This window comes from Nomascus leucogenys, chromosome 3 (assembly GCF_006542625.1).
Source record: "Nomascus leucogenys isolate Asia chromosome 3, Asia_NLE_v1, whole genome shotgun sequence".
NCBI classification, from domain to species: domain Eukaryota; kingdom Metazoa; phylum Chordata; class Mammalia; order Primates; family Hylobatidae; genus Nomascus; species Nomascus leucogenys.
In genome coordinates, this window is record NC_044383.1 from 112,332,467 (window position 1) to 112,404,555 (window position 72,089).

General features: G+C 38.1%; 3 long non-coding RNA genes across 3 annotated transcripts; all 3 read left to right on the forward strand.

Annotated features, from left to right (window-relative positions):
- The first annotated feature begins 11,937 nt into the window (after nt 1–11,937).
- On the forward strand, nt 11,938–27,358 carry LOC115834457. The gene is made up of 5 exons (XR_004029354.1): nt 11,938–12,150; nt 22,697–22,840; nt 24,332–24,420; nt 26,164–26,199; nt 27,201–27,358. It is a non-coding gene; the product is annotated as an uncharacterized LOC115834457 (long non-coding RNA).
- On the forward strand, nt 12,712–14,803 carry LOC115834458. Its single transcript, XR_004029355.1, has 2 exons — nt 12,712–12,977; nt 13,088–14,803. It is a non-coding gene; the product is annotated as an uncharacterized LOC115834458 (long non-coding RNA).
- Nucleotides 27,359–40,072: 12,714 nt separating the features above from the next.
- On the forward strand, nt 40,073–47,645 carry LOC115834456. Its single transcript, XR_004029353.1, has 3 exons — nt 40,073–40,294; nt 41,787–41,987; nt 47,345–47,645. It is a non-coding gene; the product is annotated as an uncharacterized LOC115834456 (long non-coding RNA).
- Nucleotides 47,646–72,089: the final 24,444 nt, after the last annotated feature.

Here is a 72,089-nt window from a genome sequence, read left to right on the forward strand (position 1 = left end):
CAAGACAGAGTCTTGCTCTGTCACCCAGGCTGGAGTGCAGTGGCACAGTCTTGGCTCACTGCAACCTCCATCTCTGGGGTTTGAGCAATTCTCCTGCCTCAGCCTCCTGAGTAGCTGGGATTACAGGCACCTGCCACCGTGCCCAGCAAATTTTTGTATTTTCAATAGAGACAGGTTTTCACCATGTTGGCCAGGCTGGTCTTGAACTCCTGACCTCAGGATCTGCCTGTCTCGGCCTCCCAAAGTGCTGGGATTACAGGAGTGAGCCACCGCACCCAGCCTACATGTAATGTTATTTAATTACCAGACTATTTATTTGAATCATGTGCTAGTATAACACCTGTTATACACACAAGGAAACTGAGACTGGAGAAGTTAAGAAACTTACCCTGGGTCACATGGTTACTGAGAAACAAAGGCAGGATTCAAACCCCGGTCTGTTCAGTTGCAAAGCTCTTGTCCTCTGCACCGTGCTCCCAGTAATAACTTCTTCTTTTTTTCTTTCTTTTTTTTTTTCTTTTGAGACGGAGTCTTGCTCTGTCGCCCGGGCTGGAGTGCAGTGGCGCAATCTCGGCTCACTGCAAGCTCCGCCTCCCGGGGTCACGCCATTCTCCTGCCTCAGCCTCTCCGAGTAGCTGGGACTACAGGCGCCCGCCACCACGCCTGGCTAATTTTTTTTTTTTTTTTTTTTTGTATTTTTAGTAGAGACGGGGTTTCACCGTGGTCTCGATCTCCTGACCTTGTGATCCGCCCGCCTCGGCCTCCCAAAGTGCTGGGATTACAAGCATGAGCCATCGCGCCCGGCGCTCCCAGTAATAACTTCTGCCACCTCGTCCTGCTGAATTAAGAACTGAATGAAATGCTTAACCCGAAATCCAAGGGTGATGGAAAAGAAATAAATTATAGAGGTTTTCTTCTTAATTTAAGTTCAACTGTAAGTCATTAGGAATTTATGTCTACTGTAATTGTGTTTGTAACTTTCCACTAGAATGTGTTTTGGATGATCTTGTAAAATTTCACAGAAAATTCATGGGATTTTTTTCCAATGTTAAAAGATGAGGAAAAGCAGCAATGTGGCATTAACGCACAGTTTATTTATAAGGAAATTATAGACTACACTAATACAACTACCTTCAGCTTAAATCCAACGACAGTTCAACTCCTGGTTCTTGAACATGCTGTACCATTTCATGCCCCTGTGAATGTGCACATGTTGTCTGCTCCACCTGGCCATGTGTCCTTCCTCCCCTTGGCCACGTCTATGTGTCAAATGCCAGCCAGTCCTCCAAGATGCTCAGACATCTTTCCCTTATTGAATTCTTTTCACCCCTGCCCCGGGAGCCTAAACTTTTCTTTGCACCCCTATCTCAGTCTATACCTTATCTCTTGCTCTTTTACAGTTTTCACAGATCTCATGGCAACTCTTTCTCATATGTCTGTCTGATGAGGAGTGAAGCCTCTTTGGTGCAGGACTGTTTTTTGATCCTTGTATCCCCAGTGCTGAGCATAGAGTATATGTTCAATAGACAGTTGGATGAATTTTTCAGTGAAGTATGACTTAGACAAATTGCAATTTACCCAACAGACGATGCTGTGAAAGTTGTTCAAAGCCTTCACCCTGATCTGATTAGATTTCTATTACATTTGAAAACCTGCCACCCTCCTACATTTTTTTAAGGGAAGTATATGTACACACATACAAGTAAACAATTTAATATTGAACATAGACAAAGCCTTCTCTGGAAGCAATTAGTTGATTTACAGTGCCATTTGTAGCAGTTTTATGTATGTGGGAGTGTACGAATGTACATCTTGGCCTCATGGAGTCATTTCTCTCTTGAAAATTTGAGATTTTATGTAATACTAAAATTTAATATACCAAGACATCCTTAGAGCATGTTTGCTCTAATACATAAGACTGGTTCATTCTGACATTCATTTGTGGCATTTCCATGACTGAAATAACCACTTTGAGAGAGAATCTCAATCCATACATGTGCGGTGTGGGTGTTAGTTAATATGGGAAACTGTATCTGAATCCAGCCTCTTTCTTCAAAGCTTTTCTTTGAAACAGATGTCCTCTGTCTTACCAAGAAGAGAGACTTGGGGCATCTTGTTAAATTAAATTTAGCCTAGGCCGGGTGCGATGGCTCACGCCTGTAATCCCAGCACTTTGGGAGGCAAAGGCTTGCGGATAACTTGAGGTCAGGCTTTCGAGACCACCTGGTCAACATGGCAAAACCCAGTCTCTACTAAAAATACAAAAATTAGCTGGGTGCAGTGGCAGGTGCCTGTAAACCCAGCTACGTGGGTAGTTGGCAGGGGGTGCAGCTGAGGGAGATGGAGGTTGCAGTGAGCCAAGATGGCACCACTGCACTCCAGCCTGGGTGACAGAGCAAGACTCCATCTAAAAAAAAAAAAAAAAAAAAAAAAAAAAAATTAGCCTAAAGCTGCCTTCTTACATATTTTAAGTTGAGCTTAAACGTTAATTCATAAGTAGTGAAGTGTAATCTAACTGGAAGTATAAGCAGGCTGTAACCTACGTGTACCAATCACCGACTTTTCGCCACTCACAGGTGGCCAACTGTTTAAATGGTGTTCAAATAAGGCAAATGTCAAGCTGTAGCCAATCCAGCTGTTTCTGTACTTCACTTCTGTTTTCTGTACATCACTCCTTTTTCTGTCCATAAATCTTCCACCAAGCTGCAGTGCCAGAGTCTCTCTAAACCTGTTCTGGTTGTGTTGGGGGAGGTGGCTGCCCCTTTCGAGAATCACTCTTTGCTCTCTTAAACTTGATTACATTAAATTTGTCCAAGGTTTCTCTTTTAACAGTCTCTTGGGTGCACTGGGTCACACCCTGTTTGTCTGGCTTTGTGCTAGGTCCTTTGTACTGAGGCTCAACAGGAAAGGCCTGATGTCTCTCATGGCAACTCGGCTGTTTGCATAGAAGCCTAAGGAGCACTAGTTACATTCTTTGGCGTTGAAATAGTAAAACTCCAGCAGCTATCTCTCAGTCTAAAGAATGCCAGAAGCTTGATGACACATTGATTGCTTTCCTTTAGTCTTTTCTGGCCATAAAATCGCCACATGGAAATTCAATTTCTTGAGATCTTTTCGGTTTTCTCAAATTCCGACTTCCTAAAATGTTAATATATATCCCATGTGTTTAAATGATTTAGAATTGAGGTGTTAAAAATAACTCATCACCTATGTCTACGAGCCCTAAGAAACATTTAAGTTGCATGTAATCATATGATTTTAAAATTTAAGGAGCTGTTCAAGAAATATAAAACGGCCAGTTAAGGTAGTTATTCAGATGATTCAGATTTAAAGTAGTCTTGTAATAACTTTATTTGGTGTGTTTAATTATGATGACTTATAGTGGTTGAATTCTCTATGTAGATTTAGTTTTAATTTTAATTCAGCTACCACACCTGGTGTATTAGTTCATTTTCATGCTGCTGATAAAGACCTACCCAAGAATGGGTAATTTATAAAGAAAAAGATGTTTGATGGACTCACAGTTCCACATGGCAGGGGAGGTCTCACAATCATGGTGAAGGAGAAAGGCCTATCTTACATGGTGACAGGCCAGAGAGAGAATGAGAGCCAAGTGAAAAGGAAAACCCCTCAGAAAACCATCAGATCTCATGAGACATATGCACCACCATGAGAACAGTATGGGGGAAACCGCCCCCATGATTCAATGATCTCCCAACAGGGCCCTCCCACAACACGTGGGAATTATGGGAGCTACAATTCAAGATGAGATTTGGGTTTGAGTTGGGGACACAGCCAAACCGTATCATCTGGTTTTCTAACTTTGTTAGATAGACGAACTAGATAACACAATGAATACAACCTGAGCTTTTTGCTCTTCTCAGTGATTGGTCTGTTTCTTTATTTCTTTACTTTTGTTATGATATTTGGAATCCATGGCAATTGCAACTTCTGCATTTGGCTTGGTGATTTCTAGAAATGTCAGAAATTTTTACCAATCCAGTGTTTCTGTTTCCAAAGATTATTTCCTGGCTGATCAATTGGATATTGGAATTATCACCAATAAGTAAATGTGATATACTTTTAATCTGTGACTCAGAAAGTGAGTTCTGCTTATCTTGATGGAGACAAATGACACAGTTCTAGAAACTGGGCAAGAATTCTCAGCTTATTTCAATCTACTCTGGATCCCTTGTTCAAAGTTCTTAAGTGCTGGAATTTGTGGGAAAAGGAATGTAATATTTTAATCTGCCTCATGAACTGTTTATTATTTATGAAATATTTCCCACATTACTTACATAATGGAAGTGGAAAGAGGGAGTCTTTTTGGAGAAAGTATTAAATTATTTCCTTCCAAGTCCAAGCATAATTTAAGCAGTTTATAAGTTATCCTCACATTTGGTTAGACATAAATCTGAGTTATCTGGGTAAAATAAAAACAAATAACAAATTGGTAATTTAACTTAGCATATTAACTCTATCACATTGCTTAAGATGAACTTCAGACACGTGAGAGACAGAAGTAAACACTACTGGCTCTTCCTGTGGCACTACAAGATTTCTTTCCTCATTTCATAGTCTCTGGTTTCTACGTATTTGAAATTTTAAGGTAAATTGACTATAACAATAATCAATTCCAATGTAAGTATGTGAGATGAGAAGTTTGGAGACCAGCAGAAGGGACATGTAACTGCTTTCTTATTATAATTATAATAGTGTTTGAGAAAAACTGGGGTGATACTGCTTCAATCTTCAAATTGTCTTATTTGGTACTCTAGTGTAGGTAACAGGATATATATATATATGTATTTTTTTTTTCCCAGTCCTGGAGGATCAATTAGGTGCTGGAACTTGCTCAAGAGCTTAGAAATAGAAAATAAGATTAACTCCTTAGAGTGTTATAAAATTAACACAGTAAGTGGGAGAGTGCAGTTAGTCAGGCACTTAAGTAGCTTGAGGCTTATAGTACATGTATACACTCTAAAACTAGTAAGTTAATTTAGCAACTTCATAGGGAATAAGATTAGCCTATAAAAATAAATTCCATTTCTAAATACTAGCAATGAATAATTGCAAATTTCCTGAATGAGTAAAGACTTAACAGAATGCTTTAATCAGCTTCAGAGCTTTTCCACAGTATAATGTGAGTGGCAAGGGAACTGAGTGCTTCATGGAACCATGTCTTTGAGCGACTTTCATAGTAACGCGTTCTTGAGCAGTTGGTCCTTGATTCATGGTTATCTAAGCCAAGCAGTGTAATAGAAAATGTGATACACACACACACACACACACACACACCCCAAACTTAGACCCATCTTATTGCTGTTGGCTCTGACTACTCTTTTTTGATGAAATGACTGGGGTGTATTCTCATACCTATAGCTATTGAATTTTGTGTGCTTTCCACAGTGACAAAATCTCGTGTCATTTAGAACATGGTAGTATCCTTAAATCCTGCGTGGAGCTAAGAACTCTGCCAAAGAACATATATTCAGCAATAGGATGGAAAAGTGTGTTCTTTTAGAAAAAGAATTTTCTCATTTAAAATTGCTACAATGTCACATGGCACCATCATACATATATAATTCGCAAATTTTTGTGTCAGTGTTGACACAGGCTTAAGGAGCTTTAAAAATTGCGGCCCTGGTCACCTGAATTTGCCATTCTTGATCTTGCCATAGAGAAAGAGAAAACCTTTGGCTTGTTTCGTCAGACTTTCTGCCCAACCCTTAGGCCACAATAGGCACACATTTCCACATTTCCTTTAGTCTCAGAGGCAAGACTATTTCCTGGTTGGCGGGCATACAGAATGCCAAGGATTTCATCTAGGCCTGGCCTGAGTTTGAATGTAGAAAGAAGCAAGACAATGGTTCCTTTTTGTAGCTCTTAATTACTGATGTGTGAGCTGAATGTTCAGGAACATTCTTGGGACAAACACTGCAGGTCATATTAACTATGGTCTATTTTCTACCTAATTAATCAAGTATATTATGTGGAGATTTTTCAAAGAACTCTCATATGTGTTAACTCTACCAACACATAATACCTTATTTTACCTTCACAATCATTTTGTAAAGCAGATGGAGATCTGCTTTCTGAAATAATGAAAGAAGCCTGGCTTGAGAATCAGATCTAGATTCTAGTGACTACCTTATAGCTTCACTTTCAACTTTATGATGCTTCTAAAATGTTTATTGTTTTCATTCTACATTAAGATGAACTATGAAACTCAGAGATTATTTCTTCAAGGTCACATTTTTCATTAGGTCTGGCGCTGACCTTGTAATAGCATGCATCTCTAGAATTTAAGGACAACATACTTGAGATGACTGGATACCAGGAACGTTTGGAAATGGATACTAGTAATAATCAACACACAATGGATAAGAATGGTCCTTCTAAGTGATAATTTAAGCAACCAATCTTCCCCAAGGAGACAGGTAACCTGAGGAGTACAGATCTGGAAAATAATCTCCTCAGCTATATTGCCTACTGATGATTGATAAACAGTTGAATTATTTGTAGGAATCTGTCAGGGTTTTAAATGTAGTCTAAGGGAGAGGGAGCCGCCATGGTCCTTGTGGGAGATCCTGCCCTAGGATGGAGTTGATTGCATAGGCTAGAATTGCTGGATGACCTGCTCACAGGGAATATTTAACACCCTTGCTTTGTTTCTTTCTTTGCAGTATAACCTTCTGATACCAACTTGGCTTTCAATGTAGACTCATGTTATTCAGTCAGCAAACATTTCTTGAGTCTGCCAAGTGCTAGGCTTCATACATTCAAATATGAAAATGTGGTCCTTGTCCTTGTGGAGCTTGTGGTCTACTTGGGGTGGAGGAGGGGAGAGAAACCAAACATATAAAAATGAGATACCTATTATAATAAAGGTATGAACAGAATGTAATGGAAGCAACTAACTATGCTGGGCCCAGGTCGAAGTGGGAGACAAAGTAATCAGAAAATTTTTTACCTGGGGGCTGACAATCTGATTCTCACAGTATAAGAGAGAAGGAGAGAGCTTTTTAAGTGGGATCAAAGATTTCTAAGGCAAAGAGGCATGAGAAAGCATAGCTTATTGAGAAAGAATGCCAGGTTTCGTGTGATTGGAGCTTGGATTCTGGGGGCCTAGGAGCAGGGATAGGAGAAAGAAAAGAGGTAACATTGGAGTCACATGGTCTGACACTGGCAGACTTTGATTGCCAGGCCAAGGTTTTTGGGTTTTGTTCTGCAGAAAATGAAGAGCTAATTTCATTTCTTCTCATAAGAGGGAGAAGAGTTTGGTGTGTCCAACCAGCAGGAGAATTCTGTTTCTCTTGGAAGGTAACTCTTTTTTTTTTTTTTTTGAGATGGAGTCTCGCTCTGTTGCCCAGGCTGGAGTGCAGTGGCGCAATCTTGGCTCACTGCAAGCTCCGCCTCCTGGGTTCACGCCATTCTCCTGCCTCAGCCTCGCCGAGTAGCTGGGACTACGGGCGCCTGCCACCACGCCCGGCTAATTTTTTTGTATTTTTAGTAGAGACAGGGTTTCACCGTGGTCTCGATCTCCTAACGTCGTGATCCGCCCGCCTCGGCCTCCCAAAGTGCTGGGATTACAAGCGTGAGCCACCGCGCCCGGCCTGAAGGTAACTCTTGATGGAGGAGTAGAGGTTTGGGTTTTATGTATAGTCTTTTTTTAGGGCCAGTGGATCCATAGAATTCCAGGTGCATTGGCAATTAACCTGATTGGTAAAGTGGTGTTCTAGTTTATCATTCATTCTGTTGTAAATTTTGTTAGCTTCAGTCTTCTCTGGGATCTGATCAGCTATGGGTATCTCCAGGAAACTTGATTTTCTGGATCTGCACAATGGAAGACCATCCTGTAGATGATAGGTCACCCTCTGTGGTGTTTTCTACTTCTGTAACCAGCATGTCTCTAACTCTCAGCAGCAGATTGAAGTTGGACTCCAGGTTCTTTTAATCCTGGCCTATTGCTTACATCATTAGGTCATGCTACCTCTAATTTCAAAAGCTCAAATAAATTAGACTTTAGCTTTTTTTTTTTTCCATGAGAATCAAATGCTTTAGATAGCATGCTCACCATGGCCATTAGGGCACTGGTGCTGATTGCAGCTTTGTCTTTAAGCCTCTGTAAGTCAGGATGGGTCTTCTTAATCTTTGTATCCCCCATAGTCCCTAGAATGATCCTGTACCTGTAGTAGAAACTCAGTAACTGTTCACTGAGTGATGATTTCACAGTCATATTTCTCCTATAAATAGTTTTTGACTTGTACCAAGAATCTGTCTCTTGCTAATATTTTGCATTATCTATTAATATGAAATTGATTTAAGTTCATTCAACTTTCTTGGACAATTTCCATAGGAAAGAAGCTCATTATAACATAAATGAGAAGGACCAAAATTTGGAGAACAGAATTTAAGGCAGAGAGTCACTACTGCAGATATAAGCTTGGGGTTTATAACCACAGTCAATGGCTGGAATCATTTGTAATGGCAGGGAACATTATTTGTCTCATCAGACTATTCTAGATTGCAGACTTTTCTCCTTTCAAACAGCATAACTTTGATGTTAACATATCAAACATTTGTATTTTCCCCGAAATGTATGATTTGAGGATGGTAATATGAAATAGAGGAGTGTTCTGATAGTATTGTTAGGAGAGAAGTTTGTCAACTTAGGAGTTCTAATAGAATACTTCAATTAGAAAATGACTTCCCTTCCTGGGAAGGTAATCTTTCTGCCTCAGCCACTCTGTTTATCAGCATTGTTGGAGACCTACTAACTGCTAAAACACAGCAATAAATAATGCCTACATCACAAGACCTACATTTTACATCAAGAAGACCATACAGTAATAAATGGTAATTATTTTAAATAATACTCTAGGGAAGGCAAACTTCCAAAGAATACATTTTCAATGTGCCAGGCTGGTGAATAAAGGGAGCATTATACATCGTTTTAGCTATTCTTTCCTTAGGGCAATAGTATATAGTGGTGCTTGCCTGAGAAACATGACACAATTTTTATTTTATTGCATGATATCAAGCATGAAATTTTCCTTTATTTTTAATAGTGTCTGAAGCATGGTTCAGGAATTTTTTTTTTAATTCTTGTGTTCTCAAACTGTTTAATCAATTGAAATTTAAAAAAATCTGAACTTCCACCAAGATTTTATCTCATTTTTACTTCTTTTGCCTGTAAAGATTTAGTTGGCTAATGAAGACTAAAATTTGTTTAAGCCCTGTATTCCTGAACTCTTTCTATCTTTATATTTCAATATGTGTGTGTTCTTGGGGCAGGGGCTGGGGTTGCGGGGAGTAGAAAGAGGAAGTGGGGAAAAGTACTTAAAAATACCTCTTATTCTTTTTGTTTATTCTCATGGTAAGCGGTTTTACAAAGTGCTGGGTAGGATAATTTCCCTGAAAATTTCCCTGGATTTTAATGACCTGAAGAATTATTCCAAATTTCTTCCAGAACACTAACTGGAAGAGTATGTGGTCTAGCCTGGAGTTTCCCCACTGTTTTTCTGGATGGGTCACACCTCTAGCCTCAGAAGGCCACCCTGGAGAAAAAATCCTTTCCTCCTCCCTGCCTTCCCTACCCGCTAAGCTAAGTTTGAGGTACTTACTGTGCTTGGCGTCCACTCACTTCCCACCTCTGATCTCCTGATGTGTTTGCTGCTACGTTCATTTCCTTGGGGGCAGGTGCTGCACAGCTCTCCCACAGGTCTTGACACCTCCTCCCAGTCCTGCCCACTCCTAACTCTTCCACTCTCCTTAGAATTTGTCTCCTCTTTGTTTCGGATACTATTTAAATTTTGAAGAATAATTCTATGTGAATCGTGTATGTTCCTTTTAGACATATTTGCCTTTTATAAAAGCATACTTCAGATGCATTTTTATAATGGAAAAGAAGGAATGGTGGTTATTTCTGGTTCCATAGAGGTCTGAGCTTTTAAAAAGTGTACCTCAAATCACTCCCTGTAGACCACAGTGACTGTACAACCCGTTTGCATCCTCTCCCCAGCAGCAATTCTCTGTCTTTCACCTCCGACATTATTGCAATTACCTCCTTTCTTTATTCTCTTGTTAGAAATTTGTGAAATGAGATTGGCGGGGGATGAGGGGCTGTGAAAAGTTGGAGAAGAGTGTAGTTAGTAGAAGCTGACTAAGGAATATTAAGATCTCTGTGACATTCCCTTACTGTAGTGATCACTCAAGGATCAGTTTCCCTATTTGTCACATGGGCCTAGATAAACAGATGGGTACAACATTTTGTTCTTTCATGTTTCAGTAGTTTAGGAAATTTCCACAAAGGGGATTTTTTTTAAAGTAGGTAAGAAATTATGGGTTTAAGCTACTAATTAATTCAGAAAATGTAGGCATTCAACAAGATCTATTAACTCCACAAATATGTATTGAGAACTGGCTATGTGTCATTCACAGTTGGTAGGTACATAATTAGGTGGCTGTCACATAGGATTAAATATACCTAGGAGTTGCTTCTCAGCCTCCCACTTTTGGAAGTTACTTCTCATTGCTAGAAGCTTGGTGGCATTCTTAAATTATTCATTGTTAGCTTCTTATCATTTGGTTGTCCTTCAGGAATATATTGCATTTATATAGAATTGTATAATTCTTCAAACGTGTTGTATTTTGAATTCAGGGGAAAAAATTTTCCCCAGATTTCAGTAAATCTGAGCACTTTGGTGTGGTGTTAATACCGCACATCTTTGCTCTCATTTGCACATTCTCTACTTGCTCAGCAAGACTCTGGATAATGGCTTTGCTCTACATATCCTGTATTAAAATGAAAACAAATTTAGTGCATCAATCAAAATTTGGCCACCTACCTGTGACCTGATGTGAGAACTAATGGGCTTTAGGTAATTGACTTTCCGTGTATTGACAGTTGTGACTTAGTGCTGAGATTTTCCAGATGACTCTGATCTACTTCATGGATGGCAAGTTGGAACCCTTACCTTCCGAGGTCAGGAGTGCAAGCCCAGCCTGGCCAACGTGGTGAAATCCCATCTGTACTAAAAATTCAAAAATTAGCCAGGCGTGGTGGCAGCCACCTGTCATCCCAGCTACTCGGGAGGCTGAGGCAAGAGAATCACTTGTACCTGGGCGGCGGAGGTTGCAGTGAGCTGAGATTGTGCCACTGCACTCCATCCGGAATGACAGAGCGAGACTCTGTCTCAAAAAATGAAAAAAAAAAAAAGAGAAGTAGAATAAACAATTGTTATTTTTATTTTTTAAATCCCAGAGATTGAAAAGGAAAGCAGTCAGACTCCTGAGTTGATTTTTGAGACGGGAATGAGAGAAGAAGTGGATGTGGGTCTGGAAGAGCTGGACACCTGTATCAGACTGGGTGTGGAGCCTGGTAGGTAGTTGGGACTTCAGAGGGGCCTGGCTGAGCGTGAGCCTGGCAGGTCTCAGCAGGCTGGGTGGAGTATGGTGCCAAGGGAGTAGTGCTGCTGGCAGTTTTTCCCTCTTTCCAGAGACCATGCCAACTGGTGACACTCTTTGCATGCTCTGAGTTGAAAGTTAGATGACTCTCCTGTTTAATTTATTTAAGCCTCCTAGAGTTCTCAGGAGATGATGCAGAGGAAGGAGAAGTGGAGGACCAAGCCAGTATGAGATTCTTGAGTTGGTTTCAATTATATTTGGTGATATAAGAGATCATTTTTGCATCCTGAAGGTGGTGAGAATTTCCGTTTTATAGATTAGGATTAAGGCACTATGAGATTATGATTTGCTGTGTCGTGTGTCTAGTCACAATACTGAGATTTCAATAGCTGGAACCAAATAGCTTAGGCAGTCTTATTTCTTATTTCTCATTTCTTATTCCATTATTTTCCATTAAAAGTATTATTTTCCCCATTTTTTACGCTTAGCTTGTTACTGTGTTAGGAATCTTTCTTGTTGCATGTGACAGAAACCCGACCTGAACAAGCTTGAGCAAGAAAATTTGCTACAAGGAATGTGCTGAATGGATTTGCTACAAGGAATGTGCTGTCACATACCCTGAGGACAGGAATATGGCTAAGCCTTAAGTATATCATCCCAATAAGCTGTGGCCAGGCTGAACTTGTGCTATACAACGGCAGGCCCCAACCTTTTCGGCACCAGGGGCCAGTTTTGTGGAAGGTAATTTTTCCACAGACAAGGGTCAGGGGAATGGTTTTGGGATGATTCAAGTGCTTTACGTTTATTGCACACTTTATTTTTATTATTATTACATTGTAATATATAATGTAATAATTATACAACTCACCATAATATAGAATCAGTGGGAGATCTCAGCTTGTTTTTCTGCAACTAGACAGGTCTCATGTGGGGGTGATGTGAGACAGTGACAGATCATCAGGCATTTGATTCTCATAAGGAGCATGCAACCTAGATGACTTCTATGCACGGTTCACAGTGGGGTTCACGCTTCCATGAGAACCTAATGCCACTGCTGATCTCACAGGAGGCAGAGGTTACTCACATTACTCAGGGGTAATGTGAGCAGTGGGGAGCAGTTATAAATACAGATGAAGCACATCGCTCACTTCCTGCTGTGCGGCCTGGTTCCTAACAGGCCAAGGACAGGTACTGGTCTGTGGCCCAGGGGTAGAGAACCCTTGCTATTCAACATGGAGACTCCTACAAAGCTGATGAAGTCTGGACTGGGAGGGAGATAGTCGAGGGGCAGTTCCCAGAAAAGATGTGCTCTTAGGCAGACAAGAAATTGTTTACTACAATTAATAATAACTTTGAAATTAATTATATATATTCCACTTACAAAATGATTCAATGAAGCTAATAATAATACTATTCTATATTTTATAAGACTATATATGTTACTTCATATTAATCAGAATCACAACTACCCAGTGCAGTAAAGCATCAGGTGTATCTGTTGCCATTTTTATAGATGATGAAACCAATGTGCAGAGAGGTTATGCAGTTTGCCCAAGGACACACAGCTGGTAAGTTGTAGAGATGGAATTCAAGCCTTTCCTCCACATCCTCTTCTTATAGGCTTCAGTTCTTAAAATAAATCAACTCAGTTGTTCAGGTCTTTTTCACTTATTTGAAGGAAACAACATTCTGGATTAATTTCAAGTGAAAATACCCTGGAGGCACACTGAATTTTCAGATGTGGACAGCTGATCATCTGAGGAAGCTGCTGCATTTCCAGTTCTCTTTTGGTTGGGAGAAAGGCGATTCTTCATGCTCCTCTGTTCTTTTGATTTCCTATTGGCATCTCCGTTTCCCTCTATACCTTTCAACATTCAAGCCAGATGCCAATTGTCTGTGTGAAAACACACTGCATCTCAAATATACCAAGATGCCATAATATTTGACCATATGTGAATATTCCAGTAAACTCCTGGGACTTATATTCCAGTGTCGGTGCTGAACAACAGGAAGACTGTAAATACCATCAGCTAACCAAAAGACTCACATATGCCTCATGTTTATAAATGCCCGATAGATGTAGTGCGTTCTAAATTTGAATTTTTGGTGCAAGAGAGGGGATGGGTGCTCTCTCCATGGAGGCAGTGCAGCTTGCAAACATACAAATGAATGGGACCTCCTCAGGTTGCTGCTGATCATGGCAATTAATTATTGTGGAGAGACTTGCAAACAAGAAACATCTCGAGATGAACTCTGAAAGAAAAGAAGAAAAGAATGTGTCCATGGTAGCCAACAGCTATATTAAATAAAATAAAGTTTGAACTAACTATATTAACTGGGCCAGAAAAATTCCCCTGAAGCTGGACAGGGTGGGATTAAATTCTGAAACCTTAAGCAAAACACTTCAAAGGACATAGGATGAATTTTGAGCAATATCTTTATCTTTGCCACCCCCCACAGTCCCCAGCCTCCTGCGATGCTGGCCTCGTCGTTGAAAAACACAAAAGCAAACCACTTCAGGAGGATTTACTAGATGCCAAGCTTTGTTTTGGACCTGGTGAGAGTTAAGAAGATGAAATAAACAAGCCCTTTGTTCTCGAGTTGCCCAGTAATTTAGTATGAGAATCTTTATTGTCATAAAAGTGCCTAACAATGCTAGGCAGGAAGGCAGGAAGCAGGAACTGAAGGCAACGTGTCCTTGGAATGGCCCAGAGAAGAGACTGAGACTCTTAGCTTGACTCTGAGCTGACTTAAAGGGTCTGGTATAATGGCAGTTCTTTTACTGAACTGCGTTCTCTTCTAGTAAGTATAAAAAAGTTCTATTGGCAATAATAATAGCAAAAAGTATCAGGTTCTTACTGTGCTAAGCACTTTAATTCTGTTATTGGACTTTCAAAACAACTTACGGAGGATGATACCATTACTTTTCCTGTATTACAGCAGAGGGAACTGAGGTTTAGAGAGAGAAAATAATTTGCCAAAGTCATATAATTGTTGTTTTATATAATTGTTCATCCCATGGAGAATGGCATTTTCATTTCTACAGAGATCAGAATGTGTTAATTGTTATCTATTTCTTGTCTCAAATGTGTTACTCCTCATCTCTGCCAAAGCAAGCTCTATTTATCCTGCAAGAACTGTGGAACTTCCTCTACTTCCATCGTAAACTCTTCCTGGGACCCAGTGACCTCTCTTCCCACAGCATACTTGGAGAATTTATGCCTGCCTCATGTATTTGGCAATTGATCATAAATGGTCCTATGCTAATTCTCATTTGTCATATGATATTGTTTAATTTTGTTTCATCTTTCCATCCAGATTGTAAACTCCTTCTTGCTTCTAGCTTTGTCTAAAGGATTAAAAGTGAGTCTTTTATACTATTCACCACAGTGCACAATTGAGTTGTCTTTGTATTTATTTGAGTTAAAGTTGTATAGGTTATATATTGCTGCTTAACAAATTTCCACAGACATAGTGGCTTAAAACAACACACATATATTTCTGTAATTATAATTCTGTAGGTCAGATGTTGGGAATGTCTTAACTGGTCCTCTTCAAAGTTGCAATCAACATGTTAGTTGAGGCTCAGTTCTCATCTGGAGGCTCAAGTGGAGATGGTTCTCCTTCCAAACTCACTTAGGTTGTTGGCAAAAGTCATTTCCTTGTGGTTGTAAGACTGAGGGCTCCAGCTTCTTGCTAGCTATCAGATGAAGCCTTTCTCAGCAATTATTGGCTGCCCCTTCCACCCCAGGTCCATGCTACATGGTTCTCTCTCATATGCCTTTTTACAAAATGGCAATTTTCTTCTTCAAGACAGCTACTGAAAGAGAGTCTTTGGAGCAAGTTTGCTGGAAAGATGGAGTCTTACATAACATAATGTAATAATGAGAGTGACTTCCTGTCTCCTTTGCTATATTCTATTGATTTGAAGCAAGTCACAAGTCTTACCTAATCTGAAGGAGATGGGGTTATACAAGGGCATAAACAATAAGAATCTGGGGTCATGGGGGGACCACCTTGAAGCCTATCCACCACAAAAATGAAAGAAGCAAGAAATGTACAAAGATTTGAGACAATTATATTTCACTTAGGAAATTAAAAATAGCACTTACAAATTTAGAAACCTGATTCTGATCTCCTTGTTTCAACTACTAAATAATCACCATCAAAATGTGAATAATCTTGGCTAAACAACAGGTTTGGCTTGTGGAGATGGAGCCCAGGAGATAAAGCATCAACTAAGAGGTGTGTATTGAGGGAGATAACTTGCTATAAATAGTCCCCGTTCAAAGTGATGTAGTCAACTCAAGCTCTACTCTTGCTGGAGCTGAGATACAAGACCAACTAGTCAGGAGTGGGTGGCAAGAAACTGGGTGTACTAGGACTGGGGTTCAGTCAGCCTTTCAGAGAGAGAAATTGGAAAGTCCAGGTAGTTGGTTAAGAACCCAGCCTGGAGGAACAGGAATATAGCCTCTTGAAGGATTCAGTTGCTATCAGGAAGCTGAGGTTGAGCCACAGCTGTGAAGAACGGATGGACCAATACACAGGTGGGCCCAGTTAATGTAGGATTGTGGCTCAGTGGGCCTATCCCCATTTATAGGACTATCATTTGGCTGCACCTATGAAGAGAGGGGAGGCTCTTAATGTTCTCCTTGTAGAAGACCTCACTGAAGGAAGGGTCTAAGAATTATTGCATGACATTTAGGTTCTAATTCCATAGAGGTCAAATTTGCAGGAAGCAGTACGTATTTACATTTTGTTTTTTCCTAAATATGAGACACATTTACTTATTTATGAGATTTCATTTTTATGCCTTCCTTTCTCTTCTTCTCCCATTGTTTAAACACCTTAATCTTCATGAAAACCCTTAGGTTTCTATCCAGTTCATTTTTTTTCATTGAAACCTAATGATAAAGATATTATCCTATTGATGGAACAAATTGGATCAGATATGCTTTTCTGCATATTGCTTATTTGTCATAAACCTTCCTGTGCTTTTTTAAATAATACATGTTTTATAGGGTCTTTCTCCTGTGACTCATTTTTGGAGCTGATCCGATAAGGAGTTATTCTCCAGACGTGGCACCACTGACCCTCGTTTCAAACTACATTTTTAATTTATTTTAAAAAAGATATTTCATTCACAGAATCCCCACTGAGCTTTTTATTGTGAAAAATTAGGACCCGTAAATCATCCCCCTCAGAACACTATAAATTGTATACAATTGAAACATTCCATGGACTGAGCTTGGCAGTTTGATGAAATCACTCCTTTGCTTCTCTTAATTTATGAGTTTTCTCCATTCTCCTCCCTCCTGCTCCATCATCACCTTGCCCTCCCAGCAAGAGAGGGGGTGGTATCGTGCCTTTACATTGCTCACTGGGGTTTATTGAGTGTAATTTGTGAGTGAATTTATATGAACCTACAATATTGCAATTTATCCAAAATTATGAACAATAAAACTTTTCATTTTCTTCTGGCAGTCAGAAGGGACGTGGGTTGATCACGCAGGAGGTAGCTCAACATGGTGCACTGGGGAAGAACCAAGTACCTGGAAGCCAGATGACGTGGGGTAGAGGCACAGCTCCCCCAGTTGTTCGGAGACTGAGGCCTTGGTTTCCTCAGAGCATGCATGATCTTTAAGGTTGTTTTTTTTAAGCTCTCACGCATTTTGATTCTATGGATTGAGATGGTTTTTGCCTTGTTGCTTCTTTTTAAGGGGTAATTATGAAAACAAATATGATGTATCTTAAAAGTTTGATTTTCGATATGGAGAGTTAGCTTTCATTTTTTAGGGGAAAGAAGGGACGAGAGTAAGGAGACAGCACAACTATGTAAAAGAGCAAAGTACTCCTGATTCTTGTCTGTGAGGTTTGCACTGGATTATAAGGTCCTTGAAACCAGGGGCTGTGTCTTATTTAACTTTGAGGCTCTGGCTCCCAGTACAGAGAAACTGATACCTGGATTTCTGATAAAAGTGTTGAATTAATATGGAACAATCCAAAGGCGAGTTACCCCCACAAATCCAAGTGCCTGGAATAGTGCCAGACACACAGAAGGTGCTCGATACATAATTGTTTGATATCCAACAAATGGGCTACTGGCCATAATTGGGATCTTGGTGTTTCTCTGTTTCCACTCCTGGTCCATGTGATATCCTTATTTTTTATATCTTAATGTTTTTCTTGACTAGGATTCCAGATGGATTTTTTTTTTTTTTTTTGATGGAGTCTCACTCTGTCACCCAGGCTGGAGTGCAGTGGCATGATCTCAGCTCACTGCAACCTCTGCCTCCTGGGTTCAAGTGATTCTCCTGCCTCAGCCTCCCAAGTAGCTGGGATTACAGGGCGCCTGCCACCATGCCTGGCTAATATTTTGTATTTTTAGTAAAGACAGGGTTTCATCATATTGGCCAGGCTGGTTTCAAACTCCTGGCCTCAAGTGATCTGCCTGCCTCGGCCTCCCAAAGTGCTAGGATTACAGGAGTGAGTCACCACACCCGGCCTCCAGATGGATCTTTTAAGAAATTGCTAGCTTTTTGGCATCACTACTTCTCGCACTGTTGGAAAGGGTTTTGCTGCTGAAGAAATAGGCTAGAATTCAAAGATAGAGATTATATGGCAAGGTGGCTGAGCTTTAGCTCTGGAGAGAGACTTGGGTTTGAATGCGGCCTCTGTAACATAAGCTCTGTGACCTTTGATGGAATATTTTCCTCCTTCTAAGCTCTACTCTCCTTCTCTGTAGAATGGGGGATAATAATTGTACTTATCTCTTAGGGTAGAAGTGAGGACTCAAAGCAGCTATCCATCTCAAGAGCTTAGCCCAGTGCTGGCATGTAGTAAGTATTCAATACATGTTACCTATGACTTGAATTTAATTATTATTAGGAGTATTGGTGTATACATCAGTAATTGCCACAGTTTTTACTTTTGCATTGCAATTCAGATTCTGGCCACTGCACTCCAGCATGCATAACAGAGGGTCACCTCTCTCTCTCTCTCAAAAAAAAAAAAAAAAAAATCAGACTCTGTGGGGACACTATGATTATTGTCCTGTATACAGTTTATTTAGTTAACTTTTTCTTTAGCTTTTCAGGATATATTTTGAGATCCTTGTGTTAAAAGAAAAGAGTATCACTGATATTATAATAATAACACAACCTCACCATTTTGGATAGAGAGCATTGCTTGGATTTCTAATTATTTCCAAGTGTAGTTTTATTTAATTTCAGGCCTTTAGAAAAAAAATGAGAATATAGTGCTGAAGCATCTGGTATTTATGTTTTTTCACAAGATGGAAAATTTCCTTCCCGACAGTTGTTGGTTATGACTTTGCCTATGTGCAATTATAATACAGCACACTACTGTTTTAAGAATAGTATCATTAGCATCAGAATGCAAAACAGTGTGAAATACTCAAAAATCAAGCTGAAGCTAATTCCCTTTTCTTTGACCTGCTTGCAGGATACCCTGACAAGGCATGAACTGGAGTATGTGTCTTGGAACTATTTACCCCTTAAATATGAAAAATGTAAATAAGCGATGGAGTTTGGGGTGACAGAGGATCTAAAGTGATGGCCACCCAGCCCTTGCGAGTAAAATATGGCTCACTTAATGACATTTCAGTCCTAAATCATGCACAGCAGGCGAGTTTGTGGGCTGAGCGGCTTGCACAAAAACATTCCTTCGGGACCATTTAAAAAGGCTGAATAAGCAAGGAATCCTGTGTGACAATGCTCAGAATACCAAAGGAGCGGTTCAGGTATACACATTATTGCCTGTGGCTCCAAGCCCAATAACCTTTTCCTCATTGAGATAGATTCCCTGGACAGAATACAAATCCTTTCCAAGTTAGAGAACTTTATCAGATTTATTTCTCATTGTCAGGTCAGCATGCAGGAAACAAATGAAGTCTGCCGCGTGATTCATATTAGAAGGAGAGCAATTTACAGTGCTCACTCACTTCTCATAAACCTTATTAATGTTTGGCATAGGGTGCCAAGGAGTCATAAAGAATCATCCTGCTGAACATTTATATCTGCTTAGTCTCTGATTATATGTCCTTGACACAGCTTAAATAATGGCAGACAGAGCATCTCGTGAGCAGGAAATGAGAAAGTAACACATGTTTTTGTCTCATAATCAAATATTCTTCCCTATCTTTTTAAAGTCTTCCCCTGGGAGGCAAAGAACTGTTTTTAGGTTTCATTTTTCCTTAAGCTGTTGCTGCTCTTGCCTGTAATTTCCACTTTGTTTAGATTTGTCACAGCCCTAAAATGGAATTAAGTTGCTTATTTATGCTCATGTCTTCTGTTATTTTGAATTTGGGGCATTTCTTAATTCAGTCATGGCTATATAGTTGCTCCACTTCACATTCCCTTTTGAATTCTAGCCCCTTGTGCCTTCGTGATGTGAACTCATTCAGGATAGTGCTAACTTATTTATGAAGTTCTCAACATATTTGACCTAATAATACTAATAGATGACATTTGTTCAATGCCACCTATGTGGCACATAAAATATAAATATATGTGCCAGGCACCTTACATTTATATTTTATTTAATCATCATAAGAACCTCATGAGGTAAGTAGTATTATCACACTCATTTTAGAGATCGTTTACCCTGGGATACGGTGCTACTAAACAGAAGAGCTGGAAATTGCACCCCAACAATCCACTCTTCACTGAGCTGCACTCCTTCTCTAGAACACTAATTTATAGTTCATTGAGTGTGGTGCTCTAGAAAACATGAGCATGACAAAGAGAGAAGAGAGGAGGAAAATGGGAAGAAATAAGGTTAAATGTAGAAAGATGGACAGCATGACATTCTACCAGCAATTGAGCTGAGGGACTATTAGTTGCACAACTGACTCTTGTTGAATTTAATTGGCTTCTCAGGTGCCTTGCTAATGGGTAGTGATGTGGATGGGTCATTTGACCCTTCCAATAACTGAAAAGGACACTCTTCTACTATATAGAATTAATTGTTTGGTAATTTTTTATTTTGAAATAATTTTAGACTCTCAAAAAAGTTACGAGTACAAGGAACTTCCATATCCCTCCAACTATAATATCCTAATTGCTAATGTTTTACCACATTTATTTTTATAATTTTCTCTCTATATAGACACTTATTATTTTATGAATCATTTGAGAATAAGTTGCATGCTCAAATACTTTGGTGTGTGTTTTCTAAGAAAAAGTAAATTCTCATATAGCCACATTATAATTATTGCAATCAGAAAGCTAATACTGAATCAATGCTAACATCTAAAGTACAAACTTATATTTCACCAGTTGTCCCAATGAAAAGGTTTTGGGAGGGGATGTTCAGGGACCAATCTAGATTACATGTTGCGTTTAGTTGTCTCTTTAGTCTCTTTTAGTCTGGAACAGTTTCTCTTTGTCTTTTTTCATTTTGACATTTTTAGAAAGGGTATATAGGTCAACTGTCTTTCAGACTGTCTCTCAATTTGAGTTTGCCTGATGCTTCCTCATGATTGCACTGAAGTTATACCCTTTGGGCAGGAATGACACTGAAGCGATGCTATGTTCTCAGTGCATCATACCAGGATGCACCTCATGCTAATTTGTCCAACTATTGGTGATGTTAACAGATTGCTCTAATGTAAGGCTACAATTTTTCAATGTACTAAAGTTAAAATTTGATTTAGATTCTAATTTCCTCAGAATTGGGTTCAAATCAAGTCCATCACTTAAGAAGCTTTGGGTATTCTGAAAAAGCTAGCTTCCTGATCTGTAAATGTCAGGATCAGTCATGGAAAGTGGTGCCTGGCATATACATTTATATTTTATGTGCCACATAGGTGGCATTGAACAAATGTCATCTATTAGTATTATTAGGTCAAATATGTTGAGAACCTCATGTAAGTATTGCTTAATGTCTTGGGACATTAAGCAGACACAGGGACTTGGTACTCCCACTCCAGGGAACAAACCAGAAAATGGCAGAATTATGTATAAGACCAGGTCTGGGTTGGCACCAAGCATGACTTGAAGAAGGCGCCAAGGATGGGGCTAGAAAGCTAGTTAAACTTTTAGCCTCAAATCTGGCTGGGTCTGAGAGACTGAGGAAGAGAATCAGAAGATTTCAGCTGGGGGAGAAGCAGGGCAGTGTGTGGACTGAGCTTGATGGCATGACCAGCTTATGCTGCTAAAGACCTGAGACTCATAATCAGCAACTGTGCAATCAGCAATAGCAGTTGTACCCACCTCATCTGTGCCACCTTATGGAGGCATTATTATTGGCTTTTTTGGGGGGGTCATTATGAAAATTTCTCACTTTCAAGATTATTCTTCAACCATACATGACTTGTGCAGTGCTGAGAAACACATAGGATGATTTGGCCTGGGCTCCATATCCTTCCCAGGAATATCATAAGACTGAGAAATATGGTCTCTTTTCCATACCTCCAAGTTGCTTTTACATGGACGAAGAGAATCAGAATGCTTGGTGAAATATGTGTTCAAAAAGAAATGTACCAGAATAAAATTACATTAGAAAATAATTGCTTCTAAAAATCATCACCCATTCTTACCCTCTGTTATTCTGTTCTCTTTCAACTCTCTGTATTTTAATCCCTTTCTTCTTCCCTGATGTTTTCTATTCATTTAATTTAAGCAATGTTTCTGGATACCATAGCAATAGCAATGAGGTGTTGTATAAACATACAATGGAGCAGAATGGAAATGCTTCCTATGGTAACAGAAACCATAGAAACATGTGCGTGTGTGTGTGTCACACACACACACGTGCATACAAAGCTGTTTTGGGGTCAAAGCTTTGTAGAGTTCATGCAACTAGGAAAATGAAGTGTTTCACTGTGATCACATTGCTATTTGTTATCTATTGTCATCATGATTTAACATTTATTGCATGCCTATAGTCCCCTGGACAGACCCTGGAACTAGATGTCAACTCTACTTAGTGGATTTATGTTTGAAATTAGATAGCAAAGCCACAAAATGGAAAAAGATGAGAATACTTCCAAAACAGAAATATTGAATGATGCATTTTCAGAAAAATTAGGTAAGGAGAAAATGAGTTTGACCTAGGCAGTTGGGAATGAAGGATATGTGAGGAGACTTAAATGTCTAGATTAGCGATGGTTTCCAGCCATTTCCAAGAACCCTGGGAGGGACTGCTTGTGCTGCGTGATCTAACACTTTAATCCTCTTCTGCCACAGCTCAGACCCCATGGGGTGGAACCTTGAGGAGGAGACTCCCTGTCTTGGATAATAATAACAAGCTGTCTTTTCTGTAGGCAAATTTTCAGGTGGAAGTCTCACTCTACCACTCTCATAACCAATGCAACAAATAATCAAGTCCTCAAGCTGCAAGGAAAACTTTGAGGGGGTTTTTTTAAGGATGTAAAGATCATTAAACAATGAGGAGATAGTTTCTTAGAGTAAGTTTTTTCCTCCTTTGCCAGGTGCCTAAAATAATCTTTTTTGTCTACCTTAGACACCCCCCACACTTTTTAATATTAAAAGTCTCATAGTAACAAACAGCATGTTATTTATTGAAACTGCACAATATTAGCTTTGCTAATTACATGGTTACTCACTTTCCCAGGACCAGATCACCTCTTATTTGTTTCCAACTGCTGTGGCCACCATGTGTTTTAAGGGTAAGACAGAAATAATAAACTGCAGGTTTCCAGGGTACTCACGTATTATTTCTGCAGTTCACACAGGAAGCGTACCATCTGGGTTTGAAGGACACATCATTCCAAGGCAGAGTGGAGTGAGTAGGGCTTTCCCAATAGAGCCACTGACTCTATGGGGAAATTTCAAATGGAGTTTTGGGGTCAGAGAGACCTAAGTTCTGATGCCTGGCACAATAACTTCCCACTTATATGAAATCTTCTTTGCCTTCACTGTAACTTCTCTGCCTCTTGGCTTTCTGTATATAAATTGGGGATAATGATGCCTAATTTCTAGTGTGGCTCTGAATCTTAAATGAGGTGATACAATATGGCACTTGCCATAGGGTAAGTTATTACTGAATGATGGTCTTAGTTTCTTTCTACTCCATTTCTGTCTCTTCTAAACTCCTAAGAACTAAGCTGAGAAGGCATAAAAGATGACATACAGACCATTCAGCTCAAAATCCAGAAGAAGCAGCCCAAACTGGAGTATATTCTGCAGAAGATTTGCTGTCTTAAGGGAGCTAGTATTACCTCAACTTTAACCCTCCTTCCCATCTCTTTCTAGTTAGTGAACTGGTGCCACCGCCTGCCCATTAGAGAACCTGAGCTATTTGTTCAGTGATGCATGTCTCTGGATTCTAGCACTGAGCCTGCATAAACTCCCAATTCAGTCAGCAACACTGTGCTAGCATCTACTAGGAATGGTTCAGTCCCTGTAGATCTGGGAAATAATTCCTGTGGTTACATCAACTGCTTGGATCTTTGGATCCATAAATTTTGTCTGTCTCTTATTTTTTGAAGGGTTTTCTATTTGAATGCTGTTTTATCTCAAAGGGCAGTTGGTTCCATTCTGACATGGTAGAGATATGAAGCTTCCTTCAACTGACACAATTTGGCTAGATGCCAGCCAGGAGTACCTCCAGGATATTTTGGCTGTAGGATAAGTTACAGATAGCCTGGCCTTGCCACATGCAATGATCGGTTGTAGTAATAACAATCTCTGGGTGCACAATTGGTTGCCTGAAAATGTGAAACTTATTAATTATCCTGCATTTCTGCTTGGCTGCTAGCTACTCTGTCTAGACCCTGTTTCTTGGCATTCTCTCATCTGTCATTTCTACCACAAATCCCCTACAGATCTTTAGTTGCTTATGTTCCTCTACTTCATTGTCTTTCTTTCAGCCATTGGCTGTTACTGTGATTTTTTTTCATGAAATCAGAGTTTTAGTATTCTTTTTTTTATTATAGGGAAAAGAAACTGTGTCTCCCTGAATCAGTGTATCCCAATGCCTTCTAGTTTCCTATGTTGGCTACAGACAAGATAACCTATTACTAAGGTAGGTTGTGTGTTTCTAGCCCACCAAATCCATTCAATAGACCTTTTTGCATCTGAGTGGTCAGGTCCTAGATGACACTGGAGACATAGAGGTGAACTCCCTCCCTGGCCTTTAGGTGCTCACATTGCATTTGGGAACTTAGGCATTAAGCAAACAACCATGATACAATGTGCTAAGTGTTATCACTAAGTATCAACAAAGTGGTTTGAGGGGTGTTATGTTCCCCCATATTGACCTGAAGCTGTAGTATTTTGACTGCTTCTAAAGTATCTGTATGTCTCTGCATGTCCAGGCAGTCTGATATATTAACAGGGCCCTCTTTTAATCTTGGAGTTTCTATGTGGATGATAAATTGTATGGTCTTTCTATTTATAAATAAAAAACCAACATAGGAGGCTAGTTTAATTTGTGAACAAATATGTTTCTATTTATTAAGAGTTCTTGAGTTGCCTGCCTCTACATTAGTGGTTGAGGCAGTGGAGTGAGTTCCTGATCTGACTCACCTTTCTCACCAACAGTGATACTTGTACTTTAGCATATACATGAGAGACTGCGTTGATTCTATAGTCTAACTGGAATTTATTCATTCCTTCATCCATCTACTCAATGAATCAATTCTACATTTACTGAGCACTGATTGTGTGTCAGCCAATCTACTAGGCACGTGGGATACAGGGATGATCTATATAGATATATCTCTGCCCCCACAGAAGTTACAGAGTGGAGCCTCAAAAAGTGATTTCAATTTTATCCATCTGCTTTGTGTCTTTAAATCCTTGCTACCCAAAGTAGGCTCTCAATATTAGCAGCATCAGTGTCACCCAGAAGCTTGTTAGAAATGGAGAACTTAGGCCTACCTCACACCTATTGAATCTGAATCTGCATTTTCAAAAGATCCTCAATAATCTGAGCAGATTCTGATTCAGTTGGTCTAGGGTCTTCACTTCTGACAAACTCGCAAGCAATGTCAATGCTATTGGTCCATGGATCACACTTTAAGGGACTGCCCCAGGGCTTTAAAAAATGTGGGTTGCAACCGAATAGTGGGTCACGAAATCGATACAGTGAGTTGTAACTAGCATATTGAAAAATATTTTAAAATAGGATAGAGTACACAAACAATTCAGAGTGCATTTCATGTCATGATGAAGGCACTGTTGCATGAAACTTGAATTAGCTTTTTATACACCTGTACACACACACACACAGATGTATGTAGACTGAGTTCTGATGAAAACGTATTTCTTAATACAGGTTGCAGCTGATAACAGTTTGAAAGTTACTGTTCTAGACAATCTTATCTAGGCCAGAAAGAAGTCCTCAGAAGTAATTCCAGTCTAGAGCAGAGAGCTCAGATCAAAGGGGTTCTGTTAATATTAGAACTATCCAGAATCCCAGTGAGGACATCCAGGAAAAAGTAGAACAGTGGAGCTAGAAAGATCCTCTCACTAGGGGTGACAGCTGTGTGCTGATTGGATGATGAGATACCCATGATTAGTGGCTTGTACCAGTTGGCATTAGGTTTTTGCATGACCCAAGATTTTGGACTGTGAGCTCCTTGAAGGTGGGACCTGTATGTTACTCCTAGAGGCTAAAACAGTGCCTTTCCCGCAGGGGGAATTTCCACAGTGTACTGTGACTTTTTATATCTTTCATACTACTCAATATACCACATGTTACAAATGAGGTCTTTTCTGTCTTTCCACTGGGAATCATGTATTATTCATCTTTGCTTTTTTCTAGGGCCTACTCCAATATCTAGAAGATGGCAGATATTCAGTAAGTTTATTCACTTAACAAATATTTTATTTGTTATTCAGCAAAGAAGATTTTCTCTCAGCTATGTTACATCAGTTTTAGAAGGCACACAGATGAACGGGCTTGATAAAGAGCAAATCTGTGAAAAACAAACACTTGTGGACTAAATGGTATCACATTTACAGAGCTGTAAGAGAGGTACAAGTCACCCTGGGCACTGAGTTTTATGCTGTATTGTTTAACTTTCCATTTCCCTTGGTTCAATTTGTCTCTCTCCTAAAATTATGTTTCTACCCTTTACATTCTCACCGCCAATCATTTATTGCTGCACGTGTTTTTCCCCCTCCATATACTTTGCTCCTTAATTCACTAAGGGACTGTACTAACATAGCCTAAATACCCACCTTCCAGCCACCCTTCAGGAGGGTATTAGCTGTATTTGTGCACAGCGAGGGTGCCTTCAAGGCAGAGGGCTTCCTCCCCTACACCTCACTTCCAAACCTCTTTCCTTTCCACAAATGCTAGTGCTAGGCAGCTGTGCTCACTATTATCCGTCTTCTCTGTAGTTCTTGACTTTGCCTGTACATTATAACCACCTGGTATTTTAATATTTCCCATGTCCAGGTCGCAGTCCAAACCAATGAAGTCAGAATCTCTGGAGGTGGGACAAAGGCATTTGTAGTTTTTAGGCTTCTCAGATGATTCCAATGTGCAGTGAAGATTGAATGCTATTGCTTAGGAGAAAATTCAGTCACCTGATATTTGAAGTTTAGGTAATTTCCTTAGCCCTCAAAATATGTTCATTTCTTTTCCAGTCCTTATTATCCCTGCCCAAGTCTGAAAATATTTATATTGCTATTTAATCAGAAGCAAAGCAATTAAAATGTACATGTTACTCAATAAGAAGAAGCATTAGACCATTGCTCAACTTATCACCTGTGTGGTTATTAAGCTATTGTCTCCATTTCAAAAGCAGCTTTCTGTATTCTACTTTGTGACTCTGGGTTTTTTTCACCATCTAGCTCTTAGGTGGCACTAGAAGAGGACCACAAGCCTGCCAGAGGGAGGAGAGTATTGCTTCTTCCTGTTCCCATTAGTGTCACCTCGGCAGTGACTTTTCACCCTGGAGTGGCAGGCAAGTTTCTAGATTATTTGGGTACTCCCCAAATCAGTCTTGTTGCACCCCCTGAGAGATACCAGCAGCAATGAAGTGTGAGTCCCAGCTCTGGGCTCCCCCTCCAAGATTCTGGGTTTTCATAATCTCTTGTGCTTATTACTGGTGTTACCTTAGTGTGTCCTTTTTTTTTAAAAAAATTTTCAACGCTTGTCCAGCAAGTTTCTTATTCTAAATTGCTATATGGAAACATCTATTCTTCTCTTCCTTGACTGTACCTAACTCAAAATGCCTTCTCATTTAACAACCAGTGCTCTGCAACAAGGTGGGCTTTCTAGGAAGGCAAATAACAAGAAGGCTCAGGTTGGCTTGTCTCCATTTGGGGCAATGGGAGTGGGCTGGAAGTCTTCCAAGGAACAAGAGTGAGAAGAAGATGCTAGAATGAAGAGGTGGACAGACATAGGGGAGGAAAGTGCACTGGATACAAACTTTATTACCTTCATTATTTTGCTAGGTCTGTCTTAGCTGAGAGACTCTGAGAGTATTAATCAGAGATAAATAGGAAGCAAGTAAGAGTCCATAGTAATCCATAGTAACATTTATTAATAATACAAATCTTCTGGTCTCCATCTCTTCTCCTTCCCATAAGCCCACAGTTTGCCCACACATAAGCATATGTGGTTTCGTCCTTAATAATAGGATAGTGCAAATAGTTAATTCACTACTCCTACTGCCACGAGTGGCACGTTGGAGACCATCCTGTCTGTTCTTATGTAACCTGTCATAAATCCACGTGGATATGTATCTCATTAAGACAGCCATTAAGGATTTGCTTTTTCAGAATTGTCTACTTTGGTCAGTAGTATTTTAACTGTAAAATAAGGATGGTTTCACTTGGTCCAAGTGTCCCTACTGTACCTAATACATTTAACTTTACAAACAGGTTTATACAAGCAATACGTTGACCAATGAGCTGTAATGAGTAGAATTTGGATGTTCATGAGGGAGATTTAAATTCACACATCATTTTCCTAGACTCCTTCACTATCTTGACACTTTCCTATTATTAGCTCTCTTTTTGGAGATATTTTGTGTTAAAAATCCAAAAAGTTCTCATTCACCTCCTGAGAATTTTTGCGTATACAACAATGTAAAGAAAAACTAGGCCTTGCTAAGATGTAGTACCTAGGATCAATTGGCAGTCTAGGAGTTTGACTATGGTCCACAATTCAAATTGGTGGGCCAAACAATAACAAAGGTGGACTTTTGGGGGTTACTTTCATACATTTGCTTTTTGTATCCTCACTAAAGAGATGAAGTAACTATTAGCCAGTGTGTTGAGGGGAAATTCAGTACTGCCTGGAGGCTCTACTGTGTATTCTATACCTCCTGGTCTCCAATGAGATCTTTATTTCTTGTTTCTAATACTTATTATTAACTCTAGAAAAAAATTTAGTTCTAGAATCTGGATACTGAGCAACACTGCAGCTCTCTTTCTTAGTTCAAATAGTCTCATCTGCTTTTCTTTGATGAATCTGTTTCTTTGTAGGATCTGTTTCTCCATGGGATCAACATTTTCTCTCTCTGTGTTGGAAAGAATGTCTTGTACCATCCTTGACAGGGAGACTCACTTTCTGTTTGTACGTGAGCAATCGGAGCAATCATCCTTCTCTCACATTGAATGAGTAGGTCAAACAGTATTAGTAATATTGCCTAGTTTACTCTAATGTTGATTATATTAGTTTATTCGCATTTTTTGTGATCTAGAGCTTCAGTTGAACCTTTCATTCTGACCATGATTATTTAGTAAGACCACAGATCCATCCACTAACTTAAAGGAGAATGAATAACTGTAACCCTGCCATCTGATTAGGAAAACAAGGAAACAAACAAAGGCAATAAAGCCCTTCAAAAATGTTTTTAACCAGAAAACACTGAATAGTAGAAATATCACTGTAAATGGAGTCAGGCGATGTGGATTCTAGTCAAAGCTCTACCACTTATTAACTGCGTGACCATAGAATGTCGCTTAACCTCTCTGAACCTTAGTTTCCTATTCCATAATGCAAAACGTAAGTTATAATACGCATTTTGTCCACCTTACAGACAAGGATCTTTTACAGAGGCTGGAAATTCCTCCAACTCTTCTGTTCAGGTTGACTTTCTGGAAAAGTGCTTTATTCTCAGAGGATTTGATTATTGAGTTATCTTTCTATTCTGCTGCTGTCAGTAGATTTGCCATAAATGTTTCCTGAGAGTCTCTCTCTTGAAGAGATTCAGGCCCCAGTTAAGTTCATCCCAATTAAAAATAGAACCCTGAGATGCAGCAGCTGTAGCACCTCTTAAACCTCTTCAAATAACATTGAACGATTAAGTGGCTGCTACTGTGGAGATAGTGCCCACAAAACCAGCAGCAGGCCCTCTCGGAAAATGATAACATTCTAAGTGGCTGTCAGTCCTTAGTCATTTCTAGTCATTCAGGGGATGTTGCCTTATCTTCTACAAGTTCTAAAAGTTCCTGGGGAGAGAAGAATCACATAAATTCTTTATTTAAAAAATTCCCCCTTCCCACAACAAAATTCTCTAAAACAATACTAAACAAGCAGGCATGCACAATTCTAATGAAGTCTATCATTTGAGTGGAAGAGAATGCTATGGTTACCAATGTTTCCGTCTGGCAGTTTTGAGGTAAAAGTCTGATGAAGTGATATTGTCTGGAAAATAAGCATTGATTCCTAGGGAGATGGAAGAATTTACTTCTTTTCTTCCTATGTCTTGAATACATGACTAGCTTTCAAATATATGACTCAACAATTAAATTCGGCTTGAATGGATTTTTTTCTGACTTTATTTCTTATTTTCTTCTGATTTATCAAGGAGAGTTTAAAAATAAACTTTCCTTATCCCATCCATAATAGAAATTTCAGCTATTAAGAACTTACCAAGTGAAAAATTATAGAAATCACTAAAGCTCAGAGGGAGATCTCTTTATTATATTTCAACAGCTATTTGCTTTGTAGACATTTCTCCCTTTGTAAAGCTAAATTTCATATATCACTATTTATTAATAAGCAGAATGACAACTATTTAGGCTGCCAAATCTCTTTTATAAACATTTCTTTAGCTAGGTAGGATTTTTATATACTTTCCCAAAGGGCCAAGTTGACAGACATGGGCTTTTGCTTTATTTCCATAGAGATCTGGATCCAAATCCCTGGGTCCAAATATATGCCATTCACTTCCCATATTTAGTCCTGTGATCTCTCTGAAGACTGGCCCAAGAGAGGCCTTTCTGATGAGACATTTAGCACAGCGATTAGTCACTAGATAAACATGTGAATGGGTCCATTTGCAAAGTAAAAGCTCCCTAAACAGAGGCTTGTCCTTTACAAAACGAGCAGGTCCAATTTTCCTTAAATGTTCATGGTTGCCTATGTGGTGTGATTTGAGAAATCCTGAACCTTCTGTCCCCATTACTTTTCCTGTTGAACTCTACGTTTCATAGTGTCACTCCTGTGGATGAAACCTGGCCTCTCCAAGGCATTTTCTCTAATAAATGGCCATATCCTGGGAAAGGTCCTGATGCCTTAGTGTGCAGTGTGCTTGACACCATAAGATCCTTTCTTCTTTGAAAAAAAAAAAAAAAAAAAAAGACTAAGAGAAGAAAACTGGTGGCTGTTGGGGAAAGAGTGTTGAAAGAATGAAAGAAGAAAACTGATGCATGGAAAGGATGGTGAAGTACCAATGGACCGATGTGTCAGGTTCTGAATTTAGGAGTGGGGACTCAAATTTGCCTGTTTGCTGGGTTAGCTTTTGGAACGATCCTATGAATATATATCCTATGAACATTATAGAAGTCACTAAAGCTGTCTGTAAATTGAGTGTAAATTGAGAGTATCTTTCTGGAAAAACAAATTGGAAATATTTATCAAAGGGATAAAGAACTTACATATATTTAGAACCAATAATTTCAATTGCAGGACTCTATCCTAAGAAAAACAATTAGCAATGAACACACTTCAACCCAAAGATGTTCACTGGGACATTATTTAAAATAGCAAAAATATTAGAACAAGTTACGTGTTTATTGATAGAGAAATGAATAATATGGAAATAAATTTATGCTGTAAAAGTGACCAAATAAGGCTGGGTTCAGTGGCTCATGCCTGTAATCCCAGCACTTTGGGAGGCTGAGGTGGGCGGATCATCTGAGGTCAGGAGTTCGAAACCAGCCTGACCAACGTGGTGAAATTTCATCACTACTAAAAATAAAAAAATTAGCCAGGTGTGGTGGCTCATGCCTGTAATCCCAGCTACTCTGGTGGGTAAGGCAGGAGAATCACTTGAACCTGGGAAGAGGAGGTTGTAGTGAGCCGAGATCGTGCCACTGCACTCACCCTGGATGACAGAGCAAGATTCCATCTCAAAACATAGTATATAAAATATGCTAATAATGTGATCTCAAACATATAAAATAGGTAAAATAAAGGAATTTTAGTAGTGGTTGTCCATGGATGGTTGCTATTTTTATTTATTCCTTTTTATATTTTCTAAATTTTTCAGAATGGTCATTTATTACTTTTAGGTACAAAAAAGTTATTTAAAAATTCATCCAAAAGCAAATGTTTGTGTCAATGTTACAAACCTAAAATATCGATGTCCTCTAAGGAGGTTGACTTCAGCTGTATAGCTATTTCCTAGTGGATAATTAAAGATCTGTCAGACTTTCTCTCATGTATGGGTCCTTTATGTTTAAGGGCTGTAATTCTATATAAAATGTCTGCATAGAATAACATTTGGCACCTGATGTTTGATTCTGGATAGTATTGTAGTTTTCTATTGCCAAATGTGAGACTAAAACAAGTTAGATGGAGGTTAGCATCAAGAGATGTTTTCTAAGCTTTTCCCCTGGAAGTGGACAATGGCAGAAATGTGCCAGAAGCAAAGGAAGCCTGTGGAATAAGTCTCTTTCAGCCCAAAGTTATATTAAATAGTTTAATCTATTCACTGGACATAGATTTGAGTCATCAAACTTCTTCCCTAAGTTTGGTTTGCTTCCCACGTTTTAGATATATCTGAAGAGCAGGTCTGGCCTCTCTGCCTTGGTACCATTTTGGTGATCTGCCCTTCACCTGGAATGCATCTTAAACCTTTCCTATCTCAGGTTTCTTAGGCCCACATTAGGTAATATCTCTTTGAAACTTCTACTATTGCCCCCAATGGGTGTGATCTCCGCATCCTTCGAACTTCCATGGCACACTTATGGTGTTTTCGTATTAGCTCTATTAGATTATCAATTTCTTATGCACAAGGTCTGCTGTGCCTTACTCAAGTTTGTATTCCCCATGTCTTGCCCATCTTAGCAGAACTGAATTTGTTTATTTAATGAATCAGGTACTAGTTTGGCTGGCCCAAAGTCTGACTTTCTCACTTCATGCCATTTAGATATGATGCCCATTTATTAGCTCTAAAAAATCACAACATGTAAGAACAACGAATTTTTGAAAACTTCTCAATGAAATATCTTTCTAGAATAAACTATTTAGAAAACAAAAACATGGAGCACAGAGCTACAAACTTAAGTTACCAGGGTGCTTTACCATGGTTTACTGAACTTTAGTAGTGTGGAAGAACAACCTGTGCTTTCGTGTTAGAAAGAACTGAGTTTGAAGCTAACCTTGACAATTATTGGCAGTGAAGTTTTGGGTTAATGTTCTATCTTCTTCATGGTTTAGTTTCCTTACTTTCAAAATGTGGAATTAGTTAATTAATGGCTGTCTCCTAGTGCTGTTGTGAGGGTTATATAAAATGATGTATGAAAGCACTTAACAAAGAATCTGGCACACAGATTTAAGTCTCTATGCTCATGAGGACAGAGAATCCATCATGTCCAGGACAATTTACGTTCTCTTGGAAAGTCAGAGTTATATCCCCTAGACTTTGCAGGCAAGTTGATTTCTGGGTCTATTATTCTGAAATCACCAATCTACTCTCATAACCACCCCCCTCCACACACACACACAAATAGCTCATCTGAAAATTTTGCAGGAATACTGATGTTGGGCTCTGATATGGTTTGGCTGTGTCCCCACCCAAATCTCATTTTGAATTGTAGCTCCCATAATTCCCAGGTGTCATAGGAGGGGCCTGATGGGAGATAATTGAATCATGGAGGCAGGTTTTCCCATGCTGCTCTTGTGATAGTGAATAAGTCTCACGAGATCTGATTGTTTTATAAAGGAGCGTTCCCCTGCACATGCTCTCTTGCCTGCCGTGTAAGACTTTGCTCCCCATTCATCTTCTGCCATGATTGTGAGGCCTCCCTAGCCATGTGGAACTGGGGGCCCATTAAACCTCTTTCCTTTATAAATTACCCAGTCTCTGGTATGTCTTTATTAGCAGCATGAGAACAGACTAATACAGGCTCAGAAAATAATACCTCCAAATGAGAGCCTCCACAGCAGCCTTAGAAGAAAAAGTTTTTCTCTGACCTTCTCTTGCCCTACTATCTCTCAGTCCCATTTTTTCTCAAGGCTAGGCATGGAAACCAGAATCCTTCCCCAAGGAAGGTCATAGAAAGCAGTACCTCTTTTCCCAAAAGCCAGCCATAAATCCTGAAAATATTATATGTAAGAACTGGCCATAAAGAAATTATCTGACCCACATTATTTGATTCTAGGACATAAGACTGCCATTTCAGAGAGGGCTCTGCCCCACACCAGAAGGAAGGAATGCATGTTCAGAGAAGCCAAGAAGAATCTAGACTGGCTGGCCCTGCTGGGCTTCCCCACTCATTCTCTTAGCTTTAGATCATACCCTTTTTGCCCAGGCATATTTCTACATGACTGCTCATACTTTGTTGAATCTAAGCGTAAAAATGGACAATTTCCCCTATATCTTTGGGTTTTAATTATGAAGGCTTTCATGTATACACGTTAGATAAATTTGTATGCCATTTCTTTTGTTAATCAGTCTGCCTCATATCAGTGATTTTCAGCAAACCTCTAGGGGCCAGAGCCCTGGTCCTCACATTGAGCTGGAATATTGAAGGAATTTCTGCAGTGAAATCATATTTGGCTATACGTATGTAATCTGTGAACCTCTTAAATAATTAAAGCATAACTTACTAATAAAGCAGGAAAGTTTAGTGGGCTCCAGAACCGAAACCATTTGGATTAAAAATCCTGCTGCTATACTTATCTTCTCTGTTTCTGAGTTTTCTTATCTGTAATGTGTGATGATAATATCTGCCTTGTAGCCTTGCTTTAAGGATAAAATGAGCTAATGTCTAACAAGCACTTAAAACAGCGCCTAGTACATAGTAAGCCATCAACAAGAGCTAGCAATTCCCAATAAATTGATTTAAAAGCTGGAGCTCTTAAAGGACTATGTTGAGCCAAAGTATTCCAATAACTAAATGAAGCTCCTGTGGTAGAGTTGGAGCCATCTTTTGGGGGCAGGAAGGGAGGGTATGGAGACTTGTGCCTTATAGTGGTTTGGATTTGTTAACAGCACTAGTCAAGGAACACAGCGCACTGAAAAAGTTGCCAGACGCCAGATGAGATAAGGAGCGTCCTGTGAGTAAGGACAGACTTGAACACTCCCAGCACATAGACAAAGGAAGTGATGGCTCTGCCTAAGAAATCTTGTCCTTCAACCTTGACTTCACTGGATTTTTTTTTCAGACACTGCTAATCATGTAAATAAACACAAGAACTTCCTGATAGTGGAATATCTCTTTGTTTTCAGATGTAATTCCTACCTCTATTTGCAACATGGGTATTTAATAAAAGAGGAATAAAGAGGCATGCTTGAATGGATAATCAAATAACCAGATTTTCTGATATTAAAAAAATAAAGGAAGTACATAATTTGCTCTGGTTACCTGGTCTATATTTTATGGCTAAGTCATTTTAACATTTCAGGGTCTTTCTTCTTGTATAATATCTAGACCTTGACTTTCATATATTGAAACTTCTCTACTGATTGATTAGGTTTGTTGTTGTTATTCTGTCTCACTTATTTCCATTTATTGTCTGTCGTCATTTTTGAGTTTTTTTAAAAGCTTATCTTTTGATTGAATATCTGGGTTTTTAAAATATTATTTTTAATTTATAATTTAAGAGATGATTTACTTAGTTTTAAAATGTTTTTTTCTGCTTCCTGCACTGTTTTCTCTGAGTCTCTTTCTAGGTTTTTTGGTTTTGTTTTTTGATTGTGGCTCATGCATTTTTTGTTAGGGGATTTCCTCAAATGTCTGGAGAACCTAGACTGTCCATTCATAATTATAAGTGATGGACTAAAAAGGTATTGGTAGTGGGCTTAATAGCATATTAACAAAGAGTATGCAAAATTTCTTATGGGAGGAGATCCCCAAAATGTCTGTCTTAGTTCTTTTATCTTGGGTCTGTTAGTTTCTCTGGAGAGGAATTTTATTCTATCTGGTAGGTCTTAGGTTGGATGGCAGTATTCTCAGAGCTGAATGTGGGCATGGAATGAGTGGTCTCACTCTTCAGCATTCAGACTTTCACTTAATTGCCCGCTTTTTTAGTGCAGGTGTCATAGATTGCAACAACAGTACCAATTCTGCATGCCTCCTTGTATTCACACCCTTTGATGTGTGACTGCTGTTTCTCTCCCTGAATAGGTGGGGTCTTTTTATGGGGTCCCGAGTCTATTTTACTTTGGGCAATAAAATATGACAGGATTGACACTGTATCACTTCCAAGGTTAGGCTTCAAAAAGTGTGCATTTTTGTCTGTTCTCTCAGGCCTGTCACTGGCATAAGAACATTTTGAACATGGCTGCCAGATGACGAGAGGCTTGTAGATCAGAGTGGAGTCCACATAGTCACCCTAGCCAAAGCCAGCCTAGATCAACCAACCAATGCTCCAGCATGTGAGCATGCGCAGACAAGATCCACCTCCTAGCCAATCTTCAGCTAACACCGTATTCCTAAACAATACTGTTTTATGGTTGTATACCGCTGGGGTTATGTGATTGTTTGCTATAAAGCATTATTGGCATAACAGATAATTACAGGGTTTCACCACCATCCTCAGATGCAAATCTCTTTAGAAATTAACCTCCTGTCTTTTGCCCAGATTGGGGAGAAGTCACCAAGCTATGGGGGTGGGGAGGGATCAGGACACCAAACTGCACCTTATATTATTCTTTAATTAATCTGGTCCCCATACTCAGAGATCTCTGATGTGACAATTCCTGAGCTTTTCCAGGACCCTGTGGCTCAAGTGGTGTCATTTCTTTTTGAATCTCTCTCTGCAGGCACCAGGTTTTGACCTGGTCTATGCTCAGACACTTTCCATTTTTAGAGGTTTTATTGTTCACTCTTCTTTGCATTGATACCCTCCTTGGTTCACTTTGCATGTGGGGTTTGGGCTCTTTAATTTTTTTCCTCTTATATGAAGACATTTTAGGAGGAAGTGGGGGTAAACATGTGCTTTGACATTCCATGTTTAGCCAGAAATATCTCCAGGTTTTAATTTTTCTCCTTGACTTTAAAACTGTTTTTTTCACTTGTAAATGTTCATCTGGTAGGTGTGATTTACTTCAGGGTGTTAAATGGCATGATTATAAACATCTCTCTGAATAATTTAATATAATAATAATTGGCTCCTATCCAATGCTTTTTCTCTTCTTCATTGAATCTCATATATAAATTTATTTCATGGATATTTATCAAGGGTCTATTATGGGCCACGTATAATGCCAACATTAGTGAAACTGGGAAACACAACAGACATGGTCCCTCTCCTTAAGGAACTTATGATATAGTGGTTTATCAATAGTCTTCTTGAAGTACTTCTTTCTGCCTTGTCTTAGTAAATATCCTAAGGTCACCCATCACCTACCTCCATTGTTCACTGGAGTTTATAGTGTGGTGAGCCAGTGTAAGAGTGGAAACACAGAGTTGTCAGTTTAAATATTGGGCAGTAACTTACCCCTTTTTAAGCCTTGGGATCTTCAGTGTAGGATGAAGTGTTAAGAAACATTAGACTATATTGTCAACATTTAAAAATCAAGATCTCTCTCCTCTTCCTCACATGCATGCACATTCTGATTTCTAGCTTCTTTCAAAAATCAAGATACTGCAATATTGGGCCACTTTCCTACATGACATTAAGCAGAACTCAGTATATAGGCTGGCCTCCTTAGATGGGCATGGTCTGTGTAATTTGCCTAGGACACCACCACTTCCCATTGTTGTAAGAAAGTTTTATACATTTGTGTTATTTGTCTGGCCTCTATGGGCATTTAAGTTTTCCACCTCCTCTAGATATTAGGAAATGGCAGTGCTATTTAAAAAAATTCCTGAAGGAATATTAATCTGTTAATCTGTAGCTTTCAAAGACATGAGACATTATATTTTTCCCAGACATTATAGATGAGAAGTTCTTAAATATTAATGTATTTACTCATATACACATTTAGTCATAGATTTTAAATATATTTCAACATTTAGTTGTTGAAAACTAAATGAAGTAACAACAGTGCTTGTTAATGACTGGGTTGCAGATTCTCAACTAGCTTTGACCTTCTTACATGTTTCATTTTGTGAAATCCATTATTTATTTGATTTCTGGCCCTTTGTGTTAACTCACTGGACTCATTTCCTCTCTTGGTCTACAGCCTCCTCTGAATTGCTTCTGCCCTGTTTTCACTTTGATCCAGTTTCCACACAGTTCTGAACCCATGGCTCCATTTATCAAACCTCATGCTGTGCCTTCAGAAGCAGTCTTCATGTTTTCTCTCCCTGGCATTTGGGCTATGGGCATCCCTTAAAGATCCCAGCCTGGTTCATTCTTCTAGTCCCATATGCCTCTGATTAACTTTAGTGGTTCAACAGAACTGCATCCCTGCAGGCTCTTGCCTGGTCCAGCCTTACTTAACCCACTCCTCCTACGATCAAAAACAGAGGGTTCAAATATCTTGTTAACCCTAGGGTCCTGTGATGGTTATCCAAGTTGAGCAGAATACTGTTGAGATATTAAGATTGATTTGAACACTTGAAGTGAACTTCCCATCCATGAAACTGCATGAATAAGGATTTTCCTCTCTTCCTTAGGAAAAAAATAAATCTTTGTTCCTCTGATAATCCTATTGCCCTTGTATTTTGCCTAATTTCTTCAAGCAATATGCACTCAACAAAAAATCAAATATAATTCAAGGGTGTTGTAGTCGAAAACAATATTAGAAGAAGGAGGTTGATGACTGGTCTCCTTCTCTGCAGTGTTCAGTGCACTTCTGAGAGTTGTGCTTTGCCATGCATACCATCAAAGGAGGGAGGGAGATGCAGATAAACTAGAGGTTGTCCTCAGGGGAGCCTTTAGGAGGGATTGTGGGAACCCGAAGGGAACCCATGTGAGGAGTAGTTGAGAAGATGGGGAAGAGTATGCTTGGAGAAGAGGAGACTTTGGGGCCGAGGGTGGTAGTTTGAGAGAGGGCAGGAACATAGCTGTCATCAGAGCTATCCAGTTGTCACGTGGAAGAAAGAATAAATGACTCCAAAGGATTAAAGTTGACTCAATGGGTAGAAACCTCAAAAAGATATATTTGGGTTCTGGTTTTCTTTTTCTTTCTCTTTCTTATTTAAAGAAGAGCCATCTAAATCTTAAATTTTCTGTTAGGGAGAATAGTCTGGACCTCTATGCAACTAAGCATAAAGTGGATGACCACTTGGTGGGGATATTGCAGAAGGGATTGACACATTGACAGGGTGATTGGACCAGATGATCTTTAAGATTTCCCTCTATCCTGAGATTCTACAGTGTTTAAAAATTGTCATGACAGGAGATTCCTGCACATTTTAAAAATTAAAATAATAATATTATATGTGTTTTAGAAAGCCTGGGGAATGGATTTAATTCTGCCTATTATAGTGATAATAATGAAATAATATGTGGATATCATCTGTTTATGGATTACTCATATACACAAATTAGACATCTTTATTGGTCAACAAGTGCCACTACACATTGTTGGAATACATGTGGCTGCTTTTTTCGTAAATTAATCATTGGGGTCAATTAAGATGAGAACATAACAAATGTCAGCTCATAACAAATGTCATCTCATTCTAGGCCCCAATTTATAGATGAAAATAATATGTATTCATTTTCTTTCTTCTCTCTTTCAAAATTAGTAGAGAAAAGGTATAAATATTCCTCATGTCATCACTTAGAGATAAGAATATGCTAAATCTGGAAAATTATGTTAGGAGGACCTATAATGGAATAATTCTGCCTCATTTTTTCACATGAGATAAACTTCACTTTTATTAATATTCCCCCCCCAGAGTCTTCTCTAAACCTCTCAATTTGAGTTCTTCCCATTTTCTCCCATGTCCTTGGGCCACTTACTGTGTTTTAACTGGAGCATGGTTATATGTAAATATGTCTGTTTTCCCCAGTGGATGGATGACGAAAAGGAATCTTCCTTGCACATTTTTATAATCCCCACAGTACCTACTGCCTTTCCTGCATGGGGTGATTCTCAATAGATGTTTGTGGTTTGAAATCATTTCAAATCACAAATAAGCACCTTCACTTATGCACTACATGTTTGGTCCAGCAGTTAATATGATAGTGCTCATTAAATATCCCACGTGATATTGTGATGAACTTGCTTTGGAAGTTATTGATCATGACCATTATGTGAGAAGAAGAAACACCTGATTACTCTGAACACGTAGGAGTATGGCAGAAAATAAAATGCACCTAAAAGGATTTTTGTTTTCTGATTTTTTTGTTTGCACAGCTTGCAAGTGCAGACAGCTTTTTCTTGTTGTCTAGAGCCATTGCTTCCAGAGCTTATGAAGAGCTATAAAAGAGGCCAGGACACCTGGGTCTAGTCTCAGCTCTACCACCAACTAGCAATGTGGCCAAGCACCAAGGCTTTCTGGTCTTAGCTTTCTCATCTATAAAATGAAGAAGCCAAAGTTAACTGGATTTCTAGCCCCTACCAACTCTAACATCTCTAGCAGTAAGTTGAGAGATTTTTCTCTCTCTGACATTGTCCCTTTTCTTTCTACCTCTCACAATTTGTGCAACTTGAGATAAATTACTTCACCTCTGTGTGGCTCAGCTTTCCCATGTATACAATGTGAGATACCTATTTTTTAGTGTTGTGATTAGGATTAAATGAGTTAGTGCATGTGAAGTGTTGGAACAGTGTCTGATGTGGAATACTCACTAATGTTAACTTTTTATTTTACTACTTTGCTGAAAATATGTTAGTTTATTTCCAGTTGTTAAAATTACAAACCAACTCCTGACATGGTGCCTGACTTGGGAACTTTACCCAGTATGGGTTTTCAATCTATTTTATATAATTCCTCTTTGTTTTTAAATTTTTAGTTGTTGATACAGTGTCTCCCACTGTTGCCCAGGCTAGAGTGCAGTGATGCAATTGTAGCTCACTGCAGCCTTGATGTCCCAGCCTCAGGTGATCCTCCTGCTTCAGCCTTGTAAGCAGCTGGGATGACAGGCATGTGCTACCGTGACTGGATTTTTAAAAAAATTTTTTTTGTAGAATGAGGTATTACTATGTTGCCCAGGCTACATTCCTCTTTAAAGTAGCATTATATAAAATTGTATTTCCATCTGTTCTCAGAATATCTCTGATGATTCACACACTGTAGTCTGTAATTTTCTATCGTATCCCCTGCCCTCTGTTGCTCAGTGTGTTTGTTTTTACACAACTAATCTTTGGCTTCTGGCTCACTGTCCTGTGTTGAGGGACCATGTAGAGACTTCGGTGTTTGCCATTTCCATGCTCATAGAACTCATCAGTACAATAGATGGAGACACCTGGTGCATAGAGATGGAGGACTCAGCATGAGAATGTCCCATTTTCCATAGCCCTCATTTTTGCTTGGAGCATGATGAATGTTACACTGACATAGTTAAGAGGTCCATCAGTTCAGTTCAGTATATTATAAGTAAAATTAAATATATTGAGCATTTGATCTGTGATAAGCTCTGTTCTAGTTTTGTGTATATGAGAAAATATATCCAACTGGAGGTAGAAGAGAGAAAGATATGAAGAGAACAACAGCGGGGTCTTTGGTCTCAAGGGGTCTGCACTGTTGCTCGATGTGGTGCTCTAGATATCAGGGAGAAGTATGCCTTGGAAGATAATAATTGACACCTACATAGAAATTCAATGGATACAAAATCCTTTTATATATGTAATATCCTTTAATCCTTCATCACTATTATTTGATTTAATCCAAAGTTTAACTAAGTTTCGCAGAGGTTAAATAATGTGCCAGCTGGCTGCCCAGCCAGAATGTGAAGTCAGAAGGGTCTTCTGACTGTAGGGTGTGTGCTCCAATGTGCTTAGAGAAGAAGGATATGATAATGGATAAAATGCAGAGGTTCCTTGTATGTTTCACTGGTTTTATTGTTAGTCTGTAGTACACTTCTGATTCTCCAAAGTGGTACACAATTTTCCAACTTTGAATTTTTGACAGGTCATGATTTAAAGCTTCAAGCATATGATTATGAGATGGTGGTTCTCAACATTTACCACAACCTCCCAGCAAACCACACAGCAGTCAACTCTCAAGATTTCTTCCAGGAGGGTAGAGGGATTTTTCTCTTCACATGCCATCCAACTCCATGGGAAAACATTAGCAGTGACAAATGACTCTGGATGAACGCTTGAATCCGAGGTAAATATGAGCCTTTGCTCCTCCACATAAGAAAGGCACCATCAGAGTATTCTCTATGAATACATTCGAAAGACATCATCAGAACAATTTTGGTTATTATCTATTAGCCTTCAGGAGAATTTCTATAATTACGAAGCAAGCAGCGGGATGTGTTATTGCTTGGAGCCAAGTCTACTTATGTTGATATTTATAGATATTTACATTTATTCTCTTTGGCAGACATAGACAAACACATTCTGAAAACTACTTTGTCTGTGGAAAAACGAAGCAGAATATACTTTAAAAAAATCTACCACAGAAAGGATAATAATAGCTTTCATGTCTGAAGACAACAGACACGCATGAAATATAAGAATTATTTTATCCTAGACAAGAGAATTGGTGTTATAGCAAATTTTGACCCTGTCACAGTCTGGATAACTCTTAGGTTTAAAACTTCCACCCCCATAGACCTCAGTCCACAGAGGAGATAACTGATCTGGGGCTTAACAGTATTGGCAGGGTGGTGCATTATGGGATTTAGCTATAGAGTGTTTGCTCCCCAGAGAGAGAACTGCAGGAATTTTAAGAACTTTCATCAATTCCCCTGTGTAGAACAGTATGTCTAAGTATATTTCAAGTAAATCCTCAACTCAACACACAAAGCTGCAGTTACACCACGCCTTTAAAAGGAAATTAGAGCACAGAAACGAGGCCAGACTGCCCCTCCTGGAGAGAAATCCCATGTTCATCTCTTCAACTGCTGTCAGTCCTTAAGTATGTTCACCTCCTGTCCCACCCACCCCACTACCACATCAGTTTCAGGCTCTTGATTTTTTCTTCCAGGCCTCAAAAAGCATGTAGCAATTTATATTATTTTTTTAGACATTGTTTTTCTAGCAAATTAATTCAGATTGCAAAGCTTTTTGTGATGAATTTTAAAACATTGTTTATCATTTCTTTTTTTTTAAGAAAGTCCTCAAAAATGGCCTTTGAAGGGTAGATTTGCTCTGATGAGTATGATATAAAACCTCAGCCTTTGAATAAATACAATATACCTTGCTGGCATAGTAACTAGATTACTTGGATGAGGATGCATACTAATTAGGGCAACTTAATGGCATAATGACTAGGGTCATTTATTCATGGTTGGTTGTTCTTCAAATGTAATTTGGGAGAGAGTGCCAATACATACCCATTCTACCTGCTTCAATAGAGAGAGTGGAATTCCACAGGTTTATGAGGACAAATAGGACAACATAGGTAATTTCACAAATTTGCAGTTAGCAGTTTTCTGTTTGATACCCACAGTTTTTAATAGTTTTAGCTCCAAACACATTAGAGTTAAACCTCATTGCCTGTAGAGTTTAAAGATAGCATTATCATTTATATGTGTATGAGGTGGCAACAACTTTGAAGACAAACATAAGTCACAGGTGGCACAGGTTCAACGACCTGTCACTCTGTGGACTCACTTCTGAATTGTTCAGTTGCTTTTGCTCTTAGTCACCTGCATCTAGTAGATGCATTTTGAAATATCCCAAGAAAGTGAAAATGACCCAACATTATTCAAGCTGCGCTTTGGTGTTTCTCCTGTTGACCTTTGCCTGTTACTTGACTTTGGTCGAGTAAAGAGCAATGATGCGGGTATCGTATCATTTCATATTCTGGCCTAGTCCTGTATCTATCTCAATGTATAACTTTCATGCAGTCATACTGTCTAATGAGTGCTGGTGAGAACTATATATCATAGGTTTGAAATAAGATCTATTTTTATTTTTGAAGAGTGATGACCAATATGCCATTCTGTCTATTTGACTGAAACTGATTGCAGTAGTAGATTATATTCTCTCCAAGACAGTAATGACACCATGACTGTTTTTAATGACTTCCAACATAGGGAGAAAAACTTAGAACTCAGAACTCAGGGTGGGTGTGGCAGAAAAATTATCGTATAAAATCCATATGTTTTAGAGTTGGTTGTACTGCAGTAGAAGAGCTCAGGTATGTTTTGGGTTAGTATAGCCCCTCAAACAATTTCTTTCAAATGTTTTCTTTCAACCAAATCTGAAACACATTTTGCCAAAACTTTTTTTCCCTTAATTTTTAAAGGCATGTGTATTTAAAGAGACATTTAATCCATATGTTTTGGCTCATTTACACTTAACTCATCAAGATATTGTTTTTAAGAGTTATTTGAGCTCCACGAAACCCATTTTATAAGTCTTTTCTTCCGCAGTACAAGGAAGTTGTGTTTTGCTGGAAACAGAAATTGAACCCACAAAATAATTAAGTTCGGATGAAAATTGAGAACGTACAAGGTTTTTGAAAGCCACCAAACTTAGCTTAGAAAACATGTTATTCTCTTGCAGTTTTTTAGTTACTTCTAGATACCAATATGCTTTAGCCAAGATGCTAAATTAGAACATCTGTTAATCTTTATTTTGCAGTTAAGTGTCTAAATGCTTATTTCCCAAAATACCATCTTTAGGGTAATGGATAAAAGCAAGGTTAAAAAAATAAGAAGCATATACAAAAAAGTGAGCTCTAAATTTCTTTTGAGGTTGATGCAGAGTTATGATCTTGAACCTTCAGTGTGCCTTTTCTCTCTCTGCCAGTCTTTTCATGGAATTATGCCTGCTATGCCCATAAAAGTTCCTTCTGCTGTGTTTCATGAAGGTAGCTAGCTACTGCTACACAGGATCTCACTGTGTCTGCATCCTCAGCACCTTCAGAGCCCTCAGATATTTCCTGCTGGGTAGAAGGATGGATCTAGGGAATTTATTAGACAATATAGTGGGATTTCCCTTCTGTCTTGTATTTCTCAGGAAGATTGGTATCTGAGGATATTCCTGGAGAGAACTCAAGAAAATCAACATATGCTTTAGATAGGGCATATATAATGTCCCTGAAGAGTTGGGCGAGAGATAAAGCCCTTCAGATCAGCATTGACCTGAAGTTATATTCTCGTCATTTCGGAGAGAAGTTGAGCACCTCTGAAATAAATTTTGTCTATTGAACCTCAATATCTAATGAAAAGAATTACCCTTTCTCAATAAAAAAAAAATTACTACAACATTTTCCATAGGCCCCAGAATTCCTTGAGCAAACCTTCTGTAATGAGTTGAGTTGCTGATACTCCCCTTTTCTTCTCATATTTGGGTAGATACCTGAGTAAAAATCAATTTCAATTAGAGAAGGTAAGAGCAAAAAATTAATAAGATTTTTATAGTTCATAGTAAAATATAAAAATGTGTATTAGACAACAATTGGTAAACAAGTAACAAAATGGCAGTAGTAAGGCCTAATGTCTAAATAATAACATTAAATGTTAATGAACTAGATTAGTCACTTAAAAGACAGTATGGCTGAATGGATTAAACAATAAGACCCAATTATATGTTGCCTACAAGAAACTCACTTCACCTGAAAAGACATACATAGACTGAAAATGAAGGGATGGGAAAAGATATTTCATGCAAATATAAACCAAAAAGAACAGGAGTGGCTATACTTAAATCAGATAAAATAGAGTTTAAGTCAAAAACTGAAAAGAGAGACAAAGAAGATGATTATATAATGATAAAAGGTCAATTTAGCAAGAGGACATACCATAGTAAATACATACGCACCCAACACTGAAACACTTATATATGTAAGCAAATATTAATAGATCTAAAGAGAAAGATAGATTATAATACAATAGAAGTAGGATACTTCAGCACCCCACTTTTGGCAAGGATAGATCAGCCAGAAAATCAACAAACGAACATTGCTGTTTGACTGTATTGTAGATTAAATGGACTTAACATACCTTTAGAGAGCATTTCATCCAATTGGATGTGAACACACGTTTTTTTGATTACCACATGAAACGTTCTTCAGGACAGACCATATGTTAGACCACAAAACAAGTCTCACAAATTATAAAAAGGTCTAAATCATATCAAGTATATTTTCTGACCACAATGAAATAAAACAAGAAATCAATAGCTAGAGGAACTTCAGAAACCATACAAATACATGGAAATTAGGCAACATGCTCTTAAACAACCAGTGGATCAATTAAGAAATTAAGAAGGAAAATAAAAAATTTTGAGAATCAAATAAAGACAGAACACAACACACCTAAACCTATGAGATACAGAAAAAGCAGTACTAAGGGAATTTTATACCAGTAAATGCCTACATCCAAATAATAAAAAAATTTTAAATAATTAACCTAACAATTCACTTCCAGGTTACTAGAAAAGCAAGAACAAATCAAACCCCAAAATAGTAGAAGGAAAGAAATAAGAAAGATATGGGCAGAAATAAATGAAATTGAGACTAAATGAAAAATACAAAATATTAACAAAATTAAGCTGGTTTTGAAAAAATAAACAAATGGACAAACCTTTAGCTAGATCAACTAAGAAAAAAAGAGATAAGGCCCAAATAAATAAAACCAGAAATGAGAAAGGAACATTACGATGGTTAGCACAGAAATACAAAGGATCATTAGAGTTCATTATGAACAACTATATGCCAAAAAATTAGAAAACTTAGAAGAAATGGATATATTCTGAACACATACAACTCACCAAGATTGAACCATGAAAAAATAGAAAACCTAAACAAACCAATCATGAATAATGAGATTAAAGCAGTAGTCTAAAGTTGGTCATCAAAGAAAAACCAAGGACCTGAAGGATTCACTGCTGAATTCTACCAAACATTTGAAGAAGTATTAATACCAATTATACTAAAATTATTTAAAAATTAAAGAGGAAGGAATACTTCCAAATTCATTTTATATAGCCTGCATTAAGCTGATACCAAAACCAGACAAAGCCACACACACAAAGTAAAACTACAAGCCAGTATCCCTGATGAACACAGAAGCAAAAATCCCCCCCAAAATACTAGCAAACAGAATTCAACAACCCGTTAAAAAAACCATTCTCAATGATCAAGTGGGATTCACCTCATAGATGCAAAGATAGTTCAACATACACAAATCAATAATCACAATACATTATGTCAACGGAATCAAGGACAAAATTCATGTGATAATTTTTATAAATGCTGAAAAAGCATTTGATAAAATTCAACATCCCTTTATGATAAAAACCTTCAACAAATTGGGTATAGAAGGAACATATCTCAACACAATCAAGGCCATATATTACAAGCTCACAGTTAATATCATACTGAAAGAGTAAGTATCGAAAGCCTTTCTACAAAGGTCTGTAATAAGATAAGTATGCCCACTTTCACCATATGTATTCAACAGAGTACTGGGAATCCTAGCGAAAGCAATTAGGCAAGAGAAAGAAATAAAGGACATCCAAATTGGAAAGGAGGAAGTCAAATTATTATTATTATTTTTTTTGCAGAAGACTTGATCTTATATTTAGAAAAACCTGAAGACTCTGCCAAAAAACTTTTAGAACTGAAACACAATCTTAGTAAAATTACAAGATACAAATAACATAAAAACATCAGTAGTGTTTCTATATGCTAACAGATCTATCTGAAAAAGTAATCAAGAAAACAATTTTGTTTACAATAGCTACAAAAATATCAAAATATAAATTCAACCAAAGATGTGAAAAATCTCTGCCAGGAAACTATAAAACACTGATGAAAGAAGTTGAAGAGGACATGAAAAATGGAAAATATCCCATGCCATGGGTGATAAAAATTAATATTGTTAAAATGTCTATACTACCCTAAATGAACTACAATCAAAATACCAGTGACATTCTTCACAGAAATAGAAAAACAATCCTAGAATTCATATGGAATTACAAAAGACCTGGCAAAGCTAAGGCAATCGTGAGCAAAAAGAACAAAGCTGGAAACATCATACTACCTGATTTCAAATTACATGACAAAACTATAATAACCATAACAGCATAGTACTGGCATAAAAACAGAGACATAGACCAATGGAAGAGGATAGAGAGCCCAGAAGTAAGTGCATGTATTTACAGTCAACTCATATTTGACGAAGGCACCAAGAATATACACTGAGGAAAAAGGACAGTCTCTTTAATAAATGATGCTGGGAAAACAGGATATCCATACGTAGAAAAATGAAAAAAAAAAAAAGACCCCTACCTTTCACCGTGTACAAAAATTAACTCAAATTGGATTAAAGACTTAAATGTAAAATCTGAAACTATAAAACTAGTAGAAAACATTGGGGACACAGGACACTGGACTGAGCAAAGATTTTTTTGGATAAGACTTCAAAAGCACAGGCAACAAAAATAAAAACAGACACATGGTATTACATAAAGCTAAAAAGCTTCTGAACAGCAAAGGAAATAATTAACAAAGTGAAGAGACAACCTACAGAACAGGATAAAATATTTTCAAACTATCCATCTGAAAAGGAATTAATAACCAGAGTATGTAAGGAACTCAACTTATTAATAAAAAAGCAAGCAAGCAAGCAAGAAAAAAAATCTGATTTAAAAATGAGCAAAAGACCTTAATAGACATTTCTCAAAAGTAGACACACAAATGGCCACAAATGCTCAATATCACTAATCGTCAGGGAAATGCAAATCAAAACCACAATCAGATATTATCTGATTGGCTTTATCAAAAAAGAAAAAATAACAAATGCTGGCAATGATGCAGAGAAAGGAGAACACTGGTAAACTGTTGGTGAGAATGTCAAGTAGTACAGTCATTATGGAAAACAGTATGGAGGTTCCTCAAAAAAACAAAGATAGTACTACTGTGTGATTAATCAATTCCATTGCTGGGTATATGTCCAAAAGAGAGGAAATAAGTATGTCAAAGAGATATCTGCACTCTCATGTTTATTGCAGCAGTATTCGCAATAGCCAAGATATGGAATCAACCTAAGTGTCCATCAACAGATGAATGGATAAAGAAAATATAGTGTATATACACAATGGAATATCATTCAGCCATAAAAAAGTTAATGAAATCCTGTCATTTGCAGCAACATGGATAGGACTGGAGGTCATCATAAGTGAAATAAGCCAGGCACAGAAGGACAAATAAATGATGTTTTGAATCATAGGTAGGGGCAAAAAAAAGTAGGTCTCATGGATATAGAATAGAATAGTAGTTACCAGAGGCTGTCAAGAGAAGGTGGAAGAGGATAAAGGTAAGTTGGTTAATGAGTACAAAAATATAGTTAATAGAAGGAATGTGTTCTATTATTTGAAAGTACAGTAGGAAAATTATAGTTAACAATAATTTATTGTATATTTCAAAATAGCTAGAAGAGAAGAATTATAATGTTCCCATCACAAAGAAAGGATAAATATTTGAGTTGATGAATAGTTCAATTACTCTGACTTGATCACTATATGTTGTATATGTATTTTAAAATACCATGTTCGCAAAAATGTGTACAACTGTGATATATCAATAAAAATACAATAAAAGTGTGTTATGAATAGCTGAATATCTGGTAATATAAATAAAAATCTTTAAAATCTGAACAGTCTGAACACTAGAGAGTAAATTTTATTTCTTAAAAGACTTTAACTACAGTCAAGTTTGTCATGCAATATTAATGGAATGTAATGAGTTTGATAGGGCAGTTCTATGTACGTGTTGTCTTCCCTTTGAGAATGAATATGAATTCTTTTCTGTCAGCATTGCATATAGATAATATTAATCATTTGAAGCACACATTGTGGCTATACCTGAGGTAAGGTGTTCTGGTGTTGATAAATGAGTCATCATCAGAGATTTACATTAAATTCTTGAAAAGTTTGCTATTATTTTAAGGCAAATATTTAATTTAGGAACAGAGGTCCATCTTTCTGAATATTTGAGGCTTCTAAAATGTACAAAAAGGAATCTGTTTAACATTTCTGAGAAATAGAGAAATCCAATGATATAAGGGTCTTTTCTGAAAGTATTAAAAAATTTAGTTATAATCTTGAATAATAACTTTCAGTGTTTTATCACAATGAAAGTATGTCATTGACCCAAATTAATGACTGTTTCTTTTTTATATTGTAATGCTAGTGAAGTTGTAGGGAAAATTATATACTTAGATATGTATTTGTATAAATACATAAACCTTCTCAATATCTGGCTTCAGTAGTCTTACATTTTATTTATTGAAATTTAAAAACTTTAATAAGTCAGTTCACATAAATATTAACCTAGGAAAACAATAAAGCATACTTGGCAGCAAGGTTAATTTATGGACCTACATTTGATGTGCCCTTTTATTTTCCTGGTTCAATCCCTGGATTAAGTAATAATTCAAATTTTAGGAAATAATATGAAGTTATCCAAATAAATATAGAAGTAGCTGAAACTATTTTTTGCATATTTTAAATTTTATTAAATTTAAATAGTAAAACTAATACATATATCCAGACTATAAAATAAAAATATTATAAGTATGGCTACAATCTCCTTTGATCATTACCATGAATCTTGATCCTTTTTTTGAGAACTAGCAACATCATTTAATTTGATGTGTATCTTTTCAGAAGATTTTATTTTTATTTACGTAACAAATATATATAAATATTTTTTTGAGACTGAGTCTTGCTCTATTGCCCAGGTGGGAGTGCAGTGGTGTGATCTTGGCTCACTGCAATCTCTGCCTCCCGGGTTCAAGTGATTCTCCTGCCTCAGCGTCCTAAGTAGCTGGGATTACAGGCATCTGCTACCACACGTGGCTAATTTTTGTATTTTTAGTAGAGGTGGGGTTTCACCATGTTGGCCAATCTGGTCTCAAACTCTTGACCTCAAATGATCCACCACCTCACTGTCCCAAAGTGCTGGGATTACAGGTGTGAGCCACCACACCCAGCCTATGTAACAAATGTTTATGGCCACATACTATCTATATTAGTTTTTTTGATGTGTGTGTTTTAAAATGTAAATAGTATTTTAATGTATGTGCTTATTTTGTAACTTCTATTTGGCTACCTTGCTAAACTTTCTAATGTGAACTCTAACAATTCACAAGTTAATTTCTTAGAGTTTTTTTGGGTAATTATTATATCATTTGCAAATAATGATAATTTTATCTCTTTTTATTCTGATTCTTATATCATTTTTTATTGTCTTGGATAGACAAGGATGGTGCATAAGTGCTGGATAGATAATGATAGCATTTTGTATTATTCCTTACTTTAAGAAATTACTTCTAATATTTTATCCATTAAGTATGGTACTTATTACATATTTCCACTAGTGACATTTATTAAAAGGTTTTTCTTCTATTTCTAATTTCAGAAGATTAAAAATGAGGTATTAAATTTTAGTCAATACTTTACATTACTTGTTTTTTGTCTTTTGTTTTTTAATATAGAGAATTGATAGGTTCTCTAGTATTGAACCCTCCTTGTATTTCTGGGATAAACCCAATTTGGTCCTGTTGTGTAATTAAAAAAATATATCCCCATATCTGATTTGCTAATATTTAATTCAAGGTGTATATATCTTCATTTATAAAAGTTATTTGTCCATGATTTCCTTTCTTGTGCTTTCTCTTGTTTTGGTATTAGTGTTTTGGCATTTGGTCTTGTGCTTTCTCTTGTTTGGTATTTGCTTGGTAAAATAGATCAGATAATTTCTTATCTTTGTCTTTGCTTTGAAAAGTCTATATAACACAAGAATTATGTGGTTTTTTTTTTTTTTTTTTTTTTTTTTTTTTTTTTTTTTTTGAGACGGAGTCTTTCTCTGTCCCCCAGGCTGCAGGCTGGAGTGCACTGGCACGATCTCAGCTCACTGCAAGCTCCACCTCCCGGGTTCACGCCATTCTCCTGCCTCAGCCTCCCGAGTAGCTGGGATTACAGGCGCCCGCCACCACACCTGGCTAATTTTTTTGTATTTTTAGTAGAGACGGGGTTTCACCGTGTTAGCCAGGATGGTCTCGATCTCCTGACCTCGTGATCCGCCTGCCTCGGCCTCCCAAAGTGCTGGGATTACAGGCTTGAGCCACCACACCCGGCCAATTATGTGTTTTTTAAGGATGTGATCAAATTCACAAGCAAAATCTTGAGTTGGGTGCCATTTCAAGTATAGTCTTTTCTGTTAGCTTAATGTATTCAGTGGTTATTGATATGCGTGTTTTAAAAATTCTTCTTTGAGCTGATTTTGATGATTTTTCTAGATATTTGACCATTTTAGCTAAGTGCTCATCTAGGTATGCTAAATTTTCCACCTTAAAATGGAAGATTCATTATTGCTTTCTCACATGCCAGGGGCAGAGAAATTGTTCTACTTGCCAAGTTAATTTTAGCTTTCCACCAACAAAACAACCTACAGAGTATTTGTACTATATGCTGCTTTAGTTTTTGTGGTGTCTCTCAATGAAGTTAGTTATTTTGCAATCAAATAATTATAGGAAATTTTCTTTTAAAAAACAAGTGACAGTGTATTTTCATAATGACACCTTCAATTCCAGAATTCAGGAATCATAGAATTAAAAAATGCTTCAAATTTTTTTAAACTCCGTGTTTCCTCACCAGTAAAATAGGAAATAACAAATAGCTATCTCATGAGGGTAGTTATGTTAAAGTACATAATAACTCTACTGGTCTTCATACAACGTTTGTGTGTGTTAACTTATAGGGATAAGTTTTTATTAATATATGCCCTTTGCTTTAGAGAAAATGTACTTAGCAACCTGTGACTTTAAATAAGAGGTTTTCCTCTATGTGTAAGTAATTATAATTGAATCTGGGGCTTGGACTATTTCTAATCATCCTAATCAATTAGCAGGATAAAGTAAAATTGACTTTTTTGTCTAATTTTGATTATCAAACAAGTAGACCTGTCAGCTTAACTAAAAATAAAATCAACAAATAATTAAGTGATTGCATGTAGCTAGTTACAGCTTTAATTAATGTAATCAGTCAAATAAGTTAGTCAAAAGTATTTGTGTTTTCACATACATGTTAAATCAGTGAGAATGATTTTGTTGTCTTACTGTAATCGTAGGAAAGTAGCAAGTTTGAATATATCATTCAAGCATGAATATATAGGTTGTACTGCTGTTGCAAAAATTAAAATTGGCAGAAAGACAAATTGATCTACTCCAAATCCACCAAGCCTGGCAGGCCAGTGAAGGTGATGTGAGAAGAATGGTCAGGAGATGAGGTCAAGAACCTGAACGATATATTCTGTTAAGTTGGGGACACAGTTAACCAACTTAAATCCGTTATTCTGGAAAAGGAGATTATATATGGTGTATATTCATTATCAGCTGAACAACTTCTCTTTAGCAACATTTGCTCAGTTCTGGCCTTTATCTTTGACCTTCTTTGCAAGATATTAATAAATGCCTTTTTTTCTAAGCATAAGTGGAGTCAAATCTAGTTAATTAAATAAAATTTTCTTTCTCATAGTGTTGCATTAAGACTTCACTATTTCAAGACTTTGTCTCAACTGTCCTTGCCATTTTCTCGTCAATTTTAAAGTATTTCCTTCTCTACCAGGGAAAGTGCTTCCAATTTCTCCTCGTAAGAACATTTGTCTTACTGTCTTAAAATTTCAAATCGAAGACACAGATTAAGTGGCTAGAGGTTTGTGTCCTTTTTATACTTCCTTGCATTATTCTCCTCAATAAAGTTAAACTGTGTCACACAGCAATAAATGTACATTTTTACTGATGGAGGTTCCAGACTTTTTGTGGTTAGGAGATTTTCTATCTTTTACCTAACTCTTCATCCCTGGAGAAGAAGATGTGTGATACATAGTGAGAATAAATAATATACTGGAGAGAGGAGGGGAGGAGTGATTAAGAAAGTCATATTTGCATTGCTTTATAGAGCAAGGAGCAGACTTTTCAGCCCAACAATTCCACATCCTTGAGAGATGCTCCTACCAGAGGGGGGCACAAATATCAGATATATTGTGATCACTTTCATGGCATTTGGGTTTGATTTGTATTTGTATTATAATTTCTGAACATCACTATCACATATTTTATTTTTAAATAAATGAGTGGAGTTGTCTAAATGACTTAATTGTAACTTTTGATTTGTAGGTAGAAATTGTGTTAAGAAATAACAGAAAGAACATGAATTTATAGTCAGAAAACCCGGGTTAGAATTTGAGCTGTGCTATATTTTAGCTGTATAAATTTGATGAAGGCACTCACAATTTCTGAATTTTAGTAGACACATCAACATGAATGATAATATTAATCTCATCAGGCTGTTGTGAAGATAAAATAAAATGTTTTTGTAAAGCACTAGTAAGCTGTCTGACACCTAAAAGAACTTTAATGCCTATTAATTTCTCTTTTGCTCAATAGCTATATTAACTGTGCTGAGAGCAGGCAGACTCCTGTTATATCCCAAGCTCCATTTCTCAGAAACTATCTGACCTTGGTAGTTCCTATAAATGTTCTGAGTCTCAATTTTCTAAACTGTAGAATGAGAAGAAGTATCTGTTCAAATAAATGGTCTGTCTTAGAGAAATTTTGTGACTATTAAATGAAAAAGTAATATGCAATAAACTTTGAAAATTATAAAGTGCTAAAGATATATAAGCCATTTCCTTTAAAAGAAAATATTAATTCAGGCACTCGTGTTGTATACATTGTATTTTATCTCAAAATCAGAATAAACAGACATTCAGGAAAAAAGAGTTCTTAATATTTTAACACATATTTCCTTGTCATGTTTCACCACATTTATCCTTGGTCATTTTTCTAAGTCCATGTGCAAATAGGACTCCAAAAAATAATTTTTTTCTGGCTATTAACATTTGTTCTTTTACAAATATAATTGTCGGTCACTGAAAGGCCCTTAGCTTCCTAAGAAACAACTAAGAGTAGCTTGAATCTTCTCCTAGAAACTATATATACATAAGGGTATGGAGAATATTGGGAGTTTTATTTTGAATGAAGATAAATGGAAAATTTTAGGTTGAAAGAAAAATGAGATTATTTATTAAGATCAAATAAAATTAATATTGTTAGAAGTTATTTTTTGAAAGCTAATACTTATCTAAAAGAAAGGTCCCTTGACAGAGTAAATTTGCTTGAGCTGCAGATTTTCTTTTTCTTTTATTTTTGGATAATTTCATCAGATTTGGAAAAGAATTAAGAATTGTCTCTGTTATTGTCATTTAGACTTTTTCTGAACAATAGAACTAATTTACCAACACAGAAGAAACATGCTAAATCACTGACCATAGCCCTTGAAAGGAAGGGTTTGGTTTTTAAAAAAATTAAATTAGATCTATAAGTTTGAGAAATTTCAGCATGTTTTTTATAATTCTTTATTTTTGTGAAATTGGAAAAACTCATGACATTGCTTTATGTAACCAAGTGTCGCTTGGCTGCATACATAAGCTTTGTGCTGATAAGTGGGGCGTCTGTTATAATGCTTAGAAATACTTGGAGTTAGTGTCTGGGCTCTAGGATGGGGCCACTTGACTCACTGTGATCTGAATTGGAACACACTGCTTTATTCCACAGCCATCTAGACAGAAAGTGAGGACAACAATTTACCAGTTAAAGCAACAAAGCAATTGAGGTAGACAGAAAGTAATTAGTTTTTAATGATCTTTTGGAAGTCACATGAATAGATTGATTTCTGTTTTGATCTTGTTTGAATTAATAGCTGCTTTTGAGTCTTCAATCCCACTTGAGTATGCATTGTTTCTCCATTTCACGGTCTGGTGCTCCTGAAGTTTAGGTTTTGCTTGGCCAATTGTTCCATTTTGTAAAGCTCAGACCAGTGTTTTTGTGTTCTTTAGCTTTAAACATTGTTGTGGTGTTTTCCTTTTATTTCTATAGCTGTTTCCTCTTGGGAATTTGATGGGGGCTATTATCACTTCCACAGGGCTAACATCCAAATTGGAGGTTCTTATTTGGAAGCTAAAATTGGAAAAAATTGGCGTGAATTCATTTCTCACTAAAACCGTAACCCAGGCTCCGTGTTCCTTGGGAAGGGCATTTTCTGCTCTTGTCCTGGTTGCTGCCCAGACTTTTTCTTCCCTCCTTTTGGGATTATGTGAGTTACTTAGAACCAGCTAATGAGGGTGCAGGAAGCAGTTTGTATGGCCGGTGCCACTGTTATGACTAAAAAGCTTTTCCCCAAAATAAATAGTAATTTGCTTCTCCCCAAAGCTTTGCAGACAATGAATGACAATATCCCTCACTTTTGCCCAAACATTGTCCCTTTTTTTCTTATCAGACAGATGTCTACATCCCTTCACTCTGCTTCCCTGTTGCCCATTTGATTCTCAGACACTCTTCCTTGTCAGGAAGTTACTAAAGGCTTAATTTCTTTTTAATTCTCTCTTGTTTATTTGTTTTTGATAAATCAAGCTATGCATGTATGTTTTTATAAAATTATTTTTTGAGAAGATGTTGAAGATGAAAAAAGCCGAATTCCTACAGAGAGATTTTCAACATTTTTAAACAGACCTCCTGATTTTTCTATACAATTAAGTTCTTTAATATATGAGTTTTTAATACTGTTGTGCTTTAAAATAATTTTTCACTTAAAATGATCACCTTTCCATGCCAATAAATATAGATCTCCATCCTACTTTTTAAAGACTGCCAGTAAAAGTTTTATATCTCTGTGGTCCTAGACATTAGGGTGACTATAGGAAGAAAATAGGTGTGACTTGAAAATAGAGACGATCAAATAAATACCATTTACTAAGTCCTTCTAGAAAGGAGAAATGAGAAGAAATGGTTTGATAAGGTCAAAAGAAATTGCAACCTGGTGTGAATCAACAGATTTTAGAATACTACCCAAACACTACACTTATATTAAGTGTGAATGAGCATTTTGGAACTTTAATAGATTGGTGCTGGGACGCTGAATCTCTTCCCCATCCCTCATTCCCTAGGACAGAGGAGGGAAGTAGAAAAACAAAGAGAGCCGGGCGCGGTGGCTCAAGCCTGTAATCCCAGCACTTTGGGAGGCCGAGGCCGGCGGATCACGAGGTCAGGAGATCGAGACCACGGTGAAACCCCGTCTCTACTAAAAATACAAAAAATTAGCGGGGCGCAGTGGCGGGCGCCTGTAGTCCCAGCTACTCAGGAGCCTGAGGCAGGAGAATGGCGTGAACCCGGGAGGCGGAGCTTGCAGTGAGCCGAGATTGCACCACTGCACTCCAGCCTGGGCGACAGAGCGAGACTCTGTCTCAAAAAAAAAAAAAAAGAAAAACAAAGAGAGCGCAGGGAAATGGTAGAAAATAAGATGCAGGAGCCAAATTGGAAAAGAAGGGCAGAGAATGCTGGACTAGCAGGTTGGGAGAAGTCTTAAGAGAGAGAAAAGGAGAGGGGGCTTTGGGATATTTACAGCCAACATTCCATTTAGCGCCAGGCACCCAGTGGAGAAAAGACAATTTATCCTTGTCATAGCCCTGGCTGCACTGCTGCTCCTCCTGCCAGGCATTTTGTTCCCAGAAGGGGCTTCCCAGTAATGTAAGGAGAAGGTGGGAGAGGGGGAGAGAAGGTCAGTAACGACTTCTATGGTCAGCACCCTAGTCGTTTTCAGCAGCCATTTCAGGGTTCTTTAACAGGCTTGTCTCTTTATCTACTGTGTCTGTTTACTTCTCTCTGGATTTCCATTTTATGTTTTATATAATTGGGCATCTCTAGCTCTCTATTTCTCCCATTCAGCTGAGCTAAAATTAAATTTTAAAATTTTGTTTAAGCTCCTTTTCTATGTTTTATATTATCATTTTGCCCTCAACCTTTTACTTTCTACAGGTTAAAAATCTGATATTTAAAAAATAAATCTCCAGGCTGACCGAAGGTTCATATTAATCCATCATCTTTGTGCTTTTAGTATTTCATTGGCAAATATCCCACATGATTATTTTATCTCATACATTTTATTTCATGAAGAGATAGGAATTTGGTCCTTTTGCAGAATCCTGGAGAACTTAGCCTTCAGGAAAAAGACAAAATGATTGCCTTCTTCCAAGCCAGTGACTCAGTTTGGATATTCATGATGGGAAGTGTGCATCTGCCAGTGACCTTTGGGATAATTTGGGCTTTTGGCCTTTTTCCAAAATAAGGAAGCAGTAGAACAGTTGCGTCTTGTTTTATGCATTCAATCTCATTCATAATCCAGTATTTGGAAATTTCCCACCTTTTCCAGCACAAGTTGCCTAGCTCTAATACGGACACTGAGTATCCTCATCATGAGACATGTTTTGTGGGTAACACTCTGGCCTGTTTGCTCCAGAGGGAAAAGTAGCAGCAGGATTAGACAATGGATTCAAATTCCAACACTCTTCCTCTATTGAACTGATATTCTAACTGTGGTTTGGTTCCTTGATATGTTTAATGAGATTTTAATAGCATCTACCTCATAGGATTGTTGTGATGACTAAATGACTTTTTTTTTTTTTTTTTTTTTTTTTTTTTTGAGACAGAGTTTCACTCTTCTTGCCCAGGCTGCAGTGCAATAGCGTGATCTCGGCTCACTGCAACCTCCGCCTCCCGGGTTCAAGCAATTGTCCTGCCTCAGCTCCTGAGTAGCTGGGATTACAGGTGTCTGCCACAATGCCCTGCTAATTTCTTGTATTTTTAGTAGAGGCGGGGTTTCACCATGTTGGCCAGGCTGGTCTTGAACTCTTAACCTCAGGTGATCCACCTGCCTCAGCCTCCCAAAGTGTTGGGATTACAGGCGTGAGCCACTGCGCCCAGCCTAAATGCCATTTTATTTGTGCTTAAGTTCTCCATAAGTAGTAACTACTGATATTACTAAATTATTTATATTGTTTCTACTAATAGTGATTATTAGACATAATGTCAAGATGCTCATATTCTGCTTAGGGGTTAAAATACTTAGGCATTAATTACCTAGAGGATACTGAAGTGCTTAACTCTATGGTGATGGTCATATTTTCAATTGTAGGCTCTCAGGTTAAGGAAAGATTTAAGCAGTTCAGCAAGTGGGGATAAGATGACCTTCCTGAAGAGGTAAGGATTGAATTGGGCCTGGAAGAGTGGGTAGAATTTAAAGGACACAAAAGGGAATTTAAGGTTCAAGAGAAGAGGTCAGGGGAGAAAAAGTATGAGTAAGCATATAACAAAAGAGTATAGAGTTTTAGAGCTATTTTTGTGGATTTTTTCGTTCTCTTTTCCCCCTTTTATTGGTGTCCTTTTATGAAATCTCATTTCATTTTTTAGCTGTTACCTGTGCCAAAATAATAAACATGCTCATAATGTCATGTCACTTTAAATCTCTAAGAATCTTCGTTTACTATTCAGCTGTTGCTTTGAAAGTGCACAATTCTGGAATTAATTCTGGGGAGCTGTGTTTGCAGAAGCGCTTATATTTAGGAAAATTGAGAGTTTATATTCCTAGAGACAACATCAAATTGCTAAGGAAAAGCTGCATTCCACGAACCGGGAAACACAATCTAGTGTTCATGATGGCTGTTCGTGCACGTATTAAGGAATTTGTACTGAGTGGCCAACTGCAGTAAGTGCTACTGGAATGCTTCGTCCCTGCAGTACCTTACCTCGTGTCCTCACCGTCCCTCGTAGTCACAGACTGTGAAGGAAGCTGTGGAAGTGGGGATTTAAAAAGAAGAGGAAATCACTAGAGAGCCAGGGGGTTGCTTAAAATTCTACAAATGAAGCAGGTTAAAAACATAACCCAGCATTTCTCTCTTTGCAACTAGATGCAAGATTAGGAAGGCATTTAAAAAAAAAGTGGGAGTTGAACAATGAGAATACATGGACACGGGGAGGGAAACATCACACACTGGGGCCTGTCGGGGGGTGGGGGGCTAGGGAAGGGATAGCATTAGGAGAAATACCTAATGTAGATGACGGGTTGATGGGGGCAGGAAACCACCATGGCACGTGTATACTTATGTAACAAACCTGCATGTTCTGCACATGTATCCCAGAACTTAAAGTATAATAATTAAAAAAAAATCCTGAGATTGTATGATGCTCTATATACAATTTAGAAAGAGGCTAAATTAAATAATATTTAGCTATTTGTTCATTTAAATCTTTCTACCACTCCTGGTATTGCCCTGTTTACCTCTCAGTTAGTCTGGTCCATGGCTGGAGCCTGGCTAGCCAGGCCACAGGTCTCTGACCAGAAGACCATCTTACCTGGCAAAGGACACATGGCTTCCTTCAATGCCGAGCATATCAACCCAACGTAGAAATGGCAGTGAATATCACAAATGCATTTTAGGCTGTAAAACTTTAATTAAATGTAGGGGCAGTTTATGTGATTTATTTGATTACATGCGTTCTTTCTCAAAGCACCGTATTTTCCATGAAAGCCCCTATAATGAAGGTTCCCCTGGTCACTGTATCTGGGCATCACTTGGAAGGATTTTAAGCAAGGCAATATAGTGCAGCATGTTTGGAATTAAACAGATGTGGGTTGAAGTTCTGTCTCCACCACATATTAGCTGAATGATCTGGGATAAGTTATTTAACCTCTCTAACCTTATTTTCCCCCCCTTTAAAGTAAGACTAATAATAGTATTACTGCAAAGTTTTTATTACTAATAAGACTAATGATAGTATTATTCCAAAGTTTTTTAAGAAGTAAAAACTGAAAGAGAGTCATTTAGTCGAATGATTAATATAACCACTAGATGAGACTGATAATATTGAATATTTTTTAAAAATGTAGTGGTTATCAATATCTTAACATTATTAATGTATGACATAGTAAATGTAACCATTAACATTAAAACACTCAATGTTAGCTATTATTATAATGATCATAATGCTTGATTCAGTTAACTTTTATAAGAATGTTTCCTCACCTGCAACATGAGGATAATATTAATAGTACCTACAGACAGATGCTATAAACTACATCCGAGTGTGCTGGGAGAATTAAATGAGCTGCTGGGTGTGGCTGTGATTTACAAACCATAGTGTAATTATTGTGTCAAAGTTGAAAGCAAGTAGATAGTATCTGGTAGGACTTTTGACCTCAACGTAATGACCAGAATCTGCAAGACAGGATTTTGGTGAGTGCTAATCTTTTGAGTTAGGGCCAGCGTTTCTGGAAAGCCAGAAGGATGGTTTGTAATGAAGCAGAATGTTTTGCCCAGAACGGCTGGCTGAGCAGTTGCAAATTCTGTTTTCTTTGCCTGTTAAAGCCATTTTAGCTTAAGTGTTGTTGTAGCTACTATGGAGTCCTAGCTAGTGTCTTACTGTACAGAATTATTCATCATTTTCTAGGAGAATCATTTTGATAAGGAACATTCTTTTTATTTTGTAACTCTATTGGGGTCATCTTATGGGGCATCCACCTTGGGATACAAAATTTGTGAGACATTTTCAGTGATATTATTTAATATTGTCCTTACAATCACCCTCTGAAGTATGCATTATCATTTATATTTACAGACAAGAAAAGTGGAACTCAGTAACTTGCCTAACATTAAATGAGAGAGCTGAGATTAATGCTCTTACCAAACTCAAGTTAGGTATATGCTCTTACCACTGCATTGGTTCACTGGTTTTCTATTTTTTTCTATTGTTTATAACAGAATCCCTGAAACTGGGTAATTAAAAGAAACTGACATTTATTTCTTCCAGTTCTGGAGGCTGGACCATCCAGCCTCTGTGCTTACTTTAGTGTAAGCACAGAAAAAGGGCAGGCAATAGAAGTTCTCAACCCAGAGCACTGCTACCCCACTAAGGAGTGTTTGAAAAGGGTGTTGATTGCCTGACTGAGTTAAGGGGGCTGCTGAATTTGTTGGGCAGGGATCAGCGGTGCCAAATATTCTGCAGTGCTCAGGACTATACAACTGAAGAATTGTCCCACCTGAGCAGCCAGCAGTGATTCATGAATGTCTCTCTTGACCTCTTCTGAAATGATAAAAGTGGACTGTGTCTGTGTTAGTGTGACTATATTTTGTAGTTTTCACTTGGATGCTTTTTATGATATAGGAAAACCCAACCCTTCCTTCCCAAGTGATATGGCTTGAATTCTTTTTCCCTCTAAACCTTGTGTTGAAATTTAATTCCTCATGTTGTGGTATTGAGAGGTGAGGTCTTTAAGAAGTGACGGGTCAGAGCTCTCATAAATAGATTAGTCCATTCATGGATTAATGGACTAATAGATTAATGAATTATCATGGGTGAAGAACTGGTGGCTTTATAGGAAGAGGAAGAGAGACCTGAGCTAGCATATGAGTACACTTAGCCCCCTCACTATGGGATACCCTGTGCAGCTTTGGGATCCTTTAGAGAGGCCTCACTAGCAAGAAAGCTTTTACCAGATGTGTCTCCTCAACCTTGGATGGTCCAGCCTCCAGAACTGGAAGAAATAAATGTCCGTTTCTTATAATTACCCAGTTTCAGGGATTCTGTTATAAACAATAGAAAAAGAACCAAGACACAAAGCAAGATGAAATTGTTTCATCTTTAGGTGTTTGTATAAACCTTATCACGTACCTCAATCACTGTATCCATGAGCATGAGCACCATTTTATTCATTACTGGCTTTGTAGTGCCCAGCATTGATTCTAGCTAGTAGCAGGTGCTCAAGTAATACTTGTGAATGCGAGGGCATAGTGGTTTCTCTATCATCTATGAAGCTCAGGAGACAGGCCTGAAGGCATGGATTGTCTGTGCTTACTGCTCCTCCTCCCTGCCCTCCAAATAAACAGAACCAGTTATCCAACTTGGTTTAAAAACATTAGTGTTTCAGCGGCCATTAAAAGTACATTGCATGTTGCTGTTCCTGAATTCTTGCTCCTTTTCTGATTAACATGTGATCTGATAGCTTAGGGTCTCATTTGGTCACCAGTACCCTTCTAGGAAGGAATGTTCTGTTCCTTGAATCTGGCTGAGTGATGGATGCCTTCCAAATATTATTTTTCACTTCAGCTTCCTTAAGTTGTAGATCCATTTTTTTTTTCCCCTTGTGTACTTTGGGTGATAGAGCTATTACTAGAGCTGGAATGTGTTTTCTAAATGGTTGGCTAGATCAAAAGCGTCATATCACATTTTTTAAGAAGGGACTTTAATTTATTAGAATTATTAGTTCTCATTTTCTACCTGTTAACCTTTGCAATATTATTTACTTTTCCTTCTGGCATTTGCGTATACCTCAGGGTTATTTTTCTCTTTTTATATCGATCAAATATACTTTCATGTATTGTAAATGTATGTAAAGCACTTCTGGTTGGCACTAGTCCTTTTCAATTACTAGTTAAAACACTATGATGCCCTTTGAGAAAGAATTATAAATTTCACATTTTTATTTATGAGCCCACAGTTATGTTACTTGCTTAAGTTCCCTTAGCAATTAAGTAGAGGAATTAAAATAAGAACTAAACATGCCTGATTCCTAGTTATTTGGCTTCAATATTTTTTAAAAGTTTCCCCTCCTCTTCCCTCCATTTGTGATTTCTTCCTTCCTCTCTTTCTCCCAAGGAACTCCATTACTAACTTTCTTCTACATCTTACATAAAATTGTTAATTTCCTTACTATACTTATAACCTTACACTTAGAGCTCAGGGTAGACCCAAGGAACGATTGTTAACTTAGGTCAGACCTGAGCACTGTGGGACCTGCCCACCCTCTCTCTCACCTTGCCAAATGCCTCCCACTTTCATAGTATCCCCATCATCAATTTCTTGATAAAAGTAGACTATTCCCACTGTCTCCTACCCTTTTATTCACCCCTTCTCCTTCCCTCCCTCCTTCCTTCCTTCCTTCCTTCCTTCCTTCCTTCCTTCCTTCCTTCCTTCCTTCCCTCCTCCCTCCCTTTCCTTCCTTCCTTCCCTTCCTTTCACTCCTTCCTTCCTTCCGTCCCTCCCTTTCCTTCCTTCCTTTCACTCCTTCCTTCCTTCATCTCTCTTTTCTTTCTTTCTTTCTTTCTTTTCTTTCTTTTCTTTCTTTTCTTTTCTTTCTTTCTTTCTTTCTTTCTTTCTTTCTTTCTTTCTTTCTTTCTTTCTTTCTTTCTTTCCCTTCCTTCCTCCCTCCCTTCCTTCCTTCCTTCCTTCCTTCCTTCCTTCCTTCCTTCCTTCCTTCCTTCCTTCCTTCCTTTTCTCTGTTTCTCTCTCCTCTTTTCTTTCTTTTTTTTTCTGTTACAGGCAGCATGTATTCTGATTTTTTTTTATTTAGTTCTCTCTCCTTTTTTGGGGATAGGGTAAGCATGGTGGTGGGTATGTGTCCTCACAAAGAAAAGTTTAAACTGCAATTTGAATGAAATTTTGTAACTTCCTGAAATGCAGATTAGGTTGTGGCATGCTAGTTCACTTTAGATTCATGTGATGTCACCAAATGGCTAAAAGAAAAAAGAAATCAAACATGATCAACACAGTTATTACTTTTTAAAGCCTTTTGAGAAAGACGTGCGTTGAAGAACAGGATAGTGGACACAAAAATAACTTCAGTCTCTAAGTGGGTAGAGAATTGTTTTAACTGGATAATGTGTTTGAAAAGAAGATAAGACAGTGGTTTGGGAAGTCACTGCCCTCTGCCCTGTGTGGAATCCAAGGATTATTAGCATTACAAGAAGAAATTGCAGATTATCATTACTAAATGAAGAGATTACTGGGAGACACATGCCTCAGGTCAAAGAAGACAATGGGGATTAAGAGATTACAACTAATAGAGAGATGATATTAACTGTTTTCCCAAGGTTGAATACAAAGGAAATAAGAACAACTATTTCTCAGGCTGGAGTAGGGAGTGGTGCTGGAGCTGAGGTTGCCTTTAAATATTCTTTCTAAATTTGGCCCCATATTCTTTAGGTTAGTTGTATTACCCAGGAAGAAAGATTGAAGCCATGTTGATTTGGATACTGTTTCAAAACTCAGTCTTGATTCACTGTGCTTGCTGTCCTTCCTCAGTCACTGCTGTTGCAATTCAAGTCCTGAAGAGAGGGTAGGAATCCAACCTGAGGAAGTTATGGGAAAGACTGTAAATTCCCACACTGATTTTCAGAGACCCAGAGTCAAAACCCATTTTTGACCAGAAGAATGTGATGGAATTTCTTACATGCTCAGATACTTCATCTGCAAAATTGAGGGAATAATGCTAGATTATTTTCACAGTTCCAGATATTGCTAAACATGTAGGTACTTCTCAAAGATCCACAGCATTAGAAGCACTGAAAATCTATGCGGTTGTTCAATAATATTATATCTTGGAAATATCATTCCAGGATGAAAGTTCATGAATGTTTTCCCTTCAAGAAGGCTATCACATTTATGACATAATTTATACAGACATGATTTATACAGTTTTGGAATAATTTATTTCATTTTAAAAGGGCTAATAACTTTTTATTTAAGGATAATAAAATGAATTTACATACAAAACACTTAAACATTTCCCTAAAGTGTGTTTTGGTCTAAACAATGGTGAAAACCATTAGGCAAAATTTGACATTGAAATAAACTGAAAACAAGTTGTCTGATTTAGTTTTAACCTGAGACATTTAATTTAGTTTCAAGATTTTAATAAAAATAAAGCCAAGTTTCAATGTGTACATTCCCTTGACATGACTATCATATATTGTAAAGTAAATTATAGAGTAAAATATGAGTATATGACTAAGAAGATACTGTCACTTTAAGCCTCTCTTTAAAAAATTCTGGCAAACAGAAATTTAGTGGTTGCACTTTCCTTATTTAGCTGGGTTAATCTCTTAGTTGCCAAGGGCAGATTAATTTGTTTATAAACTTGTTAAACCGAATCTGCACATAACCACATCACAGATAATAAAGTAGGAAAAGACCACTCAGATTATCATTCTGTATCCACTCACCACCTCCGTCTTGTTAATGTCTAATTTAACTGTTTATGCAATGTATGCTGCATTGCATGTTTTACACATTGTATTTTTAAGTGATGTGTTGATGATTGTAAACCATGTGTGTGGGTGTGCCTGAAAAGATCCAATGTGCAACCAGAATTCCTTTTTCAATGACATAGCCAGGCTGGGCTGCTGTCAGTGAGTCATTCTCACTTCATTGACACTGAAGCCCCCATGTGCGGTCTTACGTGTTTGAGACCAGATGCCAGGCATATTTATTCCACGTTGGTACCACTAGCATAGGGAAGATTGTATGCCACTCATTGGTTACTGGCAGTTAAAAATTTTTTCTTGACATCTGCCACTTTTTAAAAGCCCCCTAATTTTGTAATAAATAAGTTCTTTCCACTACCACTTATCAAATAAGCTTTCAGTCTTTATAGTGTATTGCTACCTAATACATGGAATTATAAACCTTGTGAGATTTAAATTTTCTTTAAACGTGATATTTAGTTTTCTTAACAATTTTTATGATGGTGTTGTCCTGATAGTGTTAGATATCAGTAATAAAGATATGTATGCGTGTGTATGTGTGTGTGTGTGTGTGTGTGTGTGTGTGTCTGTAGTGGAAGTTTAAAGAAGATGAAGTGACTTTCTGATGGGTGATAGCATGAACCCTTGTATGGAAAAGTTTTACTGTAGCATGTAGAAATTTACACATCACAACTTAAGAAGAGAGAAATGTGGTTTTCTTTTCTAGAATCTGTCTAAGTTATACTCTTGAGGTCCTGTTCTGCTTAGAGGAGATAATGTCATTTCTTCTAGCCCAGTAGCCTCAATTTGATCCAGTTGATTTTTCTTAGCCAAAATTGAATATTTTAGTTATTGTTTATTTCAAAGCCCGGCCACTTCTCAGTAAAGGGCATCTGGAAGAATTCCTTTCCATTTTCCTCAGTGGCATCTGGGAACACTGGGAAAAGTCATTTCCAATCAGGCAGTGAGGCAGGGACATGTCTTTGATCTTTTTGTTGTCTTCTTGATTCCTACGGGTCTTGGCCCAGCAGTGCCTGGGCTTGCCTGGTCCAAGCATGGACTGATCTTTTGAGCATCCAGCTAGTTTCTATAACTGATGCTCGTGCACCCTTGATTTTGAGATTCCTGATCAATGTTGATGGACTGTTTTAGACCTAGGTGCTGAGCACCTTTGCATCGCCCATGACAGTCCACGGGGCCTTCCATTTTCTGTACCTCACTGGAGTGTGTGAACCTTGTGGGGTTGGTCTCCAAACTCATTGTATTAGGCTGCTTGAGTTGTTATAAAGAAATACCTGGGGCTGGGTAATTTATAAAGAAAAGATATTTAATTGGCTTACTATTCTGCAGGCTATACAAGCATGGCTCCAGCATCTTCTGATAGGGCCCAAGGAAGCTTACAATCGTAGGAGAAGTTGAAGGGGGAGCAGGCATCTTATATGGCAAGAGCGGGAGTAAGACTGGCAGGGAGGTGCCACACACTTTCAAAGAACTTGATCTCGTGAGAACTCACTCACTATCACAAGGACAGCACCAAGCCATTCATGAAGGATCAGCCCCCATGACCAAAACACTTTCCACCAGGCCCCACCTCCAACATTCAGCATTACATTTTAACATGAGATCTGGAGGGGACAAACATCCAAACTATATCATTCTGCTCCTGGCCCCTCAAATCTCTTGTCCTTCTTACATTGCAAAATACAATCATCCCCTGCCAATAGTCCCCCCAAATCTTAACTCATTACAGCATCAAGTCCGAAGTCCTAAGTCTCATCTGAGACTCATCTTCCACCTATGACCCTGTAAAATCAAAACAAGTTATTTGCTCCCAAGATACAATGGTAATACAGTCATGGAGTAAACATTCTTATCTCAAAAGGGACAAACTGGCCAAAAGAAAGGGACAGTAGGCTCCATGCAAGCTTGAAACCCATCAGGGAAGTTCTTAAATCTCTCTCTCTCTCTTTTTTTTTTTTTTGAGATGGAGTCTCGCTCTGTCACCCAGGCTGGAGTGCAGTGGCACAATCTCAGCTCACTGCAAGCTCCGCCTCCCAGGTTCACGCCATTCTCCTGCCTCAGCCTCCCAAGTAGCTGGGACTACAGTCGCCCGCCACCACACCCGGCTAATTTTTTTAAAAAATATTTTTAGTGGAGACAGGGTTTCAACGTGTTAGCCAGGATGGTCTCAATCTCCTTACCTCATGATCCACCTGCCTCAGCCTCCCAAAGTGCTGGGATTACAGGTGTGAGCCACCGTGCCCGGCCCTTTGGAAGTTATTAAATCTTAAAGCTCCAAAATAATCCCCTTTGACTCCATGTCCCTCATCTAGGTCACACTGGTGTAAGCGGGGGGCTCCCAAGTCCTTGGGCAGCTCTGCCCTTGTGGCTTTGTAGGGTGTAGTTTCTGTTGCTGCTCTCACAGGTTGGAGTTGAGTGTGTGTGGATTTTACACACTGAGGTTGCAAGCTGCTGGTGACTCTACTATTCTCTGGTCTGGGGGATGGAGGACCCCTTCCCACAGCTCCACTAGGCAGTGTGGTTGTGGGGACTCTGTGTGGGGGCTCCACCCCACATTTCCCCTGGCACTGCCCTCGTAGAGTTTCTCTGTGGGGGCAACAACCATATAGCAGCTTTCTGCCTCAGTACCCAGGCTTTCCCGTCCATCCTCTGGAATATAGGTGGGAGCTGTCAAGCCTCCTTCACTCCTGCAGTCTGTGCACCTGCAGGGTTATCACAAGAACAGACTAACATTTCTCGGTACTAGTTTTATGTATTAGTACATTCTTGTGTAGCTATAAAGAAATACCTGAGGCTGGGTCATTTATAAAGAAAAGAAGTTTAAATGGCTCATGATTCTGCAGGCTGTACAAGCATGGCTCCAGCATCTGCTTCTGGTGAGGGCCGTCATGGTGGAAGGTGAAGGGGAAGCAAGCATCTCACATGGCCGGAGTGGGAGCAAGAGAGAGAGGAAGGAGGTGCCACAAACTTTTAAACAACCGAATCTAGCAAGAACTTACTCACTATCACGAGGCTAGCCCCAAGGCATTCATGAGAGATCTGCCCCCAGGATCCAGTCTCCTCCCAACAGGCCCCATCTCCAACACTGGAGATTAAATTTTAAGATGAGATTTGGATGGACAAACATCCAAACTATATCACTCATACACAGGCATCTTCCTCAGCTGTGGAATCTGCCTCTTGAGCTGGGTCCACTTCTGCTGCTGTTGTGAGGTTGTACCATTCCAAATGCAGAGCTTCTCTGAAAGGTTTTTGATAGGGCCAGTCTCTGCCCAGGAAAGCAGAGGATCAACAATGGTCCCTCAGATGCCCCCAAACCTACATCACTGCTTCTCCTGTCCATGGACTGCTCTCTGTCCCTGAGGTTTGACCTCCAGGTAAGGAGGCAGGAAGTGGGCTGCCCACCTCTGATACCTCGTCCACACTTCCTCTTCTTCTTTCTGCCAGCATAGAAATGGCTTTTCATTTCAATTCTTATCTTCTAGAATTGACAATAGATAATTGTCTTTATTTTCTACTCTGGGAAGCATGTAATTATTGATCTGAGTCCTTCAAGTTTGGCTTTTATATACAAATACTTAGCTTTGGAGAATTTCAATAGAACCCTTTTCCTCCTCAAGAAAGCCTGGCTCCTGCTAAACCAAAAGCCTTTGCATTCAGGCAATAGCCTTGCTATGGATGTAAAATTTCATATTATAAAGCTGTAAACTGATTGATGACTGCTGCTCTTGGCTGTGTGTTGCTCTTTTTCTGAGGCAATGAACCCCACTGGATTAGGAGGGTGCAGGGAAGATAAGGAGAACTATAGGAAAGTTACAATTTGAAGTTTACCTGCGATGAAATGACATTGGCTTAATATCACAAAAAGATTACATCCAGTACATCAACATCATCTGTAAGCCACCAATTGACTGTTGGGATTTTTTAGATGGGTCTGATGAAAAGGAATTAAATTTACATTTGGATTTCTATTAATGACTGTATAGTTTGTTCAAAAGAGAGTTACTCTAGTTTTCTTTACCTTGCTGTTATTCAGCCATTTTTTCTCTCTTTTATAATTTAGTCTTTACATTTTTAAATTGTAAAATAAAATGCAGATACAGAATGCTCTCCCATGAATTTGTGTACATGTTAATGAATTGCTTAATAAATTTTAAGGCAAAAGCCTTTGTAACCATCACTAGATCAAATAGAACTTTGTCAGCCACTCATAAGCCTCTCTATATCCTCTCTTCCAATCGAAATCCACTCCCTTCTGCCATATGTAATAATTATGCTATATAACAGAATAATAGTAATAAGCTTATTACTATTATTTATGATAATCACTTCCTTGTATGTGTGTGTATGTTTAGTTTGAACATTTATGTAAGTCCACTCCTACACATTGTAATTTAGTCTTTTCCATTATTTAAAATTTCATCAGTCTTTTGAAACCTTCAGTCTGTGGTTCTTCTCTCTACCTCAATCTTTTCCCTATGCTTTTTCTGTCGAACACCTGGACTGTTTGACCTGTAAATTTTCCCATGGTCTGGACTTTGCTGAATGCATGCTCATGGTATAGTTTAGTATGTTCCTTTGTCCTTTTGTATTTTCTGCAAATTAGCAGATGGATCCAGACACTGGATCAGATTCAAGTTCAGTATCTTTGGCAATACTAGAAGGAGTGTTTGGGAAGACTATAGGAGGAAGCTCATGTCTCTTTCTTTTTATGAGGCTAACAATTGTTGATGTTTAGTGTCTAAACATATTATATAATAAGTTCTTTAGTGCTACTTTCATACTCTGGATCCTTATGGTATATGAAAGATTCAAAAAATGTCAGGCAAATAGGAGACAAGCTTCCCCAAATTGTACTGTATTTATTTTTTACATTCTAAATGCCTTTTACTTCCTTTTGCATTTGGTATAAACCAGGTTGCAAAGGCCACTTCAAGCTTGGGGCAATGTCGAGTCAAATTTTAGGGAAAAAAGCAATTTCTGTGGCTCTATCTCCCACCTGCTTTTGTGGAACTTCTCCCTCCTACAAAGGCCTCTCTCTTTCACCAGTTACTATGAGAAGTCCTAGATGGTGTCTTTTGGATGCTCTTGAAATGGTATTCTCAGCTACCATGTGGCATCCTTCTGTCACTTCCCTTGTTGCCCATCCAGCTCTGACTCCCTTTGGTAATGTCTTCTTTAAAGCCTCTGGGCTCTGTGAAACCTTACTTAAGTGGCCCCTTGCAGTTGCTGCTGCTACTGTGCTGATGTGGGTGACATTTCCCACTGATGCCAAAGGGCAGAGCATGCTAATTTTTCTTCTAAATGTCTGTTTTCTCCTCCTCTTGGGACACCTGTAATACACTTCTCAACCTCTCTTGCAATGTGATGTGACCGTGTAACTAATTTCTAGACAATGCTAGATATTTGCAAGTGATATGTGCCACTTTGTGGATAGCTGGTTTGTCCCCTCTGAACTTTCTTTCCCCTTTGTGCTGGCTAGATCCAAATGGTGATGGCACTCTGGGCAGAGGTCTGCAAATATCTTAGGCTTTAGTGTCATATGGTCTATGTCATGACTATGGTATTCAGTTCAGCTGTTATTGTGCAAAACTAGCCATAGACAATGCGAAAATGAATATGTATGGTTGTGTTCCCATAAAATTTTATTTACAAAAAGAAGCTCTGAGCTATCTTTTGCTGGTACCTTCCCTAGAGGATAGCAGAGCCACAAGACAGAAAGAACCTGGCCACTGATCACTACATAGAGGAAAGCTGCCTGTCAACCAGGAACAGCCATCTTCCACTATTATAATACGGACAAATAAGTTTCTATTGTATTGCATTCATGTTTTAGTTTCCTATGGCTGCCATAACAAAGTATTATTACAAAGCAGGAGGCTTAAAACAGTGGAATTTTATTGTCTTGCAGTTCTAGAGGCTAGAAATCCAAAATCAAGGGCTGTGATCCCTCTGAAACCTGTAGGGGAGAATCCTTCCCTGCCTCTTCCTAGCTTTGGGTGGCATCCATCAGTGCTGGTCACTACAATCTGCCTCTGTCCTCACATAGCATTCTCCCTGTGTGTTTGTCTCTGTGTCTCTTCTCTCTCTCTTGTTTTTCAAATAATAACATTGTACATAGTTTTATTTTCATGAAGTCAACAGGAATTAGAAGGAAACTACAAAATATAAAAGTGATAAAAAGAAGTGTGAAATAATACAATTTTACAGCAGGAGTATCCTGCCCGATCTCTTACTTCGGGTGTTTTAACATACTCTTCCCTCACTTCTGGACATATTCATGACTCTTCTCTTATAAAGACACCAGTCATGTTGGATCGAGAAACCACCTTGCTCCAGTATGAACTCATAGTCATGTATATCTTAATTACA